General features: G+C 42.1%; 2 protein-coding genes and 2 non-coding genes across 4 annotated transcripts; all 4 read left to right on the top strand.

Moving 5' to 3' along the window:
* The first annotated feature begins 2293 nt into the window (after positions 1 to 2293).
* rps3 (ribosomal protein S3) lies at positions 2294 to 30779 on the top strand. The gene is made up of 7 exons (XM_060923482.1): positions 2294 to 2386; positions 3312 to 3442; positions 3590 to 3683; positions 3799 to 3893; positions 28516 to 28703; positions 29790 to 29992; positions 30729 to 30779. Exons 1-6 carry the CDS (start codon positions 2357 to 2359, stop codon positions 29987 to 29989), a joined length of 738 nt encoding a protein of 245 aa, XP_060779465.1. The 5' UTR covers positions 2294 to 2356; the 3' UTR covers positions 29990 to 29992; positions 30729 to 30779.
* LOC132888490 (small nucleolar RNA SNORD15) lies at positions 28262 to 28411 on the top strand. The gene has a single exon (XR_009654926.1). It is a non-coding gene; the product is annotated as a small nucleolar RNA SNORD15 (small nucleolar RNA).
* LOC132888489 (small nucleolar RNA SNORD15) lies at positions 29482 to 29632 on the top strand. Its single transcript, XR_009654925.1, has one exon. It is a non-coding gene; the product is annotated as a small nucleolar RNA SNORD15 (small nucleolar RNA).
* Positions 30780 to 33489: 2710 nt separating the features above from the next.
* kctd14 (potassium channel tetramerization domain containing 14) lies at positions 33490 to 39852 on the top strand. The gene is made up of 2 exons (XM_060922869.1): positions 33490 to 33644; positions 38203 to 39852. The coding sequence occupies exons 1-2, from the start codon at positions 33588 to 33590 to the stop codon at positions 38869 to 38871; spliced, it is 726 nt and encodes a 241-aa protein (XP_060778852.1). The 5' UTR covers positions 33490 to 33587; the 3' UTR covers positions 38872 to 39852.
* Positions 39853 to 51819: the final 11967 nt, after the last annotated feature.

Below are 51819 nucleotides of genomic sequence, written 5' to 3'. Positions count from 1 at the left end.
TTTCAAATGAGCCAATATTTGGCATGAAATTTCAAAATGTCTGACTTTCAGCATTTGATATGTTGTCTATGTTCTATTGTGAATACAATATCAGTTTTTGAGATTTGTAAATTATTGCATTCCATTTTTATTTACAATTTGTACTTTGTCCCAACTTTTTTGGAATCGGGGTTGTACCAGATTAGCATGCTAATTGGCTATCTTGCATGTAGTCCATATTGTCAAATGCATGCTACATCTACATTTAATTGTGGGTAATTTATAGTGTCAATTATATACACATCACAGATGAACCCTTCCATTCAGTACAGTGGTGCTTGAAAGTTTGTGAACCCTTTAGAAATTTCAATATTTCTGCATAAATATGACCTAAAACATCATTAGATTTTCACACAAGTCCTAAAAGTAGATAAAGAGAACCCAGTTAAACAAATGAGACAAAATATTATACTTGGTCATTTATTTATTGAGGAAAATGATCCAATATTACATATCTGTGAGTGGCAAAAGTATGTGAACCTCTAGGATCAGCAGTTAATTTGAGGTTGAAATTAGAGTCAGGTGTTTTCAATCACTGGGATGACAATCAGGTGTGAGTGGGCACCCTGTTTTATTTAAAGAACAGGGATCTATCAAAGTCTGATCTTCACAACACATGTTTGTGGAAGTGTATCATGGCACGAACAAAGGAGATTTCTGAGGACCTCAGAAAAAGCGTTGTTGATACTCGTCGGGCTGGAAAAGGTTACAAACCCATCTCTAAAGAGTTTGGACTCCACCAATCCACAGTCAGATAGATTGTGTACAAATGGAGAAAAGTCAAGACCATTGTTACCCTCCCCAGGAGTGGTCAACCAACAAAGATCACTCCAAGAGCAAGGTGTGTAATAGTCGGCGAGGTCACAAAGGACCCCAGGGTAACTTCTAAGCAACTGAAGGCCTCTCTCACATTGGCTAATGTTAATGTTCATAAGTCCACCATCAGGAGAACACTGAACAACAATGGTGTGCATAGCAGGGTTGCAAGGAGAAATTTACTGCTGTCCAAAAACAGCATTGCTGCTCATCTGCAGTTTGCTAAACATCATGTGGACAAGCCAGAAGGCTATTGGAAAAATGTTTTGTGGACGGATGAGACCAAAAGAGAACTTTTTGGTTTAAATGAGAAGCATTATGTTTGGAGAAAGGAAAAGACTGCATTCCAGCATAAGACCCTTACCCCATCTGTGAAACATGGTGGTGGTAGTATCATGGTTTGGGCCTGTTTTGCTGCATCTGGGCCAGAACGGCTTGCCATCATTGATGGAACAATGAGTTCTGAATTATATCAGCGAATTCTAACGGAAAATGTCAGGACATCTGTCCATGAACTGAATCTCAAGAGAAAGTGGGTCATGCAGCAAGACAATGACCCGAAGCACACAAGTCGTTCTACCAAAGAATGGTTAAAGAAGAATAAAGTTAATGTTTTGGAATGGCCAAGTCAAAGTCCTGACCTTAATCCAATCAAAATGTTGTGGAAGGACCTGAAGCGAGTAGTTCATGTGAGGAGATCCACCAACATCCCAGAGTTGAAGTTGTTCAGTACAGAGGAATGGGCTAAAATTCCTCCAAGTCGGTGTGCAGAACTGATCAACAGTTACCGGAAACATTTCACTGCAGTTATTGCTGACAAGGGGGTCACACCAGATACTGAAAGTAAAGGTTCATATACTTTTGCCACTCACAGATATGTAATATTGGATAATTTTCCTCAATAAATAAATGACCAAGTATAATATTTTTTGTCTCATTTGTTTAACTGGGTTCTCTTTATCTACTTTTAGGACTTGTGTGAAAATCTGATTATGTTTTAGGTCATATTTTTGCAGAAATATAGAAAATTCTAAAGGGTTCACAAACTTTCAAGCACCACTGTACACAATTTTAAATAAGTAAGGCTGAACTACAACTTATGTAGGTAATACTGTTAAAAGACTGTTGGCTTTAGTCTTCATTTGTTGAGGCTTTATAGTGAATTCCGCCTCAAGAAAAATTCAGCCTCCTGAAAACTCTGCAGCACTGTAACAGTGATACTATCACTGGAGCCATTTTTCTACTAACTGCATTTTGCATATTGTTTATTACATCTATTCGGGGGAAACCGTCCCGTCCTTTCTTACTGATTGAGTTAGATATTTAGTTATTTGTTTGTTTTTTGGTTTAACTTTCTACTATGATAGACCTTCACGTCACGAAAATTACACAGAAGACTACAAATCCCACCAGCTGTAGAGGTCAAGCGGAAGTGCGATGTCAGTATAAATTGATTTCCGCTTTGGTCAACATTCCTTTCCTGTCTGCGGCCTTCGGCAAGATGGCGGTGCAAATTTCTAAGAAGAGGAAGGTTAGCAAGATTTTATTTCAATTCCCCTTCAAACTTAGGTTTTATATATTGTAATAATAGCTTTAGATGACTTAATTGGGCTTTACTTACAGTTGTTTGCGTTAAGATGGTTATTCTTTTTTGATTTTATAACCGGATTGTTCTGGATGCGGTTCTCTGTGGCTCTGATGCGGAACATGGCAGGAACTCATGTCTCTAACCGGTTATTGAAACCAATCAAGAAATTTCCCATATTTTATTTATGTGTGACTTTTTATTCTTTAGTTTTAAACTCTGTTTTATTAACTTGCTTCTCTCTACAAATAGCTCTGTGCTAGTTCACTAGTTAGCTAAGGAGCTAATGTATGAACATGTCCCTACTCCGTACTTATGAACAGCAACCACTGTTTTTTTCCCTTCTGTTGTAACGTTGTTTAAAACTAAACGAAACATCTAGAAACTTCATATAAATGTTTATGTAACTCTTAAGACAGTCAGTTTTATGCAGAAGTCCTATACGATTTCGTACTATTCGAGCACACTACATACTGGTAAGTTGTAATCTCGCTCATGTACTTGTTTGGGAAGCCATGTCAGTTTAAGTTTGTTAACAATCTCCATTTTAAGGTTTAGTAACTGAGAACTCATTATTAGGACCGAATTTATTATGTCTAGTTGATGTACTGCCTCAACTGGACCATTTCTCTGTCTACATAGCCTACTGTATAGATAATTGTTCCTAGCTGTTAATCAGACCTCATGTTCCTGTTTCATTATTATACCAATATCAGACCAAATGAGAGTTGCTTTTACTGAACTTTTATTATAAAAGGCTTTGACTTTTAAAAAAAAAATTCTGATCACTCACTTCAGATTTGCATCATATAAGATAATGTTCCTTTTGATTAATTTATGCGGGTCTTAGTATTTGTGATTTTGTCCTTAGTTTGTCTCAGATGGCATCTTCAAAGCTGAGCTGAACGAGTTCCTGACCCGAGAGCTTGCTGAGGATGGGTACTCCGGCGTGGAGGTCCGGGTTACTCCAACGAGGACAGAGATCATCATTCTCGCCACCAGGTAAAGCTTCACTTGAGTTTGATATACTTAGGGTTGTTCTGTAGTGTTCTTACAGTCGTGCAAAATTTCTCCTCTTGATAAGGAAATAAATTGGGGAAACTAGCCATGCACATAGGAAATAAATAACTGAATGATCCATTTGTGTAGGACCCAGAATGTCCTGGGCGAGAAAGGCCGTCGCATTAGGGAACTGACCGCTGTTGTTCAGAAGAGGTTTGGGTTCCCAGAGGGCAGTGTGGAGGTAAGACCAGTTTTCCATGATGGTGGTTTTATGAGTTGCAGTGGCTGCCTGTCGCCATTCTGAATATATCTGCTGTTCCTCAGGTGCACATACTAAGCTGCCCTCTTTGTTTTAGCTCTATGCTGAGAAAGTTGCTACCAGGGGTTTGTGTGCCATCGCTCAGGCAGAATCTCTGCGCTACAAGTTGCTTGGAGGTCTGGCTGTCCGCAGGTTAGTCGTTGTATATGCTAGTATTCAAAACCCCCATACACACTTGGGTGGACAAATTATTAGTTGCTCATGTCTGTGCATTTAAGGTGTCCCCCCCCCCCCCCCCCCCCCCCCAGTTGCTTGGTGGATAAGAAAATACACCCCACTTCTCACTAACTTTCACAAAATAAACTTTTTCATTGAGTGTGCATGTTTAAAGCTGGATGCACTTCCCAGGGGTGCAGTGCATCTCGGTGTTGGGATTATAGTTTGTGCTTCTGAATTCTGCTACACACATCAGCCAAGTCATGCTTCGACTATCCCTGTGACCACTATTTAGAAATGCTGATGAAACAAAGCTCAAAACCGTTGTAAAGTTCTCTTACGTATTATAGTCATCTTGTGGTTAAACAAGCCCAAAGGACACTAGCCAGATTGTAACTTTTTTTTTTTTGCTTGCAATGTGAGGAATGCACAGCATAGGTCATAGGTGAAACTTTCACCTGTGGCTTTGGCATGGTCACAAATGCACAGCACGACATCAGAAGCTTCATCGTGAGAGCAGAAGGCAATGTAGACAGTCGTCTTCTCCATGGGATTTGATATACTCATTCATTTCCATTCGTGTCTGTTAATGCATTTAGCTAGCCTAATATTTAAACAATATTGCCTGGCGTTGAGCAGTATATCAGGTATTTTTCATCCAGCTAGCATGATATTGACAGGGATCCCAGACGTCCGCTATTTAGCGGAATTCCGCTATTTTTCTAGCCAAAGTGGTGGTGGGTTTTTTTTTTTTTTTAAATCTCGTGTATATCCGTTAAAAATATGTTTAAGTAAAATGACCAGCAGAATACGCTCTGATTTGGTTTGCTTGTTTAGCGATGTTTGTCAGCTTCGTTTGTTCTCGTTGACATTCAGGAACACTTGGAAGTTAAATTGATGTAAATACCGCGAGACTGTACGCGATAGAACGAGAACAATATGGCTGCGCCCATTTGCTAGAAAATGTGTTTTAACTCAGTTCGTGCTTTTGACTTAATTCAATATGCAGGGCTGTGAAATTTCCGCGGATTCTGTCGCGAAAAATATCTTCACAAAACGTCTATTTTTGCATTAAATCATTGGGGAGGGTCTAGTTGGTTTTAATCGCCTTGCACGAGACCGGCGGCTCAATACAGCTGGACTCGCGGAGTTTTATGCCAGCTGAGCGTGAAACACGTCTTGACTGCGACTCGTGCATGACAGAGCTAAAAATAGCTATTGCGTGACCTGGCACCGCGTACATGAATTCTGTCCTTGCAGGGTGTAAGATCAGACATAGTTAAGATGCCATCAAAAAGGAAAGCTAAGGAGGTGTTTGAGAGAGATGCAAAGAGGGCTAGAAAAGAACACACAGACAGACTGAAGGAAAAGATGAAAAAGAACAAGTTTGCAAAACTGAAAGAGATGGTGTTAAAGAAAAGAAAATTAAAAGACTTTCATTAGATGCTGTTTGACAGACTATGAACATTTTGTAAATAGCTTTAATAGAGGAATGCAAATACTATAGAACTAATAACTAATAGCCTTACTGAAAGATGAATTGAAAGAAATAGCTGGGAGTGATGCAAAGAGGAATAGAAGGAGCCAAAAGTAAAAGAAAAGATGTAAATAATATATTAGATAAGAAACATTAGGGTTTTTTTTTAACTTTTGCTCTGTAGACAAGAGACATTGTGACAGATTCTTGGAAAAAGCCAGGACGTAATACAAGAATTAAGTGTAATTTGGAAGACAACAGGTATCTCACTTAAATATTGAGCATGATTTTTCACAGTCATTTTGAAAGGCCTATCAAAGTTTTCTTTTATTAACAGTTCTTTAAATTATTTACACATTTTTTTTAACTTTTATTTTGATTAAGAGATAAAATACATAGGCACTTATTAGATATTTCAAGGTATTTTACATGGATCTTTCATTTTAAAAGAGAAAACTGTTGATAGGTATTTTATATGGCAAAATGAAGACCAAGACTAGTCAAATATTTACTTGTTGAGATCAATTTTTTACTTGCAGAAAATGCTCAGAATTCACCATATAACACCTAAAATGGCTTGGTGTCTGGGGCCCTGCGGGCCCCAGACCCCTGGCTTGTGCTGGGGGGCTGTACCCCCCAGACCCCCCCCCCCCCCCCCCCCTCGGATTTCTTATTTACAATTTTACAGCCTTGAATATGTCGTGGAAAAAAGATATCGTCCATAAAAGAGATAGCGGAACAGTGTCCGGGTTAGAAGTATATTCTTCGAAGCTACTTTTTCATCTAATTTTTATAGCTAAATAACCTTTTTTTTTTTTTTTGCCACTTATGTCATTGATTACAAAATATGCCATTAAATAGATACACATTATTGTTAAATTCTGTTGTTTTTCTATGTTAAATCTATGTAAAAAATGTGTTCTATAGCATCTTTAAATGTTAAAATCTCAACAGCTTCAGGGGGCTTGCAGCCCCCTTGACCCCTGCTGATAGTTTCTTACATTCCTCTATTTTTTTCAATTACTGCTGGGATCCCTGTATTGAGCAAGTCAAAGACGAGTTCAATATCATGCTAGCTGAATGGACTATATCAGGGGTCGGGAACCTTTTTGGCTGACTGAGCCATAAATGCCCATTTTTAAAAAATAAAATTTCCGTGAGAGCCATACCATTTAAAAAAATGAATACAATTAAATGTAGTATTTTTAAAAAGACCAAACAATTTTAGAGTGTACGAATGTATTATTTTTAATTACGTTTTTATATTGAAGCCAAGAAGGGGAAAAAAACCACTTCTCACCATTAATGAGACTTCTGGGACTGCATCGTTTTACTGGTGGCTTTGTAATCTGGCTGATATGCGGTGAGGTTGAGCTTCATGCAGGCGTTGAGGCTTTCATCAGTTAGACGCGATCTTATGAGAGAAGGACTGCTCACATGTATACGTAGATCCGAACATGGTCAACACAGCAACGCTCACTCGCTGCAGTGTGTGGTATGTGACTGGAAGCGCGTTCCATGTTTTCACAATCAGTTCGTCTGCATGTGGAAGTTTTTTCATTTCTGTCCACTTGTGTTGGCTGGCCAGTTCTGCTTGCTGCCGTGCGTTTCATTGAAGCAATTTTGTCATTGCATATTAGACACGAAGCCGAGCCTCCTCTCTCCACAAATGCGAATTCTTCTGTCCACTCATTTTGAAATGTTCGGTAATCGTCATCCTTTTTTCTCTTCGCCATCTTCTTTGTTAGTTGTGCATGCAACAGGTAGCTAGCTGGAATTTTAAATAAAGCGGATGTAATTTTACCTCACACGACCCCGTAGGCACCTTATTGTCCAATAAAAATCGCGGGTTTTTTTTATGTCTGACGTGTCGCCTGCTGGGATTGGCTGATCTGACGCACCCGTGAACTTCAGCGGTGAAAAAACCCCCAGATGGAATGGATTGCAAATACGTGATCATATTTTATATTTTGAAAGCTAATTTAACATTTAGATTTCAGGAAGTCATTTTTTAAACTTTGATAATATATGCCTAACAAAATTATTTTTGACCAACTGTTAACAAATGTCAGATTTGTCCGCGAGCCAGATGCAGTCACCAAAAGAGCCACATCTGGCTCGCGAGCCATAGGTTCCCGACCCCTGGACTATATGATCTACCATGTAAAAGCTAGGGATCGACCGATATGTTTTTTTCAGGGCCGATACCGATTATTATGGAATTGGGATGCCGATAACCGATATGTGCAACCGATAAATGTAAACATTATAATTCACATGAAATTAAACATAGCACACACTGACACAGACCTTCATATCCATAAAATGTATGTTTAATTGTAAAATTGAACATGAAATTTTGTGCAGGGAGATGCCAGCAGCATTTGTACAATAAAGTCAAACATTAGTTAGAATAAAATGAGAAATAAAATAAATATTCACCAATAAAAAAAATAAATCACTCCCTACTATATTACAGCTCACCATTTTCAGTGGAAAATAAATGAAAATACACTCTGGATTCTTTTACACTAAGAACTAAGTAAAACTTACCAACTTCAAGTAGTTTTTAAATAAATCACGTGTAGGGAGCTGCCTGCAGCATTTTTTAAAAAGTAAAATCAAACAAAGTAGGCTATCACTCCCTATTATGTAACAACTTAACAAGTAACCATCTACGGCTCTGCTCCTTTAAGAGTATATCGCTTTCCGAATCAGAAGCGCTAGCGAGGAGAATCACTTGTGCAAGAATTATAAATACTAGTGGAGTACATTACAGCGCAATGTGAAGTAGCATAACATTTAAGTCAAGAGTTTAATTGATGTATTTCGTTCATTACCGTTTATCCAAGCAAGTGTGCATCCACGACACAATTAGTTACTGAGCCCACAACAAGCGTCCTGACAAACTCCCTACAGTATTACATAGCCTACTAGCACCATATCACACCTGGCTTGTTTAAATGTTCAAATAGCGCTTTATAAAGTTACCTAACACATACAAGTGCAATGCGCTTTTTGAGCACGAGTCACATCATGAAGTTTACTCATCACTATAACAAATAGCCAGTAGGCTTGCGCTAGCCTACAGAACACAAACACTACGTTTTATTTCGTCTTCCCTTGACCACCTCTCTGTATGGCTGTCATTCTACTGTTCGAGTAGAGCTACTGACACATTCACAACGTTTCCAGACGGGGATTTAAAAATGACTGCAGCCTACGTTATGCTGGGGACTGCTTACTATGGACAACATTACATGTGGTTTCAGCGAGACTAGTTGGTTGTAGGCTTCCTTCCGTAAGCTAAGTTTGCCTGGCTACACAGATGCAAATGGACAATTTTAGCGAGTAGTAGATGAAGAATGTAAACATATAATGATGTGCTTTTGCAACTTGTGTGTTTGTGACTTATTGCGGCAAAAGCAGCATGTCCTTACCTTGAAATGGGATCTGCTTCTGCCCGAGTGCCCATACGGCCGCCTTGAAACAGTTCACAGCGGTTAGCTACGCGTGTTGATTGGCTGTATCCCGAGTGCCCGTACGGCCGCCTTGAAACAGTTCACAACAAATCAGATGTTGTGGTGGGCGGGACCGTGTTCTTGAACTCAGAGCGGCGAGTGCAGGAAAGGACGTGCAGTGACAGTCGCGTTAGGAACGAAATGGCTGCAAAAAGGCATGTTATCGGCATATCGGTGGAAATTATGGCCGATACCAATAACCCTAAAAATGCAGAATATCGGCCCGATATATTGGCCAGGCCGATTCTCGGTCGACCCCTAGTAAAAGTCAAGTCAAATCAAATCAAGTTTATTTGTACAGCGCTTTTAACAATAAACATTGTCGCAAAGCAGCTTTACAGAATTTGAACGACTTAAAACATGAGCTAATTTTATCCCTAATCTATCCCCAATGAGCAAGCCTATGGCGACGGTGGCAAGGAAAAACTCCCTCAGACGACATGAGGAAGAAACCTCGAGAGGAACCAGACTCAAAAGGGAACCCATCCTCATTTGGGCAACAACAGACAGCCTGACTATAATATTAAGTTTTAACAGGTATAACCCTCAACTGTCCTCATGGGGCCGTCCTTCACAGGAGTGGGGCGATAAAACTCCGACCAGACACAGGGCACCAGGATGGATCAAGCAGGTCCGAGGGGCAGAAGAGGCCAGCATCTCAATCCCAGGATCAACATGTAACTCAGAGGGACAGATTGGGGGGGGGAGAGAAAGAAAACACGTTGTTAGGTATGCCCTAAAAATGACAAGTATTAAATCTGTGTGGTAGGCTCGCAGAGACGAGTCTCTTTACATCAAGCATAACACACAATGGCATGTTAATATGGTAAAAAATATATCATGACCTGCTCTGGCTGGATGCTTGATTGGGTGATGGGAGCACACTCCTCAGCAATGATGAGATGCAGATGGGACCCTTAGGCCTGGCCAAGACAATTCAGTTACATTTCACCGGGTCTGGGACATGCGACAGAATGTCTGACGGCCGATTCCCTGCAGGCTACGATAGCCAGTCGAGGTCCCCACCGTCTCCACCAAAAGATTTCCTCTTGACTCCATGTAACTCAGAGGGACAGATTTGGGGTGGGGGGGAGAGAAAGAAAACACAGGTGGTTAGGTATGCCCAATGTCACCTGAATAAGTAGGAACAGTATACATATTGCACCGAGTACAAGCAGGGACTCCGGCAACTAACTATGACAGCATAACTAAAAGGAGAGAGCCAGAAGGTAACACAGGCATGAGGGAGCCCCGGGACATAAAGCAGCCAGCCACTACACCGTCAACAAACTCGAGTGAGCAAGCGAGTGGGGACTGACAGCATCCATACATCCCAGTTTACCAAAACACTGTCTGAGGACCCTCCAGATCTACTCCTTTACCTCATAAACACCATTAACAAAAGGCTTGACTAAACAGATATGTTTTCAGCCTAGACTTAAATGCTAAGACTGTGTCTGATTCCCGAACATTACTTGGAAGGCTGTTCCATAACAGTGGGGCTTTGTAAGAAAAGGCTCTGCCCCCTGATGTAGCCTTCACTATACGAGGTACCAGCAGATAGCCTGCACCTTTTGATCTAAGTAGGCGTGGCGGGTCATAGAGGAGCAGAAGTTCACTCAGGTACTGTGGTGCGAGACCATTTAGTGCTTTAAAGGTCAATAGTAGTATTTTATAATCAATACGAAATTTGATTGGGAGCCAATGCAGTGTGGATAAGACAGGCGTGATGTGGTCATATTTTCTAGTTCTAGTAAGGACTCTTGCTGCGGCATTTTGAACTAACTGGAGCTTGTTTATGCACTTATTGGAACATCCAGACAGTAAGGCATTACAATAATCCAACCTGGAGGTAACGAAAGCATGGACTAGTTTTTCTGCATCATGCAATGACATTAAATTTCTTATCTTTGCAATATTTCTGAGATGAAAGAAAGCTATCCGGGTGATGTTATCAATGTGAGTTTCGAATGAAAGACTGGGGTCAATAATCACTCCGAGGTCTTTTACTGCTGCACGTGAAGAAACAGAAAGGCCATCCAGAGTTACTGTGTAATCAGAAAACTTACTTCTAGCTGTATGTGGTCCTAGCACAAGTACTTCAGTCTTGTCAGAGTTAAGCAGAAGGAAATTTATAAGCATCCAGTGCCTAATGTTCTTAACACATTCCTCAATTTTATTAAGCTGGTGTCTCTCATCAGGTTTTGCAGAGACATACAACTGTGTGTCATCAGCATAACAGTGGAAACTAATACAATGTTTACGAATAATATCGCCCAGAGGTATAGAGAAAAAAGCAGTGGACCCAAGACAGAACCTTGTGGAACACCAAACTTTACCTCGGTACGTCTAGAAATATCACCATTTATATCAACATACTGATAACGATCAGTTAGATAAGACCTGAGCCAGGAGAGGGCCATTCCCTTAACTCCCACAACATTTTCTAGTCTATCCAGAAGAATGGAATGATCAATGGTATCAAATGCTGCACTAAGGTCAAGCAACACAAGTAGCGAGACACAGCCCTGATCAGACGCCAACAGTAGGTCGTTTACTACTTTAACCAGTGCTGTCTCTGTGCTATGATGAGGTCTAAATCCTGACTGATACATTTCATGGATGTTATTCCTATGTAAATATGAGCATAACTGCTGTGCCACAGCTTTTTCAAGGATCTTGGAGATAAAGGGGAGGTTTGATATTGGCCGATAATTGGACAGCTGACAGGGATCAAGGTCAGGTTTTTTAATCAGGGGTTTGATAACTGCTAGTTTAAAGGATTTGGGTACATAGCCAATCATAAGAGAAGAATTTATTATTTTTAGAAGCGGTTCAATTACTCCAGGCATTATCTGTTTGAATAGATGTGTCGGTAAGGGATCTAGTACGCAAGTTGAGGCTTTTGATGTAGAGATTAATGAAAGTAATTCAGTTTCTTTTAGGGGAGTAAAACATTCTAACTGATGATCTGATACAGTTATATTGTTAACTACAAGGTCACTTTCATTGTCTAACCTTAAATTAGTAGTTTGAATTTTTTGTCGGATATTCTCAATTTTGTCATTAAAAAAATTCATGAAGTCGTTGCTACTACATACTGCAGGTGTGCATGTGTTGATAGTGGACTTATTCCTGGTTAATTTTGCTACAGTATTAAATAGGAATCTAGGATTATTTTTGTTATCTTCTATTAGGGAGGAGAAATATGTTGATCTCGCAGCACTAAGAGCTTTTCTATACTTCAGGCCATAAAAGCCATTTGTTTATCATTTTAGTGGCTACAGTGTGCCACTGAGAGGCCAGGTGGGGAGTACTTAGCTGACGCGCAAACAATTGTCTTCGTTGTTGTCCTTTATTGATTCCAAACGTTAAAATCCATCCATCGATACAAAAGTTAAAAGCACGTCCTAAAACCGCCACCGTGCAGAGGGCTACGTGTGCAAATGTGCGGTATGTGCTTTGAAGAGAAATGTTTCGTTACAAAGCGAGCATCATAGAGCGGTCAACAAAAAATGTGCTCTCCCATTCTGCCCCCTCTCCCTCCCAGTCTACCGGTGCCCAGGTGCCTAAATACAAAAGTAATTACCAACGCACCTCACGTGACACACCGCTATGACCGTCAAAATAAAAGTGCCAAACACAAAAACAAGGCATATGGCCGCTACATCCCAGCCCCTAATTATTACCACCATGTCACTACGTAATAATTACCACACACACACTTAAATGTCCATGTCAATCACGCATGTAGCATGCAATCCTCTTGAAACCTAACAGTCAAGTCTGAGCCAGAGGTTCAAGCACATAGCCCGTCAGAGAGGTCTTTACCACCACCCTCTGTCCATAAGTATAGTCAGTCTGTGTCAGTCAAAACTAAATCTTCAGGCATCTGCCTCTTGCAGCAGGCATACTTTGGTTATAGGCCTGTCCAGACAGCTTGCCTTGGTCTTGACCTGGACTCTTCGGACCATGCCCTTTCTATCCGGGAAAGTCTGAATGACTCTACCCATAATCCAGGAGTTACGAGGTGCTGTCTGGTCGACTATGAGGACAATGTCTCCAACCATAAAGTTGCGCTGTGCACCTGTCCATCTTTGTCGTTCCTGCAACTGTGGCAGGTACTCCTGAACCCACCGCTTCCAGAACTGGTCTGACACATACTGAACTTGCTTCCAACGACGGCATGTGTAGACGTCGTCTTTCTGAAATACTCCTGGTGGTAAAGATGAAGAAGTCTTCAATAGCAACAGATGATTGGGGGTTAAAACTTCCAAGTCATGAGGATCAACTGAGGCCTTAGTGAGTGGGCGTTCATTGAGAATTGATTCCACTTCACAGAGGACTGTATGGAAACCTTCTTCGTCCAGGTTCTGTAAACGCAGTGTGGAGTTGAGAACCTTGCGCACAGATCTGATCAGTCTCTCCCAAACACCTCCATGGTGAGAGCCTGCAGGGGGGTTGAAGATCCATTTGATGTTTTTCTTCAACAGGGTGTTACTGATCTGTTCATGGTTCCAGCCTTCAATAGCCTGCCTCAACTCACGCTCTGCTCCCACAAAGTTCATTCCATTGTCAGAGCGGATTTCCATGACTTGCCCCCGTCTGGCTATGAAGCACCTTAATGCATTGATGAACGAATCTGTATCCAATGATGATGCAACCTCTATGTGGACGGCTCTTATTGCTAAACAGGTGAAGATCACTCCATATCTCTTCATGATACTTCTGCGGCTCTTTACTTCGAAGGGCCCGAAGTAATCCACCCCGACTCTTGTGAAGGGAGGTGCGTCTGGAGAGACACGGTCCACTGGCAGATCTGCCATCTGCTGACACCCTGGAGCTGCTTGCAGTCTACAACAAACTACGCACTTGGAAATAATTCTCCTAATGGCTGTAGTTGCACCAGTAATCCAATACCTTTGACGCAGTACTGACAACATATAGTTGCGTCCACCATGACCCACTTCTTGGTGAATGTGCCGAAGGAGAAGGTCAGAGATATGGAAGTCTTTTACCAATATTAGGGGATGCTTAGCATCTTCAGACATGTCTGCCTTGCTTAATCGACCACCAACTCTCAGAACTCCATCCATTAAAACAGGACAAAGTCTGAAAAGAGGGCTGCTCTTGCCGACACTTCTCCCTTTCTTCAGGCTTTCAATCTCTCCGGCAAACCTTTGTTTTTGACAAAACATAATGATGGCCATTTCTCCATTCTGTAGCTCATCCACTGTTAGCAGACCCCTGGGTGTATTGTTTTGGAATGTTTCTGGGTGACAGTCTGAAACTGTAGTGCTCTGTTTATTCAAGTTCATTTGCTTCTGTCTCTAACATCGAGACAACAGCAACTTCTTAAGCCTGAGAATCCAGGCCACAGGTTTCTTTAGCCTCATCCATGACGAAAAGTGGCTAATCAATTGCATAACAACATCTGACATCTCGGAGCCATGAGCAGCATTCACTGTAGCTTCCACCTTAACTTCCGGGTCGTCTGGCGAGAGCTTGCTTGTATGATCAGGATTCATAGGCCAATCCTGCTCAGGTTGCAACAGGTAATCAGGTCCTGACAGCCAGATCCTATTCTTCATGAATGCATCTGCACGTGACCCTCTGGAGGCCAGATCAGTGGGATTGATCGTAGTGTTAACATACCGCCACTGATATACTTGCGATGCCTTCAGGATTTCAGAGACTCTATTAGCCACAAAGGTACGGAATCTTAGTTTCATTCTTTATGTACTTGAATACCGATGTGCTATCAGTCCAAAACACAGATGGCTTGAGTGACATTTGCAACTCTCTTTTCCAGAGTGTGTCCATGCGGCTTGCCATAGTAGCTGCTGTGAGCTCCATACGTGGTATGGTGATTGATTTCAAGGGGGCTACCCTGGATTTTCCCATGACAAAGGCACTATGCAGCCGCGAGTGAGCATTCTGTGAGAGCAGGTAAGTCACAACACCATAGCCCTCTTCACTTGCGTCTGTGAAATGATGCAACTGTGCAGTAGTCACTTCACCAAAGTCTGGGGGTTTCAAACATCGTGTGACCTGGAACAGCTCTAATTGGCTGAGCTCTTGTAGCCAGAGCGTCCATTCTTGTGCAGCTGACCGCGGTATTGGATCGTCCCAGCCAAGCCCTTTCTTACACAGCTGTTGCAGAATGATTTTGGCAGTAAGGACAACAGGACTCAGGATGCCCAATGGATCATAGATGGAACTCACAGTAGAGAGGATACCCCTTCTTGTCAGGGGTCTTTCTTGCACCACCATCTTAAACTTGAAGGAGTCAGATTGAATGCACCATTGTACCCCTAACACTATCTCCACAGGAAGCACATCATAGTCCAAATCCTTCATATCCTTGGCCCTCTGCTCTTCTGGTATTGCATCCATTACAGCACGCCGGTTGCTCATCCATTTGGTCAACTTAAAGCCACCTTTGGAGCACAGAGACACCAACTCACGCTGCAGTCTTATGGCTTCCCTCTCACTGGCTGCTCCTGCCAGACAGTCATCAACATAAAAACAGTTCAAAACTTTGTCAATTGTGTCTCGTGGGAAATTGTGTGCATTGTCTTCAGTACATTTTCTCAAAGCAAAGTTAGCACAACTGGGTGATGTTGTGCCAAACAGGTGTACCTTCATTCTAAAATCGACCAGTTTGTGTGTGAGATCACCTTGAGGCCACCACAGGAACCTCAACAGATCCACATCTTCAGGTGGTACTCTCACTTGATGAAACATGGATTCGATATCTGCCATGATCACCACTGGTTGTTTTCTGAACCTGGTCATGACACCCACCAGTGAGCTAGTGAGGTCTGGCCCCTGCAGGAGCTGGGCGTTAAGACACATTGACTGGAACGTGGCCCCGCAGTCAAAGACCACACGAATGTTCCCCTTTCGAGGGTGGTAGACACCATGGTGTGGTATATACCACAGTTTCCCATCACCACGAGTCAGCTGCTCTGAAGGTGCATCTTCTCTGCATACCCCTTTGAGACAATGTCATTCATGAAGCATGTGTACTGCTCTTGAAATGAGGAATCTTTCTTGAATCTCCTGAATAGGTTCATAGCACATTGCTCTGCAACCTTCCTGTTTGGCATTCTCACTTGACTGCTTCTCAAAGGCAATGCAACTTGGTAGTGGCCATCCACCAATTTTGCAGAACGCTTCACCAGCTTCATGAACTTTTCATCTTCTCTTGACATGCCAGGTTGTTCGTCATAGCTGCATTCAGGAAAATCATTCTTAAACTGCTGCTGCCAAAGCTCATCCAGATTCACAACCGATATTCTGTTAACTGTTGCAGCACCACGCTCATCGCAGTCTCCACCTAGTGGTCCATTGACGGTCCACCCAAGAAATGTCTTGATGGCATATGGTCCATCATCCACACTACGGATCACTTCTAAGGGTTCCATAGCCTTTGGCACATTGGTGCCTATCAGCAATTCCACTTCGGCATCAAGTTGTGGCAGGTGAATGTGTCGCAGGTGAGACCATCGTTCTAGGTCACTCTGATGTGGGATGTTACTTCGACTCACTGGCATTTTCTGTTGTGTGTAAGCGTAAGGCAAATGACAATCGATCACTGTTTTAAAGCGGCCACCTCCAACCCAGTGACCACAAAACTGTCTACCATCTTCTCTTGGTTCATTGTACGCAAGAGAATACGTCTCTTCGTTCCTGAGATATTGAGTTTGTTCATCAAGTTCACTGTACAAAACACAGCAGTGCTACCTTGATCCAGGAACGCATAGGTAGTCAGTGTCTTGTTACCTTTTGCTGACTTAATCTGCACTGGTACTATAGGAAGCTTACAATCGTCAGTGCTAGCCCCAGTCAAGCCACTGGATACAATGGTTCTGCTCACTGCTAGAGATGATCCCTCCTCTTCAGGTTCATTTAGCCTTGACTTATTTAGCCGTGAAGCATTGTGGGATGTTTCGAACCACATAAGTCGCAGGACAAGCGCTTTCTACAGTCCTTACTAATGTGTCCTGAGCAAAGACAGGCAAAGCAAACTCCCTTTTCCTTTAAGAATGCAATTTTCTCCCTGTGGGCCTTTTTTCTTCAGTTGGGAGCACACATCCAATGAGTCTCCAGCACCACAAAACAGACATGTCTTGGTGAATGGGCCATTGTCTGATGTCCGTCCTTTTGCTCCTGTATTCCATCCAACAGTATTCACACTTGTTGCAAAGCTACTCTTTTTGGGTCGGGACACAAAACTGGTTCTGTTCACGCTTTTGCTTGGTGAAGCATCTTGAATATTCCCAAACACAGGGTCAGTTAAGATCTTTGCTTGTTTTTCAATGAAATCAACAAGGTCGCAAAAGCCAGCTCTATGGCGACGTCGCTCTTGAATTTTGCATGCCACACTTCTCCAACGATCCCTTAGCCTATAGGGCAACTTCCTTACAACGGCAAGCATGTTTGCTGGCAAATCCAGCTCGTACATGTACTGTACGTCGTTCATCATGTAGGCGCAACCTCTTAGAAACAGGCTGTAATCTTGGAGGGTCTTTACATCCTCTGCTTTAATCGGAGGCCATGCCAGGGCTTTATCCATGTAGGCTGTGGAAATTCTCTGTTCGTCACCAAAATGTTCTTGTAACAGGGCCTTTTGCTTGTGCATATCCTGTGTCAGGGTCAGCGTGCATGCAGCTTCTCACCAGCTCTCGAGGACGCCCTCTAGTGAATTGTTCCATGAAGTAAAGACAGTCACTGTTGCTACTGGATTTGCTTTCAACCCCGTTTTCAAACGCTCTCATGAAAGAGTGATACTGTAGTGGATCTCCACCAAACACTTGAATATCTCTCTTGGGCAAAAATGACAGTTGCTGCTGTTGCATTAATAAGGTTATTTCATTTTGCTTTTTCATGATGTTTAGTGCCGTGCTGTTGTCGCTGTTGATTACAAGACTTCCAGTATTTTGTGCATTTTGTGTCCTGCTTTGTGACTGGCTTGAAGGGCCGGAGTCAGAACTGGGCACAAGCTGGGATTGCTGTGAGATGGGGAACTGCCTTCGGGTGTCACTGTTGGCTCCTCGGACTTTAGGCCTTGTAGCCGAGTCGCCACTGCTGCTTGTTATTTGCACAGCCCTTTTCAGCACTACTGGTGGTGCAGGAACAAATGAAGCCGCATCTGCATTCAAGATTTTCACTTTAGGCTTACTGAACTGTGACTCCTTAGCCTTTGAGCGCTTGGAGGAGCTCCTACTGGTGACACTGGCAGACTTTAGCACACTCACTTTTGCCAGTTTTGCTTCAATTTCCTCATCCAATCTCAGTTGTTCTTTTCTTCTCTTGATTCGCTCCTCCTCTTCCTCCAGTTCATGTTTTTGTTTCATTAATTTCTGTCTTGCCATTAACTCTGCCAGGTCGGCTTCAGCCTTGACACGGGCTTGGGAGGTGCTTGACAAGGAAGACGGCCTGGTTGATGCATTAGATATGCTGTCGGAGGGTTGCACATCATCCTGTAACTCGTCAGACATTTCAATTAAGTTTTTTGGCTCACTTTGCATTTCACAAGCATCATTTTGTTCATCAGGCATCAGACATTTCAACAGGGTTGACAGTCTTTTCACATTCATTTATCCATTTTGTGACGTCATCTTTAAATGCATTAGTGTAGCCTTTGATACTTGAGAACCATTCATTATGAGTATCTTTCACGTCTTCAGGCAATAAAGGAATCAATGAATCATGTAGAGCAACGGCAGAGTTATAGAGTTGTTTTAGTGTTAACTTTGTTTTCACTAGTGTGACATTTTCATTACATTTCATGAGCTGTTTCATGGAAGGGATTAAGTCTTTGATTTTATTTACGTTCGTTTTGCGATCCTTTTGTAGAGTTTCTAATTTTAGAGCCAATGCCTTTTCAGTCAGTTTTGGTTCGCGTTTAGGACGACCATCAACAAGATTTTCATTACTTTCACCTTTGTCACTCATGTTTCTTAATTCAACAGTTCAAATGTTTGCAGTGTAGCGGTAGCCTCAACAAGTTTCACACACTTTGCAAGTTGCCAGTTCACGTTTCATTCAACAAAGTCTCATGTCATTTAAATCAATCAGCAAGACAATCCAGCATGTAGCTTAGCAAACAACGAGCGGGTAGTCTTCCCCAATAGAAGCAGCACAGTATCTTCGACTGCGTTTCCCAATACACAGCGTAAGAAATGGATGTAATACAGGCCTACCGGTCTGGAGTTTGCTTTGCTGTCTTTGCCTACTTGCTGGAGTTGTCCGTCGGCGAATCCGCAGCTATTTCCAGTCAGCTGGTAATCTGTTCTGATTCTTGAGGCTTCCACAGGTGACGCGAAACAGGCAAACTTGTTGGGCTTCTAAACTACACTTTTTTGTTGACTAAATTTAGTGGCTACAAACAGTGTGCCACTGAGAGGCCAGGTGGGGAGTACTTAGCTGACACGCAAACAATTGTCTTCATTGTTGTCCTTTATTGATTCCAAACGTTAAAATCCATCCATCGATACAAAAGTTAAAAGCACGTCCTAAAACCGCCACCGTGCAGAGGGCTACGTGTGCAAATGTGCGGTATGTGCTTTGAAGAGAAATGTTTCGTTATAAAGCGGGCATCATAGAGCGGTCAACAAAAAATATGCTCTCCCATTCTGCCCCCTCTCCCTCCCAGTCTACCGGTGCCCAGGTGCCTAAATACAAAAGTAATTACCAACGCACCTCACGTGACACACCACTATGACCGTCAAAATAAAAGTGCCAAACACAAAAACAAGGCATATGGCCGCTACAATCATACTCATTCCTTTTGGGTGTTCAACATGCCTTTCTCTCAAAATTCTCTCAATCTTCTGTATTTAACGAAGCAAACCTGGAGGCCATGTTTGTTTACAAATTGTTAGTTGCTCGCTAGTGTGGAAGTTGTATATGTCTGTGTGACATGTCTTGACAACCATGCAATATCGTAAACCATATTCAATGCTCATTCTTCACTGGGTAGAGTGACGTAATACATGTAGGATAAGCGATATGCTAACAATATTGCATGCTATTAAACCAAATGAATGAAATCTGCTAGAAGGGAACAGAATACATGTTTTTGGGTTTTTTTAAAAAAGTGTTCTATATGTATAATAATTAATATGGTATGTTAGCTGTAGTTTTTAGCCTCGTTTCCAGGCAAGCCGAAACAGGACTGGGTGGCACGTTGGAGATTTTATATGCCCAGCGCACTAACTTAGGAATTGTTCACTTGTCCATCCTTGCACTTCTTTTGCATTTTTTAGATCTATGTACAGTGTGGTATGTTAATGTAGTTTATGTAATATGCAGTTATACAAGCTCTTTAGCATTCTCAAAATCCGCACATGCTTGTTTTTGGACCTTAAAGGAGAACCATTAGAAAGCTTTCTTGTCATTGTAACATGTATAGCGAAATTAAAAGTGCAGACCATGATCAGTGCAACATAAAAGGGGAGAAGTTATAAAATATATACAAAAATTATAAAATACTTTTAAAAAGAGAATTTAAAAAAACAGCCATACAATACAAAACATCTAGACGCTTGCAGCATTCAGTGTGCTGATGGCTACTGGAAAGAAGCGGTTTCTCAGTCTGTTTGTCCTTGTTTTAAGTGTTCTGTATCGTCTGCCTGATGGCAGCAGTTCAAACAGTTTATGACCCGAATGTGACGAGTCTTGCAGAATGTGTTGAGCTTTCCTGAGGCAGCGGGAACTGTGTAGTTCTCCCAAGGAAGGGAGAGGGCAGCCTACTATTTTCTACGCATCCTTTATGACCCCCTGGGGTGCCTTCCTCTGTGCCATTGTGCAGCTGGTGTACCACACACAGTAAGTTAGAATGCTCTCAATGGAACAGCAATAGAAAGACACCAGCAGTTTTTGGGAGATGATGTTTTTCCTGAGGACCCTCAGGAAGTAGTGTCTTTGCTGGGCCTTCTTTACCAGTACTGTTGTCATGGCGCCCCAGGTCAGGTCCTCCGAAATGTGGACACCCAGGAATTGGAAGTCAGAAACCCTCTCCACGCTGTCCCTGTTGATGGATAAAGGCTGAATTGTTTTTTTCTTCCTAAAGTCCACAATTTGCTCCTTGGTCTTTGTCGTGTTTAGGAGCAGGTTGTTGTCACTGCACCACGTCGCCAGTCGCCCCACCTCGTCTCTGTAGGCGGACTCATCCCCTCCAGAGATGAGCTCCACCGCTGTGCTGCGTGTCTGCAAATTTGACAAAGATGTTGATGTGGGGGGGGGGCGCAGGTGCAGTCATTTAGTGTGTAGCGGGTATAGAGCAGGGGACTCAGCATGCAGCCCTGTGGGTAGCCAGTGCTGAGGCTGTATCCATGGGGGCCTACTCTAACCCTCTGAGTGCGGTCGGTTAGGAAATCCTTTATCCAAAGGCAGGCAAGGTGTGGAACTCCCAAAGCTGACAGTTTGGACACCAGTTTGTGGGGAAGGATGGTGTTGAAAGCAAAGCTAAAATCCACAAAGCAACGGTGCATAGCTCCCCTGCTGTTCCAGGTGGGTCAGTGCAGCATGGAGGGCTGTGACTATGGCGTCCTCAGTAGATCTATTGGCGCTGTACGCAAACTGGTGTGCGTCAAAGCTGGGAGAAATAAATGACTTGATATGACTGCGGACCAGTTTCTTGAAGCACTTCTTCACAACAGAGGTGAGTGCTCCTGGCTGGTAGTCATTAAGGCTGAAGATGGTTGTTTTTTTTGGGCAGGGGGACGATGGTGGAGACCTTCAGGCAGGGTGGGACAATGGACTGGAACAGGGACTGGTTGTCGATCCTGCTGAGGACCCCAGCCAGCTGGCCCGCACAGTCCTTCAAGACACGTCCAGAGATGCCATCAGGTCCTGACCTTCCTTGGGTTGACAGCTCCCAGTGTGTGGCTGCCTCTGGTGGTTCCTCCTCAAAGCAGGCGAAGATGATCAGCTCATCTGCCAGTGAGGTGTCCCCATCAGCCGTTCTGACGTTAGTCCTGTAATTGGTGAGGTGCTGGACTCCCTGCCACACCTGCCTGCTGTCGTTGCTGTCCAGATGGTCCTCGATCCTCTTCCTATAGTTTGACTTGGCCTTCCAGATGCCTTTCTTCAGGTTGGCACAGCCTGCGCTGAAAAGAGCTGTATCACCAGTCCAGAAGGCGATTTGTCCCTTCAGCAGCCGCTGGACCTCCCTGGTCATCCAGGGCTTCTGATTGGGATGGACCCGGATGCGTTTGTCCCCTGTGACAATGTCCGTGCAGTACTTGATGTAACACAGAACGTGGTCAGTGAACACCTCCAGGTCTACATGTTTGAAGATATCCCAGTTGGTTCTGTCGAAGCAGTCAGTCCTGCAGTTGCTGAGGGGCTTCATCAAGCCAAGTTTTAACAGTCTTAATGGTGATGGGAGCAGTTTTTGTGATTGGGTGTATGTGGGGAGTAAAAGCGGAGACATGTGCAATGTTTCCCACAGACCAGGTAGCAATTTGTGGTGCTCCATTGTGCCGATGAGGGAATCGTGCGCGGTGGTGTCATGGAGTCGGTCGTTGGGGTGTATGCAAAGTGTTTACAGCGGGCGGTGTTCAAACACACGGTGTATTTCTTCAGACTCACCTGCTGGGATTATTTTAAAGCTACAAGAAGCATTTGAGATTATTCAGTTCAATCTAAATTCTTTTAAGTTCTTTAAGAGAAGACAGCTAAAACAATTTTTACCAGAACCTTGCCTGGTTTCATTCCTCGACCCAACTTTACATTACAGGGCAGGCCATTACTTTGCTGGGCTTGATGTTGGTGGAAAACCTGTCTTTTAAATTTATGAAAATTACTCTCCAAAATTGAAGTTAAAGTTTAGTTTTTACCTTAGTTTTTTGCCTTTTTGGTGGCAATCATTCTTTAGTTGACATTCAAGGAATAAATTGCAAAAAACAAGCTGGAGGTTTTTATTTTAAATCTTGAACTTAACACTTACCTCAACCAATACTAAAATGAAATAAATAGTATAATGTAACAACAAAATAATAAAATTAAATATCATAATTAGATGTAAGAAACCACTTAAGGTAACACCAAGGCAACTCACAATAATGAAAAAGCATTACCCTAATTGGTGCAAAGCCTGCATGCCCTATCAGAACATTTAATTCAGCTGCCAGTGTGTGTGCGTATCAGTGATGCAGTGATGGTTTATCTACTTCGCTAATAAAGATGTCTCATCTCATTATCTCTAGCCGCTTTATCCTTCTACAGGGTCGCAGGCAAGCTGGAGCCTATCCCAGCTGACTACGGGCGAAAGGCGGGGTACACCCTGGACAAGTCGCCAGGTCATCACAGGGCCAACACATAGACACAGACAACCATTCACACACTCATTCACACCTACGGTCAATTTAGAGTCGCCAGTTAACCTAACCTGCATGTCTTTGGACTATGGGGGAAACCGGAGCACCCGGAGGAAACCCACGCGGACACGGGGAGAACATGCAAACTCCGCACAGAAAGGCCCTCGCCGGCCACGGGGCTCGAACCCGGACCTTCTTGCTGTGAGGCGACAGCATCTAACCACTACACCACCGTGCCGCCCTAATAAAGATGTTTCTTAAAATATTCAGATTAGAGATGCACCGATTGCAATTTTTTGGGCCGATTCCGATTTTCCATGGAGTGTGACCTGCCGATACCGATTTTGGCCGATTCCGATTTCATTTTTTCAAACCACTTCATAGCACACACAAAGACTGTTTTCTTTTCTTTTTCTTTTCTTTAATATTCTGCCAGAATAATTCTGCCAGATTGTCAGTAATAAATTTAACACCTCAAAGGTTGAAAACAAACAAAGACATTCTTTGTAAAATCTTTCTTCATGTTTGGTATTAACATAATTCCTGAAATAGGAAATTCACACACACTTTTTCCCATCCAATATCTGGCACAAAAACAACTTCCCCCTCATATATTATTTGCCTACTGCTATGGAACACACGTTCATAATCCTATTTAGATCTGAAAACTTATGCCTTATGGAACAACCCATTTCTTCATTCAGTATCAAAATACAAAAATAATTTCCAGTCATACTTGTATCATATCATCTTTGTCAAATGTGTATTTGTAGAGTAATTTCCAAGGGAATCAAGTGCAACCAAGGTTGTAAAACAAAAAAGACATTTTTCTCTCTCTTTGTACAAATCTAATAACGTATTAATTCCATAATGGGAAATTCACATAACCACAAACATTTTCTTCTTTTCACATCCAATATCTGGCACAAAAAAACCCACTATATTTGGATATCCAAATATAAATTTTTTATTTATTTTTTTTAACGGCGCGCGCCGGAGCTCATTAGGCGCGCCGGAGCTCGTTAGGCGCGCAGGACTGACACTGTTCTGCGCAAGTGCAACACAATCGCACTAGAAAGCGTGTTAAAGCTGCCATTGTAGCTGCAGTCTTTTTAGTTGCGAATTGCGAGTATTTCCACTTTCATCTCTGTGATACACAAGTTTTGATCGGCATATTTTAATTTTGACCGGCCGGTCATGGCCGATCACGTGAAAATCGGCCGATTCCAATCGGCAGCCGGTCAATCGGTGCATCTCTGATTCAGATTTTATGCTTCAGATAGCATCAACTAGGCATCCCCGCGAGTATAACATTTTATTTAGGCTAGTGGGAAATCCTTATTTATTGTGAATGTCAAGCCATTATTAATAACTTAAGCGGGATAAACGGGATAAGGCCAGTTCCTCGCGTCAAGCTGCTACTGTATGCATCAAAATTGGTTTATAGCCTGACTCAGGGATGTCCGTTTCATGTAAGCCAAGAAGGCTATGATAAAGCTCATCACGAGCACGACGTAGGCTACCTTTTAAAATAAGGGGTCGGAAGGCGAATCGGGAAGGCTGCGTTATTTTTAATTAGCCTAACAGGCAACGGCAGGCCTGTGTACACGCGCCCCTCTGTCTGTCTGTCTGTGCACGCATGTGAAAGAGAAGAAAGAGCACTATGAATGAACGGAACGATACGCAACGGAATTTTTTTTTTTTTTTTTTTTCAAAATCGCGAGTCTGATTGTGTGGCAATAGGAATCCATTGTGTGGCACTGCGCCACACAATGGTCTATGTATGGGAAACCCTGCATGTGGTCCGACTGGCCCAGGTGTGGTAATGGTCTACCCCGGTAGCCCAGCTTGATGTTAGTATAGACCTTGTCCAGAATGTTGGCTCCCCTAATAGCACACTTAACATGCTGGTGGATTTTGGGGAGCACTTCTTTTAAGTCCGCGTTGTTAAAGTCCCCCGCTATGATGCACACAGTGTCAGGATAAATGCTCTGCTAATGCTGCCATACAAATTTCCAAGAGCCAAGTTAGCATTAGCATCCGGTGGGATATAGACAGCAGTGATCATGACCACAGTAAACTTCCTGGGAAGGTAAACGGGTCTGCATTTGACAGTCGCATACTCCAAGTCCGGGGAGCAGTGACTGTACGCAGTCACTGTGTTAGTGCACCAGCTGTTTACGTGTACACAGCCCCCCTTCTCTGCTCTTAGCAGAGTCACTGGTTCTGTCATGACACTGTGCTGTGTAGCCCGCTAGCTGGATGGCAGAGTCCAGAATGAATGAACGAAGCCAGGTTTCTGTAATCAACAGGATGCAGTTGTCCTTGACCATGTTTGTTGCAACCTGAAGGCTTAGTTCATCCAGTTTGTTTACAAGGGATCTGGCGTTGGTGAGGAATACACTGGGAAGCAGTGGTTTGTGTGGCTGCCTCCGTAGCCTTGCTAACGTGTCGGCCCTGCAGCTTTGCTTCTGCTTCCTCTGCCTGTGGGGATGGTAATCCAGGGGGAGCCGAGGCTCCTTGCTATGTCCGCCAGAATGTCATGTGAGCGGAGAAACTCTGCTGTAACACCCCGCTTGCTGCAAACTCCAATCTTCAGGAGATCATGTTGACTATAAATGTTGTTCGCCCAACAGAATGTAAATGAAACGAAAACCAACGCGCGTGCGCACACAACTATCCAAAGCACCAAAATGGAAAGCACCAAGCCGCTGTATCTATATGCACCGCCATCTTCCTGACCATGGCCTCACTTTTTGTTTATAAATGATTTGAGACCTCAAGAATGGCATAGGAATCATTTTGAGTATTAACAATAAATCTAATATAGTAATTTTTACGATTAAAATGATTTCTGTAAATAGCGGTCCGAGTGAATGACCTTGACATCTGTGACGTCACCACAGGAAGGCTATCGGTCTCATCGCTGTTTCCACTATATTAAAACACAGAGCTAACTGCAACTTTGAGCTTCCATTTTGAGCTAATTTATCGCCATGCCACGTAGATGTGTTGCTGGGGGGTGCAGCAACCCGACAAAGGTAGACTTGCGTTGCATTCATGGCCCAAGTATGTTCAAACTGCAAAGATTTGGACACGTTTTGCAAGTTGTTCAAAGGCACATTGGGTGCCTACGAAGTGGTCTCCTCTGCTCTGCACATTTTACTGAAGACTCATATGAGACCTCTGATCTGTTGAGCGTTGGCTGTAAGCCTGTATTGAAAGTGTACAGTACCAACAATTAAAGGAAAAGAAAACTATAAGAAAAGGAAAGCAAGTTCAGTTGCACCAGTTCTCCTGGAGTGAGGGTTGTTGCTAAAACCAGTGACATCCCATCCTGGGTTTTAGTAATTGTCTGAGCCGAGCAGCAGCGTGTAAAATATCTTGAAAATCAGACATGGCCAACAGGGCTCTTAACTTTTCAATGTTCATGGCCAACATTAAAAGTTGATGGCCAGTGTGAATGTATGACCCTCGGATGCCTGATGCACAGCTAGTGGGGTTTTTTTGGGGGGGGGAGTTCTGTGAGCCCAACATAAGAGGAGCATTTGCATACTTGTGATATTTGTCAGTTTTCAGTCTGGGTTTTCTAACAGCGTACGGACCATAAATTGAACGGCAAGGTCGGCAAAACATCTGTTTTTGTGTATTTGAGTACAACAACCAATTGTATGTCTGCAGCCAACCTGGTTTAAATGTCCTCTCCTGCGTTTCTTCCTCATATCGCTTCTTAGTAGCTTTGTCTTCTTCTGTTTTCTTCTGCTTCACCTTTTTCTCAGTCAAACCCAGAAACTTCCACATGATTGTCACGAAAAGGAGAAAAAGCGCACTCCTGTAGAATCTCGTGCCACAATGTCGGCAAAATGTAATGTGATAAACTGCTCATTTAAGAGATGGCAGCTGATTCGCTTTCGTTTTACAGATTTGTAACGTATCTGACAAAATAACCAATGAAAACAATCCTTGCAAAAGGTGGACGTGCCGTGTTGGGGACATGGTAATACAAGCATGAAATCAAGTGTTACGGGCATAGTAGTACAAGCATGAAACCGTCAAAATGTACGTTCACGGGCGGGCCAATGTTTGTGGCATGGTGGACTCGCTACTTTTTTATAGTTTATGGCCCGATGAAAAAGTTGATGGCGTCGGGCTACCGGGCACGCGGTAATTTCACACACTGCCGAGCAGTAATGGTGGAGTACTCAGAATGGAGAAAATGGAGAATGAGCGGACCAGCCGTCTGATTTATCCACCGGATACACTTTGCCTCAGCAGCAATATCAAGCCCCTTGCATGGAAGAATCGAATGAATGGAGAACTGAATGAACAACTGAAAGTCAGATTGTTTCAAAACGAGAACACAGATGGGTAAGATGTGACTCTCGTTTGGATACAAAATGGCACTCGTTTACTTGCATTTAGATTAATGCATGTAACTTTTATTGTATATTTAAGTTGCCAGTATAAGATTATTTAATTTGCTTCAGAATGTGATTCTCAGTTCATCTGATTTATTTAATTAGCCTTTTACGCTTTATCAGTGAAAAATGCATGCATGTACATGTATGTTGCATAAATTATAACACCTGTCCTGTTTTAATGAGTCAACCCACAATCAATGAAGTCAAATCAGTCTTGGTTGAGCAAGTCAGTCACTGTATTTCTTACTTTCACCATAAATTTATTTACATGACTTTGGCCTATAGCTGTCAAAGGCCTCGGCCTTAAAACCAGTTCCTGCTGTGATGTCACGCGCTTGGGGCTGGCTGGTTCAGCGGGGCAGCTCGACTGCTAACTTTGCGGTCGATTTTTAACTCTCAAATATATATAATTTTATTTCCATTTATGCACCATATAAGAGCCAAGGATGTAGATACTATCCACTCAGAAATGTATTTAAAAATAAAGGTTTTGCGTATCATCTTTAAGCCACCATACATGCCTATTAGTATGCTTCTTGCAACTTGCTACAATAGGACTTGAATTTTCTTAAATATTTTGCTGCTACTTATTCTTCAGTGATGACACGATGACGAGTCGGAATGGGACACTGGCAGTCTCTCTGGATTCTGGGTTAGTGGTCACGTTTTGTGCCCCGACTTTAGTTCCTCAGAGCGCTGTGTTCCTTTTGGTTGAAGACATCGAGGCATTTGTCTGAGAAGAAAGCAGTTTAAAAAAAAAAAATCAATCTGTGTTCTGATTGAGTGGCTTGAAACACACCTGATCTGTGGCATTGTGGCTAACTGATTTGTCCTTGTCTTCTGCAGGGCCTGCTACGGTGTTCTTCGCTTCATCATGGAGAGTGGAGCCAAGGGCTGTGAGGTGGTTGTGTCTGGCAAGCTCAGGGGTCAGAGAGCCAAGTCCATGAAGTTTGTGGACGGTCTGATGATCCACAGTGGAGACCCCGTCAACTATTACGTGGACACTGCTGTCCGTCACGTCCTGCTCCGCCAAGGTGAGTAAGGGATGAGGAGATGCCTAGTAGTAATGCTTTTTGTTTTTTTTAAATTGTTGATTCTCATATGTTCACATTCACTGATTAAGGGAATTGTAGGTGTATATTCAAATGTGACATTGATGTCCAACAGTAATGGACTAGTTTGGGGGGGTTCACGTTTTCCTCTTGGCTCAAATGCAGTCTCAGCCATGACAGCTTTATCTTTGCACTGGAGCTCCTAGCGTAGTAAGTCATGGAAGATTCGATCCAGCAACTTAGCATTGTGCAGTTTGCATGCTTAAATCTCATGTGCTAAATTAAGCAGTTACAAATAAACTTGTAGTTTTGAACAGTGCATGTGACGCACTTGGCTTTGAAAACGAACAAAAAAGGCACTTTTTTGCAAACCACTCGTAACAGTCATCACCATAGTTTGGTGGTAAGTTGACAAACATTAGATTTGGGAAGGAGGTGCCTGTTTGTTCTCTTTTTGCATGAATCTATAGGAATTGTAAGGTCAAGCAACCTTTTAAGGTGTCAGTGAGATTTAGGCTTGTAGTTTGCGTGATGCTAAACTGGTTGCTGCAAGCTTTACTAATTTGCAGTTGCAGCAACATCATGCCAAAACATGTACAAAACTAAAAATGTGAAACTTTTTTTTTTTCTTGGCTGTTTCCTTGTTGAACAAGTGTATATTCATCTTTGCAGAGGGGTGTGCGCGCGCGCGTATACATGCGTGTATACCACTCTGGTTGACTTGTATGCTAGTCTAGTGAACATGCTCTCTGACATTCCCCTTCAGTGATGATAAGATGACGAGTCAGAATGGGACGCTGGCTATCTCTTTGATTTCTAGGTTGGTGGTCACGTTCTGTGTCCCTGACTTAAGATCCTCAGAGTGGCATGTTCCTTTCAGTTGAAGACATCGAGGCATTTGTCTGAGAAGGGCATTGACAAGTATTAGTACAAAAGCACAAATGTACTGGTGTTTAATCCAAAGCACAATCCAACAATAAAGGCTTCCAGCAGCCATCTGCCTGGCCAGGTTTTGGTTTTGTTGGAAAACCCAACATGCATTGACTCTGTTAAAACATCTGTGTCCAGGTGTGCTTGGTATCAAGGTGAAGATCATGCTTCCCTGGGACCCCAGTGGTAAGATCGGCCCCAAGAAGCCTCTGCCTGACCACGTCAGCATTGTGGAGCCCAAAGAGGAGATCCTCCCCACCACCCCTGTATCTGAACAGAAAGGGGCCAAGCCTGAAGTCCCAGTCATGCCACAGGGAGCTCCTGTACCCACAGCATAAAGGGTAAGGGGGATTGAGTGGGTCCACAACTTGGTCATGATCATCAAAAACATAAAGCAACTATTGGTTTGCAAGGATGAACATTTAATCAGCCAATGGAAATAGCTGAAAACCATCTGACTTGGTTTTAGTTTTGTTCAGTACCTAATTAATAACCTGGTTGCTAATTTCCAATTAGCTGTGGGTGTAAACCTGACAGATCTGGCCTCTAGCTATAGACACACGTTGCACATAATTCTATACTTTTTATTAAATTTTTTAAACTCTCCATTACTCAGTTAATGTAAAAACTGATGTGCAGTGAAAGTATCAAGTTGAACGAAAACACAAGTTGTTTTGGTAGAACAAGATGTGTATTTGATTGGAAGATTTTAAGTGGCTGAATTTTAGGAGCACTATGGAGTTGGGAACTCTGTTCAGGATGGAGCTGTGTGTATTATGTATCTATGGTGTTTAATGCATGTGGATGGAGTGTATGTGTGGTTTATTAATGGAGCTCAAGGCAGCTTCATGTCATTGAGATGATGACGAGTCCGAATGGGATTACACTTCGTTTGAAGGAATCTGTGTGCAGAGTCCCCTTCTGTGCCTCTGAGCTTGGGCACTTCAATAGAAAGGGACCTTCTTTTTAAAGATGGGCGTTTATCTGAGAAGGGCAATCCAATGATATGTCTAATACTGGATAAAATGCTAAATTTGACGGAACCTGTTAATATTTCTTTCTCTTTCTCTCTTCTAGGTTTTCACTATTGGATGAGATTTTCTGTGCAAAAATAAAAGGATAAATACATGTATGGCCTTTGTGTTGTCTTATTAATTTACATGTTTATAACTTGGACCATTATTCTAAGCAAAGCCATTTGAGGTATGGCAAAATGGTGTATTTTAGAAAATACATGATTTTATTATTCTGAATTTTTTTTTTTTTAATTCAAGATCATGTGCATAAAATCATCAGAGCATAGAGCTATATAAGGAGTTATGAGTTTAGTGTATGATTTGCATTGTTCTGCATGTTTAATTGAATCGGTCAGAAAATGTGTCGACTGAGGGGGTCAGTGGAGTGTGTATTTATTTTATATATAATTTTTTTTTTTTTTAATTATAAACTCAGCTCAAGGCTGCATAAAGTTTAAAAACAACGAATTTAGGTTTTCCTAATGCGGGTTTCCTGAGGCCCTGGTCACACTCCAGCTCGTGATGGGCTCATAAATACTTGATGGAAAAACTGGCAGCATTGCCACCAATAATTCAGTGCCCAGCGATTTGGTCTCTGAGCTTCATGGGGGGTGGGGGGGTTGTTGTTTTTTGGTCTCCTCACCTCGTGAGTGGCCAAAAATGTTGCGAAAAATTTCAGTGCATGCATTGAAATTTGGTGATGTTTTTCTTTGGCAAACTAAGCAGTGAATACTCGCAGACGGGTTTGGGAATAGTTCCTGAAGCTTGGGGAATCTTTTTCGAGCCTCTTGAGATGTATTTGTCTCAAATTCATGTCACTGATACTTGCAGGCGCCTCAAAACTATAGCTCGGCATCGCCTAACCTTCATCAAGACAAAGTGCATTTACAACTGTGATTGATTTATGAAGTTAATTGGTGCATTTACTAACTGTGATTGATTTATGAAGTTAATTGGTGGGACCAGCTCTTATTTAGGGGTTTCATACAAAAGGGGGTACAGTCCAGATTTTGTCCAAGACAATTTGCACCTTTTAAAATGGTAGGCATGTTGTGTAACTCTTCTCTTCTGAGTCCCATGCACAATGCAACGAAGACTGCTCTGTGCAGCTTGGGACACAGTCATGATGGGGAAACGCCTGATGCTGATTTGAGCACGATCAGCCTGTGCATACAGTGTCTTGCAAAAGCTATCAATGGATTTTTGGGGGGTTAGCACCATTTGATTTATACATACCTACCACTTTAAAGGTGCTGCTTTTGTTTGTGTGTGTGTGAGAGAGGCAAACAATAGGATGAAAAACAGAAATCTGGAGTGTGCATAGGTATTCACCCCCTTTTGTATGAAACCCCTAATTGGTGGTCCAACCAATGAACTTCGTAACTCAGTTAGTTGATTAAGATCTACCTGTGTGCAACATGATGGATGTAAAATCAACCTGCTCTGGAAGGACCCTGACTCTGCAACACTACTAAGCAAGCAACATGAAATCCAAGAAGCACTCCAAACCAGTCAGACACAAACTTTGAATATCCCATAGGGCACCATTAAATCGATTATAGCAAAATGGAAAGAATATGGCACCACCACAAACCTGACAAAAGAAGGCTGCCCTCCAAAACTCATAGACCGGGCAAGGGCACAAGCCCAACACCCTGAGAACACCATCCCTACAATGAAGCGTGATGGCAGCATTATGCTGTGGGGATATTTTTCTTCTGCAAGGACAGGAAAGTTGGTCAAGATTGAAGGAAAGATGGATGGCACTAAATACAGGGCAATTCTGGAGGAAAATCTGTTTGAGTCAGCCAGAGGTTTGAGAATGGGTCAAAGGTTCACATTCCAGCAGGACAATGACCCTAAACATACTGCTAAAACTACACTGTGGTGGTTTAAAGGGAAACATTTAAACGTGTTGGAATGGCCTAATCAAAGGCCAGACCTCAATCCAGCTGAGACTGTGGCGCAACTTGAAGATTGCTTGTTTTTGTTTCCCCTCATCTTAATCATTGTGTTGCAATTTAAAAAATAAAAAATTGCACCTTTAAAGTGGTAGGCATGCGTACATCAACCACCACCAAAAATATAAAAAAAAAATATATATATATATATATATATATATATATATATATATATATATAAAATTAAATAAAAATCCATTTTAATTCCAGCTTGTGACAAAACAGGACAAACGCCAGGGAGGGTACTTTTGCAAGACACTGCATAAGGACGCTGTTTTCACAAAGACTTTGTAAAGTATTCTGTTAGGTATGCGGCGGTAGACGGATGTGTGTTTAGTAGCGGGCGTGATCTTTACAAACGAAACCAAAACCAGAGTTATAAACACGGCTAGAAACAAACGTGACCGTGATAATGATAAATTCGCAACGCCAAAGCTTGTCCCCTTATATGCACGTGCTGAATGCGCTCAAATCAGCATCAAATGTTTTCATAATGACTGGGTCCTGTGAGTGCGCAAAGGCGTGACAGTCAAGTGTTCGCCTGCTGTGTGACCACAACTTTTAGCTCACCAGTATATCGCCGTGCATCATCACCAAAACGCCTGATTTTAATCAGTTACCTATCACAAAGCATCGCGAGCTGTAGTGACTGTAGACTGTGATGGAAATATCAATGCAAAGTTAAACTACTACTGCTAATTTAAAAAAATAGCATAAATGCATTGTTTGGATTGCAACATGCTTTAAATAAATTTAGATATTTAAATATTAAATGTTCCTTTAAATGTGATTGCTTTAGCCTCAGGCGGTATTCAGGTCAATAAATGGCATCTGAAGAGGAATCTTGAAGTTGACAGACACACCTACTTTTCAGTGACACATAAACCACGCCCACTGAGAACACTTACCTGCTGCTGGAATCGTGCAGGTGAAAACAGAGCAGCTCGGATCTGACGGAGATGAGTCTTCCTGATATCAAATCATCACGGAAATTGGCAGTGGAGCCTTTCCAGCAGGTACCGAATCTAGCCAGCTTTATGAGGGGGAATGATGTGTGTTTTTGGAAACCAAGTACGCGATCTTTATGGCTAACGTTTTCTTTAGTAACATGGGCGATCGACTGTGTTTACGGGATCCCCCGAAAGGTTTGGTCTACTTGGTGATGCACTGAGTATTAAAACGGTGTTTTGTACTGTGTATACACATGATGAGTGGTGTGTGAGAGAGAGAGAGAGAGAGAGAGAGAGGAGTTTACCTGGTGCACAGGTGTAACGCTGCGGTTAAATGCTTCTCAAAGTTTATCCTGGTGGCTCAGAAATAAGCAACATATCTAGACGCTTGTCTGAAAACTAACCTTTGTTTAAGTGCAACAACAAACTGCATGCTAGTTTAGCTTATAATATTTAAAATAAATGTTAAAAATGAAGCCAATAATAAACGTAAATATTTAAAGATAGTGATAAGGGTTAATAACGTGATTATAATACAGATTTAAAAAAAAAAAAAGCTTTTTTAAATTCAGAACTGTCAGCTTTGTGTTTTTATTAAATTAAAAAAAAAAATACTCATTGTGCATTCATTTTGGGTCATGTTTACTGTGTCTTCAAGAAAATTCCACACTGTTGGTATTCATGGAAGCTGGACATTTTTGGTTAAAATAATATTGCTGCGGCTTCCTAATCATCTTATAAATCTCATAAATCATGGATCATTACTTGTTGATCAGACTCTGAGTTGTGTCATTCCCCCCCCCCCCCCCCTTTTCTCTCTAATTTATTCATGGCCAATTCCCACCCCTCAGACAGCTCCCACACATGAGGTTTGCCAGGTTATGAATATGCCAGGTTGGCAAACCTGCTCAGAAAAAAGCACTATCTGCCCTCTTCCATATGTATGAGCTTACAGAAGCCCCTAATTGGAGAACATCACTTGTGATTGACAGAGGAGAAAGAGAGTATGGACAAGTTTGGTGGCTACAGCTATGGATGGCTGTGGAATCTTTGGGATTCAAACTAGTGAGCTCCCAGACAAATACTTTACTGTTGTGCCATGCAGGAGCCCCTGAGGTTGTCTTTTGTCCAAGCAGAACATTACACTGCCTTTCACATGGTAAAAGATGAAGGCTGTAGAATCAATGTAAAATCTGGTCAGCAAACATGCTGAATCTCATCTCAAATCATTTTTTTTTTATATCCATGTTGGATTTTGATCTGTCTTTTGTATGAAGGAGGTTGAATTGACAAAGTAGGATGTAGGAATGTAGACCTCTGCCGCCTAAGAGATTCTGCCTCACGGATCGATCTGGGAGCAAACAGTCACTGATATAGACACACCTGTTCAGAGATGTTTCTCAGATTATTGTAGGACAAACATGAGTATATATTCACATTCAAGAGTGTGTTGTATCTATGTGATTGGATAATGATTTAATTGAAGAAACTAAATTATCTATGTATAATGTAAATGGGTGATGAAGCATTACAGCACTGGTTTAGACTACACTTTATGAAAGAAGAGACATTATGTACCATTGCAGTGGTGCTTGAAAGTTTGTGAACCCTTTAGAATTTTCTATATTTCTTCATAAATAGGACCTAAAACAACATCAGATTTTCACACAAGTCCTAAAAGTAGATAAAGAGAACCCAGTTAAACAAATGAGACAAAAATATTATACTTGGTCATTTATTTATTGAGGAAAATGATCCAATATTACATATCTGTGAGTGGCAAAAATATGTGAACCTTTGCTTTCAATATCTGGTGTGACCCTCTTGTGCAGCAATAACTGCAACTAAATGTTTTCAGTAACTGTTGATCAGTCCTGCAGACTGGCTTGGAGGAATTTTAGCCCATTCCTCCGTACAGAACAGCTTAAACTCTGGGATGTTGGTGGGTTTCCTCACATGAACTGCTCACAACACGACTGGTCCGTCCACAACATTTCGATTGGATTAAGGTCAGGACTTTGACTTGGCCATTCCAAAACATTAACTTTATTATTCTTTAACCATTCTTTGGTAGAATGACTTGTGTGCTTAGGGTCGTTGTTTTGCTGCATGACCCACCTTCTCTTGAGATTCAGTTCATGGACAGATGTCCTGACACTTTCCTTTAGAATTCGTTGGTATAATTCAGAATTCATTGTTCCATCAATCATGGCAAGCCGTCCTGGCCCAGATGCAGCAAAACAGGCCCAAACCATGATACTACCACCACCATGTTTAACAGATGGGATAAGGGTCTTATGCTGGAATGCAGTCTTTTCCTTTCTCCAAACATAACACTTTCATTTAAACCAAAAAGTTCTCTTTTGGTCTCATCTGTGCACAAAATATTTTTCCTTCTGGCTTGTCCACATGATCTTTAGCAAACTGCAGACGAGCAGCAATGTTCTTTTTAGAGAGCAGTGGCTTTCTCCTTGTAACCCTGCCATGCGCACCATTGTTGTTCAATGTTCTCCTGATGGTGGAGTCATAAACATTAACATTAGCCAATATGAGAGAGGCCTTCAGTTGCTTAGAAGTTACCCTGGGGTCCTTTGTGACCTCACTGACTATTACACGCCTTGCTCTTGGAGTGATCTTTGTTGGTTGACCACTCCTGGGGAAGGTAACAATGGTCTTGAATTTCTTCCATTTGTACACAAACTGTCTGACTGTGGATTGGTGGAGTCCAAACTCTTTAGAGATGGTTTTGTAACCTTTTTTCCAGCCTGACGAGTATCAACAACGCTTTTTCTGAGGTCCTCAGAAATCTCCTTTGTTCGTGCCATGATACACTTCCACAAATGTGTTGTGAAGATCAGACATTGAGAGATCCCTGTTCTTTATATAAAACAGGGTGCCCACTCACACTTGTCATCCCATTGATTGAAAACACCTGACTCTAATTTCACCTTCAAATTAACTGCTAAGCCTAGAGGTTCACATCCTTTTGCCACTCACAGATATGTAATATTGGATCATTTTCCTCAATAAACCAATAACCAAGTATAATATTTTTGTCTCATTTGTTTAACTGGGTTCTCTTTATCTACTTTTAGGACTTGTGTGAAAATCTGATGATGTTTTAGGTCATATTTATGCAGACATATCGAAAATTCTAAAGGGTTCACAAATGTTCAAGCACCACTGTACATCACCCGTCAAGATCATAGTCTTATGAAAAGAAGAAAGACATTCCTGGTCAAAGTAACCGTCATTAAGCAGAGAGTAGAATGTGCAAGCGAAGATAAATCTCAAGGATTTAACTAATGAAAACAAGTAGCAATCAGAACAGCCTGTACCAGTTTCAAGCATGCCAAACGTATATTTTTATCAATCCACCAACAAGGCACCAAGAACTCAGACTGAACTGCACACTTTCAGTGGAAGAGTGGGCTAAAATTGACAGGCATGCCTACCTCATAGGATTGGTGCTTTTACTAAGACATGTAACCAACTATTAGGAAAGTATGCATGCAGCTATTTTGGTGGTTCACCTGTTGTTCTAAGCAATTCCACAAGTTTTCTAGGAGAAAGAAATAATCCATCAGACTCTAGATCAAGTCATACAGATTTGGCCCTATGCAGCCTACAGTCTCTGACAGCTGACCAGACCAATTAACAATGTACAATACAGCACCACTGTTCACTGTCAGAAATAGGGGTACAGTAGGAGTCCATTCCTGTCCCCAACGGTACAGTCTACACTAATGTACCTCTAGGACTCATTATTGGACCTTAGGGTAACTATGTGTACCTTTTTAGGACCAAAAAGATACATCTATGTTCCCCAGCAGTATATAAAGGGTACAAATAAGTACCTTAGGGGGTCCTGCCCTAGTGACATGCTGTTGTACCTCTAAAGGTGCAATAATGTATTTTATTTTCTGAGAGTTGGTGGCTGAGACTGATTTTTGTCTGTGGAGTTTATAATCAGACTGTCTACTAGAATTTTTGTCGGACCCTCCTGATATTCAGTGATCTGAAGATTGTAGCCATGTGAACTGCAATGGAACCATATGCTCACCTAACTGTCATGAGTGCCATTCAAACTTGCACCACTGGGATTTACAGTTTTATGATCTATTTAAGTCATTTTTACGGTTATTGATAGTTGATTATCACTAAATTGTGAAGATCTAAGTGTATACAAATTCCAGTAATTTGAGTTACTGTTGACGCAACAAAAAGGGAATGTAATTAATAATTGGCAAATGAAAATATGCAAAATAATTTCAACCCCAGCCAGTATTTCTACTCACAACGTCTTATGAACTCAATTTGTCAGAATCATTAACCCAGGGCAATTTAAAAATGAGTTTGAATCCAATCCAAGTACAGAGCTGAAGGATGGAGTTTAAGTTTAAATCCCAGGAAAGTCTAAGAGACCATTTTGGACTCTTTAGTGATGGTTGTTGGTCTTCCATAAGAGTTCAACAGTGTCTCTTAGGCTTTCCTGGGATTTAAACTTTTAACACTCACTCAGAGAGAATCGTAATCATTGAGCTTTCTCTTTCTTCAGCCATCTTTTGATGAGACTAAGCACTTTAGACAGCCCTTTAAATCTGTTTTTTTCTGTCCTCCGCAGTGCCCTGTCGTGCAGCTGAATGTCGGCGGTCAGGTGTACACCACCACTCTGGTGACCCTGTGCAAATTCCCCAACTCAAAGCTGGCTGAAATGTTCAGTGTGCCTCTCAAACTTGTAAAGGATGCCGAGGGTCGCTGTTTTATAGACCGTGATGGGACACACTTTAAGGCGATTCTTGAGTACCTCCGTTCAGAGGAGGTTCCTACTAAGAATTTGCTGGAGGTTCACAAGGAGGCAGTGTATTATGATATAAAACCTCTGGTGAAACTCCTGGAGGAGTTGCCACCATTTTTTGGTGAAAAGGTAGGAAGGCAGCAGTTTTTGTCCCGTGTGTGTAACTACCAAGAGAATCTGGAAGTCCTCATCAAGGTGGGAAGAGCAGAAGCAATGGCCTCTCGATACTCCACAATAATCATGTGTATCCTAAAGACAGATGATGACCTGGTGAGGTACAATGACGCTATGGTCAGTCTTAATACAAGAAAGGAATCTATTGTGAGTTTTGGCCCATGGAATGCTCAAGCTACCGTGGAGGATCTTCTGGATTGCATAAAAATGGACATAGAGGCAAAAGGATATAAAGTGAGCATTAAACCGCATAGCACAGAGAAAATCTTTCTGTTTAAGAGCCATGATTTCTTCTATAAGCTGACTTTTACTTGGTGGTGACTAGTAATTGTGGTTCTACCCACTTCAGTGCATTTAAATAGTGGTACACAGAGGTCATGAATCTTTATAAAATCCACCTACAAACACTTCAGATAAGAACAGTGTTTTATGTATTAGTCTACAAGACCCACCTATATTGCAGACATGTGTCATCGGGCTCATTCAGGATATTTGTTGGCAACTGTAGCCACCCTTGTTTAATATTTACTCATTACATCATGTGACCTTAATGTACTCACAAAAATATTCTTTTGCAGAGTTTCCTAGGGTGTGCTGTTCGAGAAAATGTCTCACAGCCAGCATGCCCAAAATAATTTGATTATTTTCCTACAACTGTATGTTGTGAATTACTTTTTTCCCAGTTATACCACAGTGATTTGTCAAAGATTGCAAATTGTAATCACTTCATGTTTTAACTATTTATAGTTACAGTTAAAGTTGTGAAACATCAGTGAGACAAGTGAGTTCATGCTGTCACTTACTCCTTCCAAAAAATGTTAAATTTCTCCTGACAGAAAACTTCACCTTTTCAGTATGTTCATTGTTAAATAACAATTTTATTATTATTATTATTATTATTATTATTATTATTATTATTATTATTATTATAATACCTAGATTATATGGAGCATCTGCCATACAAGTCCCTGAGACTGAGAGAATGGGTAATTTATTAGAAACAGTCCATTAATATGAAGATGTCGTTTAATATACAGGGGGCTGCAAAAATAAGTATACAGTAATGGAAAAACAAAATGTCCACACAAAATGTTAGTATTAAATGAAACCTAACACCACTATTAGAATACTGGTAATACTGGAATAATCCTTCCTGTATACCTACTTTTGCAGCCCTCTGTATAATACTGAAACTAGTGTCAGAGCTGCTGTTATAGAAAATTAATCCACACTGTTTTGAGAATTCATCTATATCCTCACTGTAATACAGTGGGGTTTTTTTGTATTTTTTGTTTTTTTAAAGTGGAAGTGACTGTGTGTGGATGATTGATTCATGAATGAATATAACATTATTTTATATTTATAATGATTAGGTTTACTAATGGGTCTCTATCATGTTTAACTTGCAAAAAGTATACATTATTTACACCTATAGCTTTATTAAAAAAATGAGCAATATAAGATAATAGTTAATTATGCCTCATGTTTTTGAAATTGAATTATGTAACTTCATCATTGGTATTTTATACTGTAACAGAAGTAACTGATTTCAGCTCATCATTGATTGTATGGTTAATGCTTTAGCATACAGTAATGTGCAAAAGTCTTCAGAGCCCTGTTTTTTGAGTACAAACTGTTTTATAGATTATTTTACGACTTCTGCATTCTTGACATTTTAAATTTCCAAATATTAGTTTTCCAGAAGAAAATTAAATGTGACAAAGATTTTTTTCTGTTTATCATAAAATTTGTCTTTTCATTAAATTTTTTATCCATCCATCCATCCGAGATCTGTAACACTTATCAGAGTCAAAGGGAAGCTGAAGCCATCCCCAAGTGACTTGGGGCAAGAGGCAGGGTTCACCCTGGTCAGGTCATAGCAGGTCTAACACAGAGACAAACCACCATTCGTATTCACACTCACACCTACGGGCAATAATAATAATAATAGTTACATTTATATAACGCCTTTCTCAAACTCAAGGTTGCTTTACATAGGTCAAAGAAATCAACACAAAAAAAAATTGCTAAAGAGTGGGGAGTTTATGCAGTGGTGGTGAAGTGTTCATGAACCAGAAAGGTTTTGAGATGAGATTTGAAGAAAGGAAGAGAAGAGCAGTCATGGAGGGGTTGAGGGAGGGGATTCCAGAGCTCGGGGGCCATGGCGCTGAAGGACCTGGCACCCAAGGTAGAGAATCTAGTGCGAGGGACAGCAAGGAGATTATGGCTGGAAGATCTGAGAGAGCAGAATGGACTGTAAGGGGTCATCACAGATGTAAGAAGCAGCAAGGTTATGGAGAGCTTTGAAGGTGGGTAGTAGGATTTTATACTTAATACTGTCCCGTATTAAGTATAAAATCCTACTACCCACCTTCAAAGCTCTCCATAACCTTGCTGCTTCTTACATCTGTGATGACCCCTTACAGTCCATTCTGCTCTCTCAGATCTTCTAGCCATAATCTCCTTGAACAGGTAGCCAGTGAAGCTGAGAAAGAATGGGGTGATATGACCAGATTGTTTGGTATGGGTAAGGAGTCTTGCTGCAGATTTCTGAATGCATTGTAGTCTTTGAAGAGATTTAGTAGGGATGCCAATGAAAAGGGAGTTGCAATAATCTAAGCAGGACATAATGGAGTGGACCAAAGTGCATGGGCGGATCTACCGGGGTGGCATAGGGTGGCAAATGCCACCCTAAAAGAAAGCCTTGCCACCCTTGCTGCCACCCCTGCTGCCACCCCAGTTGGCAGCGACGAATTCAAAGAAAAATTACGGCCAATTTGACATTTACGTGCGCGAATTTCCAATGTCCGACTGCGGCGAATGCAGTACGAGATAACGCCAGAGATTGGTTGTTTTGGAAAATTGAGAGGCGCGAAGTGAGGGAGCCAGGAAAAAAAAATCAGGTTGGAGAATGTTATTTAGCTAACTATACATGTAATGTGAACAGGGGAGGATCTAGAAAAATATTTATGGGGTGGCAAGAGGGGGGCAGGAATTTTTGAGGGGTGGCAACGTATTACAGACGTATATACAGTTAGGTCCATTATATATTTGGACACTGACACATTTTGGTTTTTTACCTGTTTACTGAAACATATTCAAGTTATACACTGCAAAACCCGATAAGGTCACTGAGCTCAAAAATTTTATTGAAACCGATTGCGTAAAAATTTGAGGTAAGTAACTTAAATTTTTTAAGGTAAGATTTCTTAAAAATTACACTATAGTTATAGCCTAGTAAACTAGACCCACCCGCCTAGCGGCCAAAAATATTTTTGCCTAGCGAATGGGTCTAGCCTCGCACCATATAAACAAAAACACCCAAACACATCAAATCGTGCCCGCCAATCACAACGCAAGGTTTTTGTTTGGATTCTTTGGGCGGGCTTTTGCAGGAGTGACGACAAAGCTGCGCGACGCTGGAGAAAGCGCAACAGGAAAGATGGCTACCGCTAGTGAACAGCGCGCATTTGACTCCGCTTTGGAATCAGTTTTAGAAGAATTAGACTTGGAGTTTTCGTTGAAACATGAGCAGGAAGAGGCTCTCCGCTCATTCCTTTTCAAGAAGGACGTTTTCGCTGTTTTGCCGACCGGCTATGGCAAAAGTCTGATCTACCAGCTGGCTCCACTCATAGCCAAAAGGATGGGGCTAGTTTGTGCAGTACGAAGAATTAATAAACAGCTTTGAAACATTACTTTTTGATTGTTTCTTATTTTCCCGTTATTTTAAATTTAAGGGAAATTATTTCACCAAACACCACTAAATAAAAACTCTCAAAAACAGTTTAAGCAAACCCTTGAAAAACACTTGGAAAAAAAATGTGTATGTGGTACAGACTCCAAACTTGTGGTCATTATCTCCAAACTTCTTAATATCTAGAACTTGTTTATTAATTAATACGCATTTTGAAAAATTATTTATTTCAAGGCCTCCCCCACTGCGCGCTCTGACTACGTCACAGTCACTGTTGCGCTGATTGGTCAGAGCGTTGGCCTATACACACAGAGACAGTTTGAAAGACAGCGGTTTGTTCCTCCTACCCGCTTCAGAAATGTCTACGGATTGAGGCCAGACTAAATATTCACATTTAGTCTGGCTTGCCAGGCTACTATAGTTACACTTAATTGTAATTTTTAAGAAATCTTACCTTAAAAAATTTAAGTTACTTACCTCAAAAATTTTTATGTAATCGGTTTCAATAAAATTTTTGAGCTCAGTGACCTTATCGGGTTTTACAGTGTAGTTATATAATGGACATAAAGTCCAGACTTTCAGCTTTCATATGAGGGTATCCACGTTAAAATTGGATGAAGTTTTAGGTTTAGGAGTTTCAGCTCCTTAACATGTGCCACCCTGTTTTTAAAGGGACCAAAAGTAATTGGACAATTGACTCAAAGGCTATTTCATGGGCAGGTGTGGGAAATTCCTTCATTATGTCATTCTCAATTAAGCAGATAAAAGGCCTGGAGTTGATTTGAGGTGCGGTGCTTGCATTTGGAAGATTTTGCTGTGAAGAAAACATGCGGTCAAAGGAGCTCTCCATGCAGGTGAAACAAGCCATCCTTAAGCTGCGAAAACAAAAAAAACCCTCCAAGAAATTGCTACAATATTCGGAGTGGCCAAATCTACAGTTTGGTACATCCTGAGAAAGAAAGAAAGGACTGGTGAACTCATCAATGCAAAAAGACCTGCGTGGATTTCCCACTAAATATGTGCGCACGTCAAAATCGGGAAATTTGCGTACGACCAAAAAAATACGGATGTGGGGGCGTCGTGGCTCAGGTGGTTAAGGCGCCATGCCATGAATGCGGGCGACCCGGGTTCGATTCCGGCCCGAGGTCATTTCCCGATCCCTTCCCGTCTCTCTCTCTCCCGCTCATTTCCTGTCTCTGCACTGTCCTATCCAATAAAGGTGCAAAAAGCCCAAAAAAATATCTTTAAAAAAAAAAAAAAAAATACGGATGTATCAATCAGTGTGTACAAAGGTTTCCACGCACTCTCCTGTTGTACATCCCAATCAACGTGGAATTCGGCGCACATGCACGAGCCCCATTCCCCGCCCCGTCTCCTCCCTCAATTATTCCACACTGAATATGTTAATTAGTATAAATAGACCTGCAGTAATGCCCGCGTTAGGTAAAAGACATGGCGAAATCTCGAAAAAGAAATTTCACAGATTGCGAGGTGGAGGCGCTGATTTCGGAGGTAGAGGCAAGACACAAGATCTTGTTCGGAAGCCTCTCCTCCGGAATCAGCACCAAAACCAAACGTCTGAATTGGGAGCAAATAACTAATGTCATCAATCAAGTCGGGGCCAACAATCGATCCACAGCCGACACTAAAAAAAAAAATGGTCGGACATCAAAGTAGATGTGAAAAGGAGGATGGCTGCGCAGCACAGGAGTGCAATGAAGACGGGTGGCGGGCCGGGGGTCGAGGCCCTCTCCCCTTTCGACCAGAGGGTGACCGCGGTCCTCGGTGACCATGCATTAGTTGGCGTGGTTCCGCCCGAAGAGGGGGACTCTGACTTGGCCCAACAGGATCTCACAGGTGCTGTAATCATTTTCATACAGGGTGTCCTGAAAAATGTAGCCTATACTCTAAATCGCCATAAAGTATGTGTGAACTGAAATCTCTGCCTTTAGCACAGTGTAATAGAATTCACATACATCACTTAATTGTTCTGTCACCTCCAATTAAAGTGATGTTCAAAGTGTATGCTATGAGACATGCAACGGTCACTGATTGTATGCCACTGAATGTGAATGTAGCCTATACCAAGATAACGGTATGATTCGCATCGTCCGCAGTGCCTGCGCCACAATGAGTGTCTATTTGAGTTACATGGGTTTTGAAAACAAAAAAAACACCTTTAGTGCTCTAATGTGTACATTTTTTCGGGGACACCCTGTATTTGAGGAAATGTCTTCCTCTCTTAGTAGGCCCAATATTCCTATCCACATGTAACCAGAAATAAAACATGTGCACATATTTTCCACAATAGGATTTTAATGACAAATGTATTCTAGCAGGGTGCCAGGGAACAACAGGAGGCCCCCAGTCCATCCCACCCGAGCAGGAAGAGGACCCCCAGCCGAGCGGATCCAGCATCACTGTCACCTGCCCCCCTTCTCCACCACCTGCCCCTGTCGCCGGGTCCACAGGTCGGGTGCTGACGCGCGTGGTCCTTGAGTCGCAGGGGGAAATTTTAAAGGGGATAGAGGCGATTAACGACAACCTCGAGGGAATCCGCGAGGAATTGAAGGAACTGAATAACACATTAAAAGAATATCTTAAAAAATGAATGGTGTCCCGTGTCCCGTCTGCTCTTACCTTTTCACATTGTGGCTATTAAGCGCTGCCGGGTTTGTATGCCATGTCGCTGTGGCACCTCGTTGTGAGACCCAGGGTCTGGGTCCTCCGGCAGGTCTCGCTCCATTATTGGCACGCCGTGCCGCTGCGCCACATTGTGTAACACGCCACACGCCAGCGCAATACGGCACGCCTTGTCGGGCTGATAGAGCAGCACCCCCCCACACACACACTCCGGTCAAGGCAGCGCCACCGGCTTTTCAGGTGGCCAATGGTGCGCTCCACCACTGACCGCGTCTGTGCGTGGAGGTTGTTGTAGCGCTGCTCCTGATGAGTCTGTGGGTTGGCTAGGGGGGTCAGTAACCATTTTCGGAGTGGGTAGCCGCTGTCTCCTATGAGCAATTGGGATAGGTCCAGCATAAGCTATCCAACATGTGTATATTTCAAGTGAATTCACTTCAAGTGTTTTAGATTGCTTACTAAGTAACCACCCATCACGCACTCTGCCGGCATCCAGCCTGTTTCCCACCGAGCTGTTCGCCAGGACGAATGCATCGTGGGTCGCCCCAGGCCACCTTGCCACGATATTTGTCAGGCGCATTTGGGCATCACATATAATCTGTACGTTTATAGAGTGGAAATGTTTCCTATTCACGTACGCATATTCACCCTCAGATGGCGCCTTTATAGCAATATGCGTGCAGTCGATCACTCCGATTACATTTGGAAAACCGGCTATCGCTGCAAATTGCGCTTTTATCTGTGCTTGGTCTGCCACATCATAGGGAAACCGTATGTACCTGGCCGACAGTCGGATGATCCCATTTAACACAGACGGAATAGCGCGGCTGAGAGCTGTCTGGCTCATTCCCGACCGGTCGGCCAGTTCCCTCTGGAATGAGCCTGTTGCTAGGAACCCAAGCGTGGTCAGGACTTGGATAGGAATGGGTGAAGGCCAATTTATGCTGACAACCCAGTCCTCGCAGATAGCGTCGCAGATAGCGTCTGCGTAGCCCCCCCACCTTCGCAGACGCTCTGCGCGCACCTCCCAAAAATTGTGACCACCTCAGACAGCGCCGCAGACAAGAGGGCTCTGATTGGTCCACTCTACATCCGTTGTACACGCACTTCCGCTTCCCTACTTTCCCGGTTTGGTTTGTTTTCACGACCGGCATTTTTAAAAACACGAGCGAAGATGGAGCAGCATGAAGAGCGGTTGATTGAGGAAGTACGTACATCTATACGACTCCAGTTCTAGTCATTATAAGTAACCGGAGGATAAACACTCCACTAACCACACCCACCAACTACTCCTAGCGACTTCGCGCCCCCTTGCGTTGTGCCGGTGAATAACATCGCGCACGCCTATTATCCTCGCTCAACAATAAATTACAACTGTCTGCGAAAAGCTATCTGCGAAAGCCTTGTCGCACGAGCATGCAGAGGCCTTAAGGCGTGACTCCTCGCCGTCTCCCTCTCCAACCACGGGCCCAACTCAGCACAGAGCTCCAAAAGAATGGCTCTTGGAAGTCTGAATCGGCTGATAAGCCAGTCATCATCGTGAGCCAGGAAATCGGTGTAATCACAGAACACCCGTTCCCTCCTAATCCGACCATTTGCAGCGTCTTCCAATAAGGCCAACCACGCCATTGTCATCCTATCGGTTATCGCCACATGTTGCGCATGCTTTTATATCCTCATTTAATTTGATGCATGCTAGTGATTGGTCCCCACACACCGCGGTTGTGTCTGATTTGTACGCACTTGGAAATCGTTTCATATATTGATCTTGGTAATTATGTGATAAGGCTACCCCACGCAACATCAACTAATAATAATATTTCAGTCTGACACCTCGTGGCAAATGCGCGAGGAAGATCTATTAAGCTAGATGCAATGCATGGTCCTGCATGTGCATTCTTTAATTTAATTAATTAACCAATAGTCAATGGGAATAATATCGAAATGATATTGCTGGGGTTTCTCATTTCCCGTAATTACAATATGGAAGGGATGGTTGATGGATCTGTTGGCATTTACCCAACAGTCTCGCATTGTGTCTCGACAATGTCGTATGACTGACATACATTTCAATTCACACATCCTGATGTTCCGATGCATTTTTGGATGCCTCTTATCGCCATGTCATGACTCTTGACCGAGTAGGCCTAAATGTAGTTGCGTTGCTCTGCCTCTAAGTGTCGCCAAGTACCAAGATGCACCAGAAATGTGCGTACGCCAGCCATGAGGTTTGCGTAGAGTACCGCACTTTTCCACGCCAAGTCAATCTTTGTACATACGAATGTTTGCGCAGAAAGTGACGTACGTAGCTTTTTTGTGCGTACGCAAGCTCTGTACATGAGGCCCCTGGACACTCACAGAAGACAACAGTGGTGGATGATCGCAGAATAATGTCCATGGTGAAGAGAAACCCCTTCACAACAGCCAACCAAGTGAACAACACTCTCCAGGAGGTAGGCCTATCAATATCCAAATCTACCATAAAGAGAAGACTGCATGAAAGTAAATACAGAGGGTTCACTGCATGGTGCAAGCCACTCATAAGCCTCAAGAATAAAAAGGCTAGATTGGACTTTGCTAAAAAACATCTAAAAAAGCCAGCACAGTTCTGGAAGAACATTCTTTGGACAGATGAAACCAAGATCAACCTCTACCAGAATGATGGAAAGAAAAAAGTATGGTGAAGGCGTGGTACAGCTCATGATCCAAAGCATACCACATCATCTGTAAAACACGGTGGAGGCAGTGTGATGGCTTGGGCATGCATGGCTGCCAGTGGCACTGGGTCACTAGTGTTTACTGATGATGTGACATAGGACAGAAGCAGCCCGATGAATTCTGAGGTATTCAGAGACATACTGTGTGCTCAAATGCAGCCAAACTGATTGGTCGGCATTTCATAATACAGATGGATAATGACCCAAAACATAAAGCCAAAGCAACCCAGGAGTTTATTAAAGCAAAGAAGTGGAATATTCTTGAATGGCCAAGTCAGTCACCTGATCTCAACCCAATTGAGCATGCATTTCACTTGTTAAAGACTAAACTTCAGACAGAAAGGCCCACAAACAAACAGCAACTGAACACTGCTGCAGTAAAGGCCTGGCAGAGCATTAAAAAGGAGGAAACCCAGCGTCTGGTGATGTCCATGACTTCAAGACAGTCATTGCAGTCATTGCCAACAAAGGGTTTTCAACCAAGTATTAGAAAAGAACATTTTATTTACAATTATTTAATTTGTCCAATTACTTTTGAGCCCCTGAAATGAAGGGACTGTGTTTAAAAAATGCTTTAGTTCCTCACATTTTTATGCAATCATTTTGTTCAATCCACTGAATTGAAGCTGAAAGTCTGAACTTCAACTGCATCTGAATTGTTTTGTTCACAATTCATTGTGGTAATGTACAGAACCAAAATTAGAAAAATGTTGCCTCTGTCCAAATATTTATGGACCTAACTGTATACTGAATTTAATCACAGTTATCACAGTTTGATGACAAATAGTATGTACACACTACAAAAGGACACGGGCTGCCATTTACAAACTCATACAGACAAACTTAATCTCATGCTTTTATTGTTCACGAAGAACACACATTATCAGATGAGGTCTATACCGTTTCTGGACAGTTTTATACTGTATATGCAAAAGAACAGACACTAAAAAACAACAACAATAACAACACTGCTTCAAGTTCAGCATGATTTAAACCATTTACACCAATGTCACATTTTATAGTTTTTTTTTCCCCTCACGCTTTGTAAAGGCTCACCAGTGAGCATAACATGAACTTGTCATGCCTACAACAGCTGAATGCGGCGATTTCCATGTTGCTCAGCAAAACGCTTCACATTACATGTATAGTTAGCTAAATAACGTTCTCCAACCTGATTTTTATCCTCTCAAAATCAGCATCGCAACTATGCTAGCATTGTTATAACTTTTTGCATTGATGAGTTCACCAGTGCTTTCTTTCTTTCTCAGGATGTACCAAACTGTAGATTTGGCCACTCCGAATATTGTAGCAATTTCTCAGATGGGTTTTTTCTGTTTTCACAGCTTAAGGATGGCTTATTTCACCTGCATGGGGAGCTCCTTTGACCGCATGTTTTCTTCACAGCAAAATCTTCCAAATGCAAGCACCACACCTCAGATCAACTCCAGGCCTTTTATCTGCTTAATTGAGAATGACATAATGAAGGAATTTCCCACACCTGCCCATGAAATAGCCTTTGAGTCAATTGTCCAATTACTTTTGGTCCCTTTAAAAACAGGGTGGCACATGTTAAGGAGCTGAAACTCCTAAACCTAAAACTTCATCCAATTTTAACGTGGATACCCTCATATGAAAGCTGAAAGTCTGGACTTTATGTCCATTATATAACTACACTGTAAAACCCGATAAGGTCACTGAGCTCAAAAATTTTATTGAAACTGATTACCTAAAAATTTTTGAGGTAAGTAACTTAAATTTTTTAAGGTAAGATTTCTTAAAAATTACAATTAAGTGTAACTATAGTGTAATTTTTAAGAAATCTTACCTTAAAAAATTTAAGTTACTTACCTCAAAAATTTTTACGTAATCGGTTTCAATAAAATTTTTGAGCTCAGTGACTTTATCGGGTTTTGCAGTGTATAACTTGAATATGTTTCAGTAAACAGGTAAAAAAACAAAATTTGTGTCAGTGTCCAAATATATAATGGACCTAACTGTATATACGTCTGTAATACGCTGCCACCCCTCAAAAATTCCTGCCCCCCTCTTGCCACCCCATAAATATTTTTCTAGATCCGCCCCTGCCAAAGTGGAAAGAAAGGGGCGAAGGCGGGCAGTGTTCTGGAAGTGGAAAAAAGCAGTCTTGGTGAGGGATTTAATGTGGGGATCAAAGGTGAGTGAGAGGTCAAGCAATATTCCAAGGTTTCGAACAATAGGTGAAGATTTAACAAGTTGATGTTAAGACTAAAGCTGGAGGATTTGGACAATGAAGATTTGGGGCTGATAAACATGATTTCTGTTTTATCGGTGTTAAGTTTTAGAAAATTATTTTGCATCCACAACTTTAGGTTTGATAGACGATCATTGAGGGAACTTGGAGGGGGGGGTCAGTGGGGGAGGATGTAGTGAGATAATTGAATGTCATCAGGGTGGCAATGGAAGTTAAGCACGGGTGAATGCTCTAAGACAACGAGGGAGGCTCAGCCTCCTCTAAAAATGACGAACATCGTGTAGGATGAATTGCGCTAGGCTTCAAATTTTGTAATCCAAAGAGACACACGAGAGAGACACACACGGGAGAGAGAGAGAGACACACGAGACACAAGAGAGAGGAGAGACGAGCGAGACACGAGAGCGGAGAGGCGAGACGAGACGCATGAGACCTTATAACATGGTTATTTCAGATCCAGAATCATATAAATATGTGCTCAACCCAACTACAGTGCGAAATCATTCTGTTATAACTTTCCCCAGTTCACCTAATGTGTGCGTGAGTTTTTCCCCCTCGTGACAGCGTGATGCAGCCCAGCCTCAGTGGACTTCAATGGCATTTGGGAGCTATGCGCTTTTCAATATCAAAATGCAAGACGATTATTGGACAAATACTGCGAAAACGCCCGCCCACGGAGTCCCACAGACTCCCAGCCTCAGTGGACTTCAGTGGCATTTGGGAGCTATGCGCTTTTCAATATCAAAATGCAAGACAGTTATTGGACAAATACTGCGAAAACGCCTGCCCACGGACTCCCAGCCTCACAGTGGGAGGGACATGGCAAAGCTTTCCGTGAGGAGACTGGTGATTGGTGAAAGCGGCCGGATATTTTCTTTGATTGACAGCTCGTTTCAAATATAGACAGGCAGCGGAGAATTTCAGTTCAGTACCATGTGGATTCGCAAGTGCTGTGGTGTATTGTAAGAGATCAGCTTACATTTCGATTTCATTCATTACATACGGTTTCTACCAGCTTTTTTAGTTTGTATATATTTTCATTGTAAATAAAGTGTAAATATAGTGTTGTCAAGTTTGCTATCTTAGTTCCAGAAATTTTGTTTATTTGAGTGGCTGAACTTGAACTTGAGGGGGATAGTCAGCTAGCAAGAAAGCTGCGCACGGATGCCAAGCATTGCTGATTTAATTTTGGCGAAGCCATTTGCCAGTCTTCCTTTCGAGGAAAAAATTAAAATTAAAGAGCAGGGTAGACCAACGCCTCAAATTGACTTGGTGAAAAAGGTAGGGAATAATACTCGTTCCTTTCAGCTCTCCTGGTATGAGAAAGTGAATTGGCTAACAGCAAGTGACCCACATCAACAACAGTAAATAGGCTACTTTAGTAATGTCATGGATGGACCAAAAATATAGAATCTATTTAAAATGTTTATGCTGAGTATATATATTTGAATATATTTTTTTCTGGATATGAATTAAACACAGCTACAATTTGGAAAACATTTTTAAACAAAAACACAGCCAAGAACATTTCACACTACAGACCTGGATTAAAAGTGAAGGGTTATCAAAATTGTCAATAAAACATTTCTCAGTCAAAATAAGTAAAATATAGGGAAAGTGTCATTGAATGAAATGTGTGGCACCCAGCTCTATGTTTGGCTCCCCAAGGTCAGTGCTTGTGCCTATTCCAGAACACTCTGCTGTTACTGCTGAGGTTCCTGACAAAGAGCTGCTTTCAATAATGATCAATTTTTAAACAACATGCCACAATTTTAAAATATAAAATGTTAAAATATACCCCCCCAACACCACCATCATGTATATTGGACAGTAGGCTAATGGGCCAAAAGAATCTGTTATTTCACAGTTTGTGACCCTGCCAACAATCAGCCAGATCAGAGGCAAGAGTATGGGCAAAATTGATGTGTTTTTTCTTTTTTCTTTTAAAATCTGGAAATATCGTAACCGACCAGCCTCCCCTGTTTGAA

Source organism: Neoarius graeffei, chromosome 6, assembly GCF_027579695.1.
Source record: "Neoarius graeffei isolate fNeoGra1 chromosome 6, fNeoGra1.pri, whole genome shotgun sequence".
Lineage (NCBI taxonomy): Eukaryota > Metazoa > Chordata > Actinopteri > Siluriformes > Ariidae > Neoarius > Neoarius graeffei.
This window is presented reverse-complemented; position numbering and strand designations above follow the sequence as displayed.

Excerpts from the sequence above, each read along its gene's own strand:
- rps3 (XM_060923482.1), top strand. The coding sequence starts at position 2,357 with ATGGCGGTGCAAATTTCTAAGAAGAGGAAG. Across the intron at positions 3,443-3,589 it reads ATCATCATTCTCGCCACCAG|GACCCAGAATGTCCTGGGCG; the intron begins GTAAAGCTTCAC and ends CCATTTGTGTAG. Across the intron at positions 3,684-3,798 it reads TCCCAGAGGGCAGTGTGGAG|CTCTATGCTGAGAAAGTTGC; the intron begins GTAAGACCAGTT and ends TCTTTGTTTTAG.
- kctd14 (XM_060922869.1), top strand. The coding sequence starts at position 33,588 with ATGAGTCTTCCTGATATCAAATCATCACGGAAATTGGCAGTGGAGCCT. Across the intron at positions 33,645-38,202 it reads CAGTGGAGCCTTTCCAGCAG|TGCCCTGTCGTGCAGCTGAA; the intron begins GTACCGAATCTA and ends TGTCCTCCGCAG.